The sequence below is a fragment of the Eriocheir sinensis genome, chromosome 29 (genome assembly GCF_024679095.1).
Source record: "Eriocheir sinensis breed Jianghai 21 chromosome 29, ASM2467909v1, whole genome shotgun sequence".
Classification (NCBI taxonomy): Eukaryota; Metazoa; Arthropoda; class Malacostraca; order Decapoda; family Varunidae; genus Eriocheir; species Eriocheir sinensis.
Genome location: NC_066537.1, coordinates 15,315,691 through 15,387,779, shown reverse-complemented (window position 1 = coordinate 15,387,779; position 72,089 = coordinate 15,315,691). Strand labels below are relative to the sequence as shown.

The following is a 72,089-nucleotide window of genomic DNA, read 5'->3' as shown; positions in this document are numbered from 1 at the left end:
TCTCACAACACTTTTATTATGACTTCTAATTAACTTCCGGTATGGGCTTTGCACTCTCCACAGGCCCGTAGATAAGGACAGATTGACCACTCGCTCCTCGCTCGCCACCCTGCCTCTCTTTGCTAATTGCTACCCATGCTCACCGCCTCCTACCCAGCACTCCTGCCTCAACGCAAGCTGTTTAAGTTTCCTTTATAACGCGTTGTATTGATTGGTGGTGAGATTGAGTTCAGGAAAAAGCGCTGAGTAGAAGGAAATGAGTATATACAACGTGGATGATGTCCGGGGAGCTCATTGCCAAGCCTTACATATCTACGATTCGGCCCCCTCCCTCTAGTTACTGCATTAAACAGACCGGAGGAAGTGCAAGCAGCCTCCACCGATACACCGGACCAAGAAGAGAAAGAATTGGTGGTGAATCAATGGTGATCGGAGCTCGTCATTCACGTGCATCGCCTCTATTAGATACGGCGGCTCTTTCCTGTGTGTGTGTGTGTGTGTGTGTGTGTTATTCATGTCGTGCTAAGGTTCTTTCGTCACCATTCACTTCCTTTGTCGGTCTTGATCAATTTCGTGAGTACGTGACTATTGACTGCCAGGCTCTAGCTCCCTTTATTATTATTATTATTATTATTATTATCATTATCATTATCATTATCATTATTATTATTATTATTATCATTATCATTATTATTATTATTATTATTATTATTATTATTATTATTATTATTATTATTAACATTATTATTATTACTACTATTACTACTACTATTACCACTACTACTACCACCACTACACTACTGCTACTATTACCAGTGAGCCGTGTAAGTGTATCCGTCTCTAAAGTGTAAGTGTAAGGCTTGAACGGAAATAAAACACTTGAAGCATCTCTTAAGGCAGTGAAGCCGCGAGTCGTAATGAACACGCATTCACAAGGACACACACACACACACACACACACACACACACATACACACACACAAGGACAAGACCACCAAACATAACCTAAATTAAAAAAATCCCTCGCCTGACCCCTGCCTGCCCTTGCCCTTCTCAGCCCGGTTATCAACTCAAGGGGGAAGGGAAACTAAGAGATAGATACGAATAGACACACTCGACTCTTCCTCCTCTTCTGTGCTTAGAGTATATGTGTACACGTGCGCCGGTCAAGGTTAAGGCGGTAAATAGTTGGCCTAAAAGTGTGTTTGCATCCTTGAAACTTGAGCGTAGTTGATACGAAAGAGGAAGAAAAAAAAATAATAACTTTCCAAATACAATAAACAAAGAGATAAGCAAAAACAAAGACTTAAGGAAAACTAAATAGGAGGAAAAAAGAATTAAAAAAAAAGAAAAATACAATAGGTGAATATAATACAGAAAAAAATAAATAAATTGAAAAAAATATAAAAAAACATACAATCCATGAATAGATAAGCAAAATAAAGAAAAATTGCCAACAAGAAATAAAAGAACAATATCCCAATATAACGATTAAATAGGTAAACAGACTAGAGAAAGAATCAAGGAAAAAGAAATTGGAACAAAGCATAAACAGTAATACTCAACTACAATTCATAAATATGAGAAGAAAAATTAGGAAAATGAGAAAAAAAATATATGAAAAAATACCACAATACAATAATTAAGTGGCTAAAAATAGAAAGAAATGCAGTTAAAAAAAAATAGGAAGAAAGAAAGAGAAGAATGAAAATAAGAAAACCAAAATACAATGAATAGAGCAACAAAACAAAGAAATACTTGTTAGGAAATGGAAATTGTAAGAAAGAAAAACATAACACAACACGTACACACACAAGAGAGGGCAAACTAGTAAGAAATATGACTAATTTTTCCAATGAATCACACCAAACAAATGACTTCCTTCCCACCGCGAGAGGGCAGCGGCGGCGGGGTAACACAGGACGCGGGACAGGACAAAGGTAAGGACATGGCACACTGCAGCCGTTTCCGATCCCCGCCCATTCCCACACTGCAGAAATATTTAACTAGTCTTTTTTGTTGTTTCCTTACCACGCCTGCTTCCTTTTTCTCCTTTTTTGGTTTGCTTGTGACTCCAGGATGTTAATTTATTTACACATCTATTTTTTTCCTTTCTCGCGACGCCATGTTTGCTTTCAATATTCCTTTTTTTATTGTGGCTCCAGGATATGTTTATTTACTTATCTTTTTTAGTTCATCTATCTCTTCCCTACTCTCGTGACTCCATGTTTCATTTATTTATCTATTTTCTTTTATATATTCATTCGTCTCTTCCACTTTTCTCGACTCCAAGATGTTATTTTTTCTTACTTTTTCATTCCTCTATCTATTTATCTTTGTCGATATATCTCATCTGCTTCTTCTTTCTCTTTCTCCTCTCTCTCTCGTTTTACGTCTGTATTCATCTATTTATCTATATATCTATACGTACGTGACTTCTGAATAAATTCCATTATTTCTCCAATTTATATTTTTTTCGTAAAATTGTTTATTCATTCTTTTACGTAACCAAAATTTTTAAGTAGTTTGAAAATTTTCCACTTTTTAAACTTGAACTTACAATTTTGGTAATGTAGTTTTTTTTTAATTACTGTAGTATTAGGACTTGGCTTTTCTCTCTCCATATAAAGTAGCTACCGCTCGTTAGCTATTATTATTATTATTATCATCATCATCATTAGTATTTCTCTATTTTGTGCATCCTTGCCTATCTGCTCCCGTCCCTCGCATATCCCTTCAGACTTCATGTTTCGTCTATGCTTTCTTCCATTAACTCGAACTTCTTGCCTCACTTTCCTGCCTGTGTCTGCCTGTCCCCTTTGACTCACGGCCATGCGTCACCTGCCCCGCCATCCTGGAAACACGACTTTCGGACACACGCGGAGAAGAGGGTGACGAAACACGGTAATACTGATGGCGGGGGAAAGACGGGGTGTTACGTAGGGAATACAGTGATTAAAGAGGAAAACGTTGAGTGTGATTAAAGATGAAAACGTTGAGTGTGATTAAAGATGAAAACGTTGAGTGTGATTAAAGATGAAAACGTTGAGTGTGATTAAAGATAAAAACGTTGAGTGTGATTAAAGATGAAAACGTTGAGTGTGATTAAAGATGAAAACGTTGAGTGTGATTAAAGATGAAAACGTTGAGTGTGATTAAAGATGAAAACGTTGAGTGTGATTAAAGAGGAAAACGTTGAGTGTGATTAAAGATGAAAACGTTGAGTGTGATTAAAGATGAAAACGTTGAGTGTGATTAAAGATGAAAACGTTGAGTGTGATTAAAGATGAAAACGTTGAGTGTGATTAAAGATGAAAACGTTGAGTGTGATTAAAGATGAAAACGTTGAGTGTGATTAAAGATGAAAACGTTGAGTGTGATTAAAGATGAAAACGTTGAGTGTGATTAAAGATGAAAACGTTGAGTGTGATTAAAGATGAAAACGTTGAGTGTGATTAAAGATAAAAACGTTGAGTGTGATTAAAGATGAAAACGTTGAGTGCTGCGTCATTACTGCGGGAGATGATTCAAATATTTTCAAAGCTACAATTATAAGAAACTGATGGTACTCGCGTTAAAAGGTCGTTAATGGGAAAAAAAACGCAGTGAAGTAGATTTAAGAAAGCAAATACAAATAAGTCAGGTAATAATGCTGCTTGACACAAATTATCAAAGTAAATAAGTTAATCTATTAAAGTAAATAGAGAAATCAGCAAATAAATGAGTAAATAATTAAAAAAAAAAGTAAATAATTAAGCCAGTCGAAGTAGGAAAAAATAAATATGTAAACAAATAATTAAAATAAGTAATAAAGTACAGTAAGTATATAAGTTAAATAAGTAAAATAGGTAAGTAAAATAAATTAAAAAGCAAAACAAGTAGAAAAACTAAATAAGTAAAGTAAAATAAGAAATGAAATAAATAAGTAAAAAAGTAAATAAAAAAAAACAAGCATATGTAAATCAGTAAAATAAGTAAACAAGTAGAAAAAGTATATAAGTTTAATAAGTAAACAAAAATAAGTAAATAAGTAAAATAAGTAAACAAGCAAATAAGTAAAATAAGGAAACAAGTAAATAAGTGAAATAAGTAAACAAGCAAATAAGTAAAATAAGGAAACAAGTAAATAAGTGAAATAAGTAAACAAGCAAATAAGTAAAATAAGGAAACAAGTAAATAAGTGAAATAAGTAAACTCTCTCTCTCTCTCTCTCTCTCTCTCTCTCTCTCTCTCTCTCTCTCTCTCTCTCTCTCTCTCTCACACACACACACACACGTGCACCACCAATGCCTGTGACCCCCGAATAAAATGTTGCCTCTCCCACGGATGTTGTGTGGCAACCTTTAGTAACGAGGTAATCCCAGCGTGCTTTCTCATCTAGGCACCTGTGATCTCATTAGTCATCGCCGCCGTACTCCCTCAAAGACAACCGCTCAACACCGCTAACCTCTTACGACACACAGAAACAAAGATGTGTATTGTCATGTTACGGATACGAAGAATTGGAGATTCATAAGGATAGTTTTCCGAATGTTTGGTAAATATCTAACACCCGTCTCACAATAGCGTATGAAACTATAGCGTATGCTCCCCGTTAGTTGTTTAGTTCTGCCCCCCTCTCAAAAACTAGTGATTTCCGCGAAAAGATATACCACACATTAATAGAAAACCCATTAAAACAACAAAAATATAACCGACGAACTCTGCCGGAGTTAAACTGCCGCCTCGCGCTTGCTGTCTTTTAAAGACCACGTTTATTAACTACGAATCCATGGGCCCGGGTTCGAATCCCGTACCGGGTAGTCGGCGGGCAACCCACCCGGTTGTTCATCTTTCCTCTCGGGGTGGTCGATAAAGGAGTACCCGGGGAAATTTTTTTTATTTTTTTTTAACAGCTAAGGAGACAGTTCAAGGGCGTAAATAAAAAATAAAAAAAGCCCGCTACTCACTGCTCCCGAACAGAGGTCAAAGGAGTGTCCAAAACGAGAGGTCAATTTCGGGAATAGAGGTGTCCTGATACCCTCTTGAAAGAGTTCAAGTCGTAGGCAGGAGGAAATACAGATGATGGAAGATTGTTCCAGAGTTTACCAGCGTGAGGGATGAAGGAGTGAAGATGCTGGTTGACTCTTGTATAAGGGGTTTGGACTGTATAGGGATGAGCATGAGTAGAAAGCCGTGTGCAGCGGGGCCGCGGGAGGAGGGGAGGCATGCAGTTAGCAAGTTCAAAAGAGCAGTCAGCTTGAAAATATCGATAGAAGATAGAAAGAGAGGCAAAATGGCGGCGGAATTTGAGAGGTAAAAGACTATCAGTATGTGGAGGAGAGCTAATGAGACGAAGAGCCTTTGACTCCACTCTGTCAAGGAGAGCCTACATCCTACTACTACTACTACTACTTACACTTGGCTATAACATACTACTACTAGCCCACATCCTACTACTACTAGCCTACACCCTACTACTACTACTACTACTACTACTACTACTATTTCTACTACTAGCCTACTACAACAACCACTATTACAACTACAACAACTACTACTACTACTACTGCTTTTTTTTCAAACTACATAAAAGATACCTCCACCCATGTTTATTTTCCCGACACAATCATGGAGGACTCCATAGCCTGGAGGTTATTAGCCCCAACTCTGTTCTCTAATGACTGTGGCATCCAACCATATCACTAATATTATACTTAGCACTAAATCTATACAACTACTACAACTACTACTACTACTTCTACTACTACAAACAGGTAATATATTTACTCATATATTAATAAGCAAATTTTGATTTGCGGGCTACAGTCGGGGAGGAGATTTCCTTTTACACTTCAACTTTTCTTTAGGATTATTTTTCTTTTCTTTTCGCGGTTTCATTATTTTCCAGGAACCTGTGTAAAATAGTATACCGGATGGGCACACCACGCCTTAGAAGAAAAAAAAACGTATTTCTTCCATCAAACTATTTCCTAACCCTTCCCTTTCCTTTCATTTTCTTGTCATTTCCGAAGAAGAAGAAGAAAAAAATAAGAAAAAGAAGAAGAAGAAGAAGAAGAAGAAGAAGAAGAAGAAGAAGAACAGTGAGCAACAGCAACAATAACGAGATGAAGAAGATTTACATAGAAAATCAGACCACACAGACCCCATGGTCCTGACCAAAGGTGGTCCAGAGGGACCTGGACAAAATATGGGAGTGGAGTGGTACATGGCAGATGGAATTCAACCTTGGGAAATTTAAAAAAATAGAGTTTGGTAGGAGTGGTAGAAGATGTGAATATGATTATAAGATGGGAAGTGAGATAATATGCAGAGGAGTGGAAGAAAAAGATTTGGGAGCGACTATCTCAGAGAACATGTTACCGGACAAACACATCAACAGGATAACGGGACAAACTGTGAATTTGCTGAGGAACATAAGGACGGCATTTGTGTATTTGGACGAAGAGATGATGAAGAAAATAATAGTTACAATGATAAGGCCAAGGTTGGAGTATGCAGCAGTGGTCTGGTCTCCTCACGAAAAGAAGAATATAAGAAAGCTGGAAAGAGTACAGAGAGCGGCAACTAAGATGGTACCGGAACTTAGGGATCGGACTTACGAGGGGAGACTCAATAGCATGGGGCTCACAACCCTGGAGAGAAGAAGAGAAAGAGGAGACCTGATAGCGGTGTACAGGGTGGCGAGCGGGGTGGAGAATCTGGACAGAGAGGACCTGTGTGTGTGGAGCGAGAGAGAAACGAGAGGACATGGAAAAAAGTTGAGGGCGACCACGTGTAGGCGAGATGTGAAAAAGTTTAGCTTCCCAAACAAAAGCATTGAGTTACGGAACAGACTGGAGGAGGAGGTGGTTTGTGCAAGAAACATTCATGATTTTAAGGAAAAGTTGGATAAGAGTGGATATGGAGACGTGACAGCGCGAGCGTAGCTCTTTTCCCGTATGTCACAACTAGGTAAATACAACTAGGTAAATACACACACACACACACACACACACACACACACACACACACAGGTGCTGTACCCACAACTACCCACATTAAGTACATCTTCAACTTACCTGCCGGTGACCGTGACATTTTAAATACACACACACACACACACACACACACACACACACACACACACACACACACACACACACACACACACACACATTCACACTCATTCACATCCTATAGGAGCATCAAAAGCCGTCACTTCCTTCCTGTCTTCCCATTAACACCAAACTTATTTATTTATCATTGGTCACGAGTTTACTAGGTCAGGGTTCTTCATGCAAAGGTGCGGCACCAGTAACCGGACGGCCTCTACACACTTATGCCAGCACTAAAAATAGCTACTCGTGGCGTCCCACGGCAGTCAAAACCCTCGCCTCACCACAGCAAAAAAACAATGGGAGTGTTCACGCTCTCACCTACGACTCTCTCCCCCGTCCCAAGTATAGGGTCTTTAAAAGACGGAAATACATATGTAACCTGCTAACGGGGGGCTCTGCTCCCTTCGCCCCCCCCCTCTGTATTACCACAGTTTGTCGCATTAGCCATAATATGGTGATTTTTTTTATTTTATTTGCACAACAAATAAGGGTAACTTCCAGAAATACGGCCGCCGACCGGCACTGACACCGAACGGCGCTGCGCAAAGCTTATAACGTTTTTAATGTATCTTAAAACCTAACCTGATGTGAATCTAACCCAGCTATACCTGACCTGTGCCCCGCTGCCAAAATACGGTAAACGGAAATAAATCCCTAGATGCATCCCTCCCCCACCTCGAGCATATTTCATGATATATCGAGAACGAGTGATTTGTTACGGATGAGCAATACAGCTGTTTTGTGTGTACAAAGCACAAAGGTGTCCTTCGCAGTGAGACGGACGTACTTCTGTACCTAAAGGAGGCCTCAAAACACTCAAATGAACTATAAAAAAACATCAAATGGAAGAAAAAAAATAAGGAAACGGCGATAAAAAGAAAGCGTGCCTAGCTACGAATCTGCGGGCCAGGGTTCGAATCCCGGCCTGAACAGTGGGCGTGCAGCCCACCCAGCTCTTCATCCTCCCTTCCGGACTGGTCGATAAATAGGTATACATGCAGAAACCAGAGGTAGGTAACTGTGGTGGCCCGGATGCCACCCTAGCCCTGTGTCCCGGGGTAATGGGTTCTTAGAAATGAGCACCGAGGCCACGCGGCAGGCGAAGCTATAGCTTATGTCCCAACCTCATCATTAAAAGACACCTGACTAACTAACCTTCCTCTCCGCCACAAACAGAAACGTCAAACAAGCATTTAAATCACCACTTCGGCTATTTCAATCAACTTCAACACACATATATCAATCGTGCCCCTCAACATAACTCTTCTTCAGGTATTCCTTTGACTCCACACCAAGCCTCGTCACACTCACGGTCTCACCCTCTAGAATAACGGTGAAATAGCGGAAATAGGGTTCTTCTTTTTCCCTCGCAGCTGCTGCACACCCTCCTCACCTGTCTTCCGCCTGGTGACTGGGGAAAGGTGGGAACTTGGGAAGGGAGGACAACGAATCTTCATACAACGTTAAGATTGTCGTACTCAGCATGCTATATTTACTGATTTCTGACCAATAGCTGCATCACATACAAATATAACGATAGTCATTTTTAGTTATCGCTGAAATCGATACGTATACTGATGCATTTTTTTGCGATAGTTTATTTTTTGATTTTTTTTACAGCAAAGGAGACAGCACAAGAGCACACAAAAAAAGGAAACAATAAAAAAGCCCGCTACTCGCTGCTTCTCTAAAGAATCCGAAGAGGCGGCCGAAAGAGCAATCTATTACGTGAGAAGAGGCGTCCTGATACCTTCCTCTTGAATGAGTTATGGGTCAGAGGCTGGAAAATAGGGTTATGAGTGCGATGGTCTGGCAACGCTGCATATACCTTTCTTTTTTTACTCCTATATCATTACCAAAGGAAACAGAGGGAATATCATCAATTGATCGTGTTTATTTTTTCATTTAGTGGATGCAAAGTTATTTATTGTAGTGGACGAACGTAGCATTGCGAAAGGATAGAGGGAATATTATCATTTTTTCGTGTTTATTTTCTTTTATTCGGTTTAATGAGTCACTGACGGAAGAGGTACAGAGAGGAAGGGAAGGAAAGAGTAGTATAGAGGGAGGAAGGGGAATTTAAGTCTACGCAGAAAGGTTACTAATCATAGAAGAGGGATGTGGCATTGCATTGTTTATTTTTTCACCATTAAGTCTTTCAGTGGGCTGCAAAAAGGTTATTAATTACAGTGGCAGCTTATACAATAGAAATAAGCAACACAAGTAGCCGATATTCGTCGTGCTTTAGGAACGAAGTAAACCACCTACTACATATATTTAAGAAGGAACACGAATAAATAATAATATAAAAATAATCACCTCTAAATAATATAATACTCTAAAATACTCTAAATAAAGGTTAATATTCGTTGATTCTTATAGAAGGGAAACTGAACACACACACACACACACACACACACACAGTCCAGAGGTGGGCGCGGTACTTAAAAATCAGTAGTGCGGTTGCGGTAGTGCGGTATTTTTTTGTGATGCGACACTACCGCACTAAGTACCGCACTTGCCCACCTCTGACACACACACACACACACACACACACAGAAGTAGGTTCATGTTAACCAAATGAATTGCGTTTCGAAGATCTCCCTTTGAACTAACTTACCGGACTAGGTTTCACACAGGCTATATATTATGAAAGGAAGCTCATACACACGTAATCTTATGTAACTCAAAGCAACAAACTGATTTACTTTCGCACAACTCCATATGGTTTCATTTCACATTAAAATCTATTCCCTGACCCCTTCTAAAAGATTACTCTCAAGCTGGAAGAGCAAACAAGTGCCCAAGTGCATTTCTTCTTTTTTTTACTTCAGTTTTGACAACACTAAAGTCACTCAGACAGTAGTAAAGACACCCGTTATACATGACACAATAATACAAACAATAATAATACAATAATCAGTATAATTATAGTCACTTCCGTGATTCATCGTATGTATGTACCTGAGCACCTATGATTATATACACTTGCATCATAATTACCTTTCCACATGAATAATAAATTGCCATACACCTTGAATCTGTAATGAATTAATTTCAACGAGGAAATAAAATCAGAAAAGTAACGAAAGAAAACGAGCACGGCACTTTTTCAAGGGTAACCTAAGTAGACTGCGCGGGTAGCTTTCATTCCCTACAGAAGATATTTGAAATGCATATCGTACGAGGTAAGCTGAGGTTGAAGGGTAGCTTTTAAGATCCATATAAGTTAGATATTTAGAAATGAATATCCAGCGAAGTTAGGTTAACGTTGGGGATGGCTTTTAGTATCCACAGAAGTGTTCAGAAATGCATATCGTACGAGGTAAGCTGAGGTTGAAGGGTAGCTTTTAAGATCCATATAAGTTAGATATCTAGAAATGCATATCCAGCGAAGTTAGGTTAACGTTGGGGATGGCTTTTAGTATCCATAGAAGTGTTCAGAAATGCATATCGTACGGTTAGGTAAGGCTGTGAGGAAGTTGGGAGTAGCCTTTAACATCCACAGAAGTTAGATATTTAGACTGCATCTCCCACGAAATTATGTAAGGCTGGGGTTAGCTTTTATTACCCAAAGAAGTTAAATATTTGAACTGCATCTGTCACGAAGTTACATAAGGGTGGAGTTTATTACCCATAGAATTCAGATATTTATAATGGATCCGCCACGAGGTTAGGCAGGGCTGAGGGTAACTTTTATTATCCATAGAAGTTAGATAATTGGACTGGATCTCCTTCGAGGGTTCTTCATCGGCCTAGACAGCGTTGCCCAGGTTGTCGGGGTTGCAGCGGTAGGTCGGGCAGCAGCGGGGGAAGTCAGCCGTCGTGTCCACCTGGATCACGCAGCGGTACGTGGTGTTGTAGATCTCGGAGTCACACCTGGGAGAGAGAGAGAGAGAGAGAGAGAGAGAGAGAGAGAGAGAGAGAGAGAGAGAGAGAGAGAGACGATGATAATAATGATAATAATAATAATAATAATAATAATAATAATAATAATAATAATGATAATAATAATAATAAATTGATTGTTAGAATGATGGTTATTATTATTATTATTATTATTATTATTATTATTATTATTATTATTATTATTATTATTATTATGATAAGCTACCAAAGCCTCCCTCCAAGGTGCATATACAACAAGTCGAACCACACATAATACCAAAAGGTACTGGAAAGAAGCAAAGGCAACGAATAGTTAAGAAACTGTCCAGTCAAAGCCAAAAGAAGGAAAATAAAATTACTGTTTCAAAACGACATTCACACGAGACTTAAATGTAGAAATGTCTGCAGAAAGGACAATCTCACTGGGTAACTGATTCCATAAGTTTGTCAACGACGGAAGAAAACATCGTGAGAATTGTGTCGTACGAAGATTCATAGGATTAAAAGCAAGATCGTTTTGACTAAGAGCAAACCTCGTGACCCGGGCAGGAGTAAAAGGATCAGGCAAAGCATTGTGTAAGGGATGTTGATTATTCTTAAAAACTTTAAATAAAATGCAAATATCGATGATCAAGATCAAAAACAAGTGCCGGAGAAATAAATTTATTTGAATTGATGGCTCTGTCAAGTAACTTTAAATGGTATTGGCAGCAGACATCCAAACAGGAGCACAATACTCAAAGTGGGGCAAAATGAATGCATAAAAAGATTTTATTACAGTTGAGGCACAAGCAAATGTTTTGAAGCACTTGCGAAGTAGGTAAGCCCGTCTTCTGTGCAATAGTGGACGACATGGAACGGATGTGCTTCTCAAATGTCAGTTTAGAATTGAGTGACTCCCAACAAACGGATACTAAAAACATCCTTAATCTGTTCACCAAAAAATATGCAAACAAGGATGAGGTGGATTCAAGGTACGGGATCTACTGATGGTAATGGAATGCGTTTTATTAGCATTAAGCTTCATGCCCCAAAGTTGACACCAAGCGGTGATCATTGCCAAGTCCCTATTCAGAGATGCAGCAACTTCACCTCTGTTGCTAGGAGAGTGAACAGAGGAGTATAGAGTTGTATCATCAGCACATGAAATAAGCTTATTATCGAGGTTGATGCCCAAGTCAGAAATAATAATGTTAAAAATAAAGGTCCAAGGACACTGCCCTGAGGAACACCAGAAACAACAGGCAGAGAAGCAGAGCAGCACCATCAACAACCACACACTGTGTTCGATTAGTTAAAAATTCTTTAAAAATACCGAGAAGATTTCCACCAAAACCAAGGAGTTGTAGTTTATAAATTAGAGCCCTATGATTATGGTTTTGTTAATGGTTAGGAAAGGTAAAGTAATATAAGATAGACAAAAAAACTACAACAGCTACTACATCATAGGCTATAACTATTTATACTACTACTGCTACTACTACTACTACTACTACTATTACCACTACTACTACTACGACCAATTCGACTTACGAGTCCGTCTCGGTGAAGAACTTGCCCTTGAAGTGGATGCATTTCCTTCGCCGGCAGCCCTTCGTGTACCACTTCTGGCCGGCGAAGAAGAAGCCCTCCGTGGTCTGGCAGCCTCCGGGGCCTTAGAAAATAAATATATAAATAAATGGAGGAATAGGTATGAGAAGAATAGTAAATAGTTTAGTAAATAAGTAAATACATTAATAATTATAAATGAAATAGTAAATAGATATGCAAATAAATAAGTTGATAACTATTATAGATATAAATAGAATAGTAAATAAGGAAATAAAAATAGAATAGTAAATAGGTAAATAAGCAACAGTAATATATAATGATAATAATAAAAAATAAACGATATAAAAAAAGAATGACGAAACAGGAATGAAGAGAATGACACCTCTCTCTCTCTCTCTCTCTCTCTCTCTCTCTCTCTCTCTCTCTCTTGCATCAGCGTTAAGAAGGGAAGAAAACAAAGAGAATAAGGAAGAAATTAAACAAAACAAAAAACTACAAACACGTTCTTTTGAGGGAATAAAGTCACCCATGCATGAATTAAATACCGTCAGCTGCTGTGTGTGTGTACGGCCTCTCTCTCTCTCTCTCTCTCTCTCTCTCTCTCTCTCTCTCTCTCTCTCTCTCTCGTATATACGCAAAGCCAAATATAAGAAAAACTAAGAACTAAAAATACGAATAAATATGCAAATACATAAATAAATAAATAAATGACTCACTTTAAGACATGATTCACAAATTCTCTAAATAAAAGAAGGAAAATGGGAGTAAAATGTCAAGTAAACCCCCCACCCCTCCCTCTCTCTCTCGTCAAATTTTCTGGTTATTGTTTTATCTTATTCTATATTTTTACCGAGAAAGTGACAGATGATTCAACTTTCCTCCGAGTCACAATTTGTACAGTAGCACGTGCGTAACAGGTGACTGAGTAGGCAAAGACCGATGATGATGATGATGATGATGACGAGGAGAAAGGGGCGATGATTATGCTGAAGATTATGATGATTGGGTAAGAACGAGGCAGAGGAGGAAGAAAGCGAAGATTATGGAGCATAGTTATGTCCTCGTATGTATGTATGTATGTATGTATGTATGTATACGCTACCTCTTGCTTACACTTGCATTTATGTAGGTAACTCTATATGTGTGTGTGTGTGTGTGTGTGTGTGTGTGTGTGTGTGTGTGTGTACGGTCACAGTTATAAGCAAACAGAAGAGGAGAAGGAAGAGAAGGGGAGAGAGAGAGAGAGAGAGAGAGAGAGAGAGAGAGAGAGAGAGAGAGAGAGAGAGAGAGAGAGAGAGAGAGAAATGAAGGTATGGGGGAGGAGGGGAGCGGGGGGGGGGGGGGTATACATGAGCTTTCACCGCTTACAGCTCTACCCCATCACGCTATAGGAGGAGGGAGGGAGAGGGGGAGAGAGGAAGAGAGTGGGGTATTTGGGCACGTGTATGAGGAAGGGCAGGAGGGGAGGGGAGAGGGGAGAGAGGGGGTGAAATGAGGAAAGTGAGGGGAAAGGGTACGGGTGAGAGAAAGGGAAAGGAGAAGGAATTAAGGGAAGGAGGTAGACAAAGATGAAGAATGGGAAGAGGAAGGGAAGGAGAAAAGGAGAGAGGCTGAAAAGTTGGAGGAGAGAGCAAAAGAAAGACGAGAGAAGAGAGGGAAGAGAAAGAAGAAAAGGGAGAGGGAAGAGAAAGGAGGAAGAATAAGAGGGGAACGAGAAAAGAAAATGTTGAGGGGAAGAGAGAAGAGATAAAGAGGGAGAGGAAGGCGAAAAAGAGAAGATATGTTAAGAAAGAGGATGAATGAGGAAAGGAAAAAGAAACACAGAGATCGGGGTAGGAGAAGGAGGAAGAGGAGAAAGATGATGGAGAAGAAAAATATAAACAAACAGCAAAATAAGAAGAAAATAGGGGATCAGAAGAAGAAGAGGAGAAAATGGAGAGATAATGGAGAAGAAAAATATAAACAAACAGCAAAATAAGAAGAAAATAGGGGATCAGAAGAAGAAGAGGAGGAAATGGGGAGATAATGGAGAAAAAACAGTATAAACAAACCGCAAATAGGAACAAAATAACATCACTATTATCACCACCACAATCATGACCACCACCAACATCATCATCACCACCATCAACACCAGCTTACCTTCTTCAGTTTGCTCGTAGAAACTGGTGATCACTCCTCCCCCTTTACTCTTGAACGGCCGAGGAAACGGAGAAGAGGAGGAGGAGGACGGATGACGACGAGGAGGAGGATGGGAAGAAGGAGGCGAAGGATGCGAAGGAGGAGGATGAGAAGGAGGATTGGGTCTTCTTTTCGATCCTTCAGGCCCAGAAAGTGAAACCGGTCTGGGGCGGTGTCCTTTTGGCTTCCCCGGGGCGTGAGGCGGGGCATGGGGCGAGGGGTGGGGGTGCTCACCTGGGGGTAGTGTCCTCAGGCTGAAGAATGCCCCGGGCCCCTCCTGGTGGATAAAATGGGCGTTCGAGCTTCCCAGTGGTCGTGGTGGTCCCCCTCTCCATGGTCTTGGGGCCTTTGTGAATGGTCCCCGCTGATGCTGCCCTGTCACTATTGTTGTCACTATTGTTATTGTGAAGAAGGTGGTGAGAATAATCTTTTTCATCATCATCGTCAATATTTCACGTTTTGCTATCAGGTTTTCGTTTTTTTTCCTTTTTTTTCTCTAAATTTCTGTACGAATGCGATTTTTTCTCTTATCCTTCGTTTTTTACCTTGCTTTTTTCTTATTTTTACACGCTAGGTTAGTCAATACAGAACACTTTTAATATATATATTTTTTCTGAGTTTCCTTTTTATTGATATTTTCCTCTCTTGCACTTTCTTATATATTTCACACACAAAAAATCGAAGAAAAAGTAGATAGGGGACTCCTTTCTATCCTTTCCTCCCTCTATTCCTTCTTAAAACACTTGAAAAAACAGTAATACCGATTTGTTTCAGTTGAGGCAAGGGTGTTAGGGTGTCAGTGGCTGTGTGGCTGGATGGAGTGACCAGAAGAACTGTGTGTGTGTGTGTGTGTGTGTGTGTCTCTCCCCTTTCACTGTCTTCCACCCACTGCCACCCTCTCTCTTTCTCTCTCCCGAAGACACAAATCTCCAACGTCCATCTCCTCCTCCTCCTCCTCCAACACTTTCCCTCCCCTGCCAGATTCTTCTTTTCCTTTAATAATGGGCTACAACTTCCATTTATGTTTGATGGTGTTGCTCTTGTTGATGATGATGATGATGTTGGTGTTGTTGTGGTGGTGGTGGTGGTGTTTTTTTCTTTTTTTCTTCTTTCTTCTTCTCTTTTCTTATTTCTGTAATTCTTCTTTATTGTTGTTGTTCTGTTTTCTTCTTCTGCAGTTCTCCTTTTTTTCTTCTCTCTCTTCTATTATTATTATCATTGTAGCTACTAATCCCTTTCCTACTAATACTGATAATAATAATAATAATAATAATAATAATAATAATAATAATAATAATAATAATAATAATAATAATAATAATAATAATAATAATAATAATAATAACACTACTATACTATTACTACTACTACTACTACTACAATTACTAGTATACTTTTCCTTCTACCTCCTTTCTCCTATTCTTGTCCTTGAGGCAGAATGATAAGGGTATGTGCACTTTCTCTCTCTCTCTCTCTCTCTCTCTCTCTCTCTCTCTCTACTTTACTTTCTCCCATTGCATTTCTATCAACCAGAAATAGCAACACACACATATAAATAAATAAATAAACAAAAAGATAAATAAAGTCAATCCCCACTTCTTGCTTACAATAAAAAAGTCATTCTTTTTCTTCCCATATTTTTTACTATAATTATTTTTCTTCTTATTTGTCCTCTTTTTTCCCTCCCATTCCTTTCACTTTCGCTCGGAGGTATGATTAATATTTCTTACGCGCGATGATGCAAACGAGAGAGAGAGAGAGAGAGAGAGAGAGAGAGAGAGAGAGAGAGAGAGAGAGAGAGAGAGAGAGAGAGAGACTAGTTGGGATAGAAACGAAGAAATAAAGAGAAAAGAGTAAAATAAACAAGAAAATAAAATAAAAGGGATAGAAACGAAGAAATGAAGAGAAAGTAAACAACGGGAGGGGGGGGTGAGAGAGAGAGAGAGAGAGAGAGAGAGAGAGAGAGAGAGAGAGAGAGAGAGGCGATGACCGTTACCCTTCACTAACCGTAATCACAATCTCTTTCGACCACAAATAATGGCGCCACACACACTTCGGGTGGCGTGTAACATGAAAATAACACCCTAGGCCTAGACATTCTCTCTTGAAGGACTTTTGACCATTCATCTCTCTCTGTTTATTCCTTTCTCTATTTCCTCGTTTCAATCCTTTTTATTCTTTCAGTTTCTGGTTTTCTATCCTCTCTCTCTCTCTTTGTTTATTCCTTTCTCTATTTCCTCGTTTCGATCCTTTTTATCCTATGACTTTCTTGTTCTCTCTCTCTCTCTCTGTTTGTTCCTTTCTCTATTTCCCCGTTTCGATCCTTTTTCATTCTCTTTCTCTCTCTCTGTTTATTCCTTTCTCTATTTCCCCGTTTCGATCCTTTCTCTCTCTCTCTCTCTCTCTGCTAACTCCTTTCTCTTTTTCCTCGTGCCTATCCTTTATATCCTTGTCCTCTCTATCTTACTCCTTTCTCTTTCTTTCCTCGTGCATATTGTATTTATTCTTATCCTCTCTCTCTCTCTTTGTCTCTCACACACTCAAAAATCTGCGTTACTGGTTCAATTTCATCGTATTCGTTACATTTTGCAATTCAGTGAACGGAGATGAGCACTGAGGCCACGCGTAACTATAGCGTATGCCCTCAACTTTACCTTTACATTACTCTTAAACTACTTTCTATACTCACCTAAACGATTTTCCCGCTCGTTTATCACTAATTTGATTTTAATGTGGACTATACCTACTTCCTAATGATAGTTTCTCTTGTTGACATTAATAAGTATAAAGGAAAAGTCAACCCCCACTTTACTGTTAACTCATTAGGTATTGTTTTTTGTCCCCTTCCCCCTTTTTAATTTTTTTCCTAATACTTTACTGTTTGTCTTTTAGTTTTCATCTCCGTGTTTGCTTATCGAGGGCACCCTGTTTGGGCCTATATATTTGTTTCCCTTGATACTCTTCCCTGGACCTCAATAATACTAATACTAATAATGCTAATACTAACTACGAGACGAGGACGAGGAGGAGGAGAAGGAGGAGGAAGAGAACAAGGGTATCTTTTCCATCTCAAGACATTATCACATTATTTCCCACCATTACTCTTGTGTTCACTGTGCGAGAGGAGGAAAGAGAAAGAAGAAAAGAAAAATAAATAAATATAGAAGCAAAGGGAGAAGGAAAATGAAACATGGGGGGTATGGAAATATGGAAAGGCAGGCAACAGCAGAAAGCACATGAAAGCACTTAGGTGAGAAATGGAATAAGAAGTGAAAAGGAAGAAAAATGAGTAAAAATGAGAATAAAAAGGTTAGGTTATGACGATACTACTGATAAATATTGAAGGTAAATCAGACATAAAGACTAACAGACACAGATGAACGAACACACACACACACACACACACACACAGGGGGGATGGAGGGGGGCAGAGGAATGATCAGTGAAGGTTGAAAGAGTAAATTGAACTTTCTCTCAGTCACCCACATCGAGAGAGAGAGAGAGAGAGAGAGAGAGAGAGAGAGAGAGAGAGAGAGAGAGAGAGAGAGGAAAAATAACAGGATGAGAGAGAGAGAGAGAGAGAGAGAGAGAGAGAGAGAGAGAGAGAGAGAGAGAGAGAGAGAGAAACATGATGAGGGAGGAAAATAACAGGATGAGAGAGAGAGAGAGAGAGAGAGAGAGAGAGAGAGAGAGAGAGAGAGAGAGAAAGGGAAAAACATGATGAGGGAGGAAAAATAACAGGATGAGAGAGAGAGAGAGAGAGAGAGAGAGAGAGAGAGAGAGAGAGAGAGAGAGAGAGAGAGAGGCAGTCCAACGACACGCCTAATCATCTTTTACGAAATCCATGAACATAAATTTTCTTACCATATGACTTATTTCACAGCACGATGATTTTCTTTTCGCAACGGTTGTAGTACCTGTTGTTTTCCTGCCTACACATAGCATTAAGAGCACTTACGACATCATCATAGGTAATAAGACAGATACAACTCTATAGGCTCGTGGGCAAGTCTCAAACCCGCCTCAATGCAGCGTTATCATAATTATAAACAATATACTCCCTTCGAAGTGATTCAAAGCAATGGCTTACACTAAGGAAGAAAGCATGATGAGATAAATGAATGATGAAGATGTGGAAAATGCATGAGAAGACGCTGTTTAAATGAAAGCCATCATCATGTTGCTCGAACAGCCACGAAAGATCAAATACGTCTCGATGGTGGTCACTGTGCACACTGGCGTGGATGGAGAGCAAGGCGAGTGTTTGAAGGAAAGTGCGGCTCGTGTAATTTGGTAGAAAGCTTTCCTTAATGCTTGAGATTTCTCTCAAGTATCAACGTGGTTACTTGTCCCACGTATTATTTTATAACCTCTTCCACCTATGTCAACTTCGTTTCACTGGAGAAAAAAGTATTACCCTTAAGAACCTCACTTCTATTTACCTCGTGTGTGTGTGTGTGTGTGTGTGTGTGTGTATATATATATATATATATATATATATATATATATATATATATATATATATATATATATATATATATATATATATATATATATTCATATATATTCATATATATTTATTTACTTATTTATGCTATATTGTTAGCACGAGTGCCATCACATGAAGAAGTGTGTTGTGTGTGGGGTGTTTTGCCGCATAGAAGCGTGTGAGGTGAGAGTCTTTCCCAAGCAATTATGTACAATCAACAGATGGCTGAGTGATTACGTATTGCAAGAAGTACTTTGCAGATAACTGTGAAAGCTTTTACGGCAGTTGCACGTGCGGATCGGGACAGTGTCCACCTCCTGCGTGGAGGCGTGGCGCCAGGAGCCTCAAGTCTGGAGTGTGAGACTGGAACGCAGAAGCTTTTTTCTGTGGTGGGAGGGATCGAGGGAGAGGTCGGTGGTGGAGAGGTCCGTGAGTGAAAAAGCACCATCAAATATTGATAGACCTACTGACGGCGGGAACAGGAATAAAGCCAATGAATTCAGTCACGTGCAAATGGCCGATTTCTTTGATGGTCTAAAGAATTATTAAACAAATTATAGGAGTAAAATATCCGTGACCTGGGGGTAAAGATTGCTCCCTCGTGCACGAGGGAGCACGGGCCTTTGCCTAAGGCAGGGAGCCGACAGACCGACTCTATCGGCGATCGAAATCTAGCCGACCAAGTCAGTCTGTCGACGAGGACTGGCGTGTCTCTGACCGTGACCTAGAAAAACAGCCTGATTAATGGGTTCATGAAAGGTAAATCTTGTCTTACTATAAAAAAAATACCGTATTTCCCGCCATAAAAGACGCACCGGAGTATAAGATTATTTAGCAAGATATATTAAAAAAAAACTCCACATTTTCCCTGAACTATTTTTAGTAAATGTGTATGCAGTGTTACATATGGCCACCTTACTTATAATTATGACTATGATCAGTGGCGGATCCAGCTCCAGGTGATGGGGGGGGGGGGGGGGGGGCTGATATACAAGATGGGCGCCATACCATACCATATTATATATTTATATCTATCTATCTATCTCTATATATAACTTTCTCGAGCTGCTGAGTGAACTAATCACACGGGGATGCTATATACGTTCGATGGACAATCTTGATCTTGATCTTGACTTTCAGGGACCGTATACCTACATTCAAGTAGAAATAGATGTTGATTCATTTATGTCAATCATATCATGTTTTAATATAGTCATTTTTACAATGAGAAACAAAAATGCGTCAACATTAAACAATTTAATCCTCCACGGATATCCGTTCTTACGAACATGTATCACAGAAAACGTCAGCGGATTAGTCTGGAGCTATTTCTGGTGTGAAGCGTGTCACGCTTCACACCAGATATAGCTCCAAACTAATCCGCTAAGTCCGGCCCACGGGCACCGAGCAGACCAGCCACGTCAGGCAACACCCTGCTCCGACAAATTATTCCCGTGTAATAACCGCTTTAACCATTATCGCCAAGGAACCCGGCACACTGGTGACTGGCGCGCCGCAGCGGTATTGTGGTTGCCTGGTTGTGTTCACGCCGCGCCTCGGCTCCCACGTGTGGCGCATCTTCTTCTTGTGACCTGTATGGTTTTATCGCTGTGTATGTCCTCTTTTCTGCTTATTCACACTTACCTTTTCTACTGCACCAGCCTATTCATTATATAAATCAATCAAAATTTGTACCTTCGGCGTATACCGCGCAAGGGTAACTTTTTGGCACTTTGAGTGAAAGATGTGCACATATTATAGCCGCAAAATGCGGTATAATTCATTCTGGGGACGGGGCCCAGCTTTTTCGGACCTTGGCTCATTCGGCTCAGGCTGATTCGAACACTTCGTGGCATACAAAAAATTGTGGAAGTGCAACAAATGTACTGTGATGCTCCAGTGAAAACGTGGCAAAGACCGAAGAACCACAAGTATGGTTATGGAATCTGCTGCTCAGTGGAAATTTGGCAAAGAACCAAATTAGTTATGGAAGTGGAATCAGTGCTCTGTCCACATGAAAGTTAGGCATAAATGGAAACTGGCTAATATTAGTGAAAATAAGGCAATTTATAACTAAATAGGAAAAGTTCAAGCTTTAGAGAAAATTTGTAACTCTCTAGAGGTCTCAGTATCTCAACAGACTATGTTTCGCAGTTGGACATGGGCTAATAAAGCTCCCAAACAAATACCAGACTTCAAAAACTCCTTGCATAGTGATTGGTGTTCATATATGTTAAGAAATTCAAAGAAACTATACAGGTAATCTCTTTTGAATATCTGGTGAAGCAGAAAACCTGACCATTGTTGATTGTAACATTGTAAAAGTTAGTTGGGTGCTTACAATAACTCTGAGGATGAATGTGGAACTGGTCCTAAAGGCAGACATGAAATGAAGTTAAAGATGGTGTATAAAACCAATAACATCCATCTATCTTCCATTTCTCTCCACTCACAACTCGCAAAATGGAGGTGGTGGTGGTAGAGACAGACCAGAGATCATCTATTTATCTTACATTTCTCACCACTCAACTAGCAAAATGGAGGTGATGATGGAGGTACTGAAAGGGAGACCAGACAAAAAGAATCACCTACCAATCATCCATTTCTCTTCACTCACATACAACTAGACAAAGGGAGGTGGTGATGGTGAAGGACAGACCAGACAACATCTTTGACTTATTTTTTTATTCTTCTACTTTAGGCGATGGAGCCAGCGTTGGAGGCGATTCTGGGCCACAGGTCCGCGCACTCCTTTGCCACGGGTCCTGTGATAGCTGACCCTATGTGGAGAGAAGACAAGAATGAATAAAATAATGAATAAAAAATGAACAAAACTAAATGAGATGATAGCTTAGTGGTGTTGTGATGGATGATGGTTAAAAATGTTGGGCTTTAAAATTAGCAGGTAGAGACAAGAAAGAGTAAATTGATGAATGAAAAAAACTAAATGAAAAGATGGCTTCGTGTTGTTGTGATGGATGGTTTAAAATATTGGGCTTTAGTTTTCTTTTCTACTGCTAGTGAAAGTATATAATTAGAAGGAAAAGAGACAAGAACGAGTAAACTGATGAATGACTAAAATTAAAGGACAGCTTAGTTTTCTTTCGTATGTTTAGAAAAATGGTAAAATTATAGACGAGAATGAGAATACTGATATTTGAATAGGACTAGAGAATAACTTAGTGGTGTTGCAAAATGTTCACCTTAGTTTTCTTTTCAATTGTTAGGAGTTAGTAAATTGATGATAAAGAGATGAGAATGAGTGAGTGCTTAATGGTGTCGAGAACTTTAGATGAATATGGTGTTTGATACTTCATTCACTTGTATCTCTTATCCCTGACATGCTGAAGTATTGTGAGGTCCATTTCTCCTCGACTCCCTCCCTTTGGCTCACCTTTCATCTCGCCCTTATTGTTGACGATGACACCTGCATTGTCCTCAAAGTAGATGAAGACGCCGTCCTTCCTGCGGTAAGGCTTCCTCTGCCTCACCACCACGGCGGGATGCACTGCACAGGAGGAGAAAGGTCAGTTTATGTTAGCTGGATGACAATTAGGAATGTATGGTTGGTTATTCTATAGTTAAGGAAGAAATAGTGGAGTAAGAGGGTGACTTGTTTATGTCAATTGTCTCCCTTAGTTTTATGGTCGAGTTAAGTTACTAATGTGATGGGGTTAGGTTATAAATTTAGAGGCCACAAGTTATTAATTACATAAGAACATAAGAACGTAGGAGTCTGCAAGAGGCCAGTAGGCCTGTACAAGGCAGCTCCTTTGGACCTAAGCTCCCGTGAATCTATCCCCACCTAATATCGCTGTCCATGAATTTATCTAATCTATTTTTGAATGTGACAATTGTATTGGCACTCACCACATGACTGCCAAGCCTATTCCACTCATCTACCACTCTGTTCGTAAACCAATTTTTGCCTATGTCCTTGTTGAATCTGAATTTATCCAGTTTAAACCATTACTATGTGTCCTACCTGGTTCTCTTACCAACAAAACCTTATGAATATCCCCCTTATTAAAGCCCTTCATCCATTTATAAACCTCGATCATGTCTCCACGCACCCTTTGCCTAGAGAATGCAAGTTTAACTGTTTGAGTCTTTCCTTGTATGGCAAGTTTCTCAACCCCTAAATCATTTTAGTCATCCCCCTTTGCACTGATTCTAACATTTTGATATCCATTCTATAGTTAGGTGACCAGAACTGAACTGCACCGTCAAGATGAGATCTAACTAATGCTAAATATTGTTTGAGGAAAACTTCGGCGCTTCTGTTGCTCAGCTCCTTGAAATAAATCCCATTACCCTGTTTGCTCAATTACTAGCCTGAATGTATTGTGCCCTTGGACAGAAATCACAGCTCACTAAGACCCCTAAATCCCTCTCGCACCCAGACCTGATTATGGGAGTGTCATTTAAGCAATAGTTATGTGAGGGGTTGTTCCTACCTACACTCAAAATACTGCACTTCCCTACATTGAACTCCATCTGCCATTTATCCGCCCAGTCATACAATCTGTTTAGTTCACCCTGGACGAACCAAACCTCACCAAACAAAACAGTGGTGCATTTTATCTGAGAGTAAATTCAGTGGTGAGAAATGGAGAAGATCAGTTAGAAAATTAATCTGTTACGAAGTCACCTCTTCATTAATAGTGAGAATATAAAAAGCTCCATGACTGAAAAAGACCAGCTATACTGTGAAATACTAAGAAAGACATGAAGAAATGGTTACATATGTAGATGGGAGGCAAGTGAGAAATGATACAATGATCAGGGACGAAGGAATTGAGAAGGGAAAGAAAGGTTAACAAATATCACAGAAAGGTGAGGCACACAAATACTGGAGGGTAAGTTGTAACAGATGGTAAGACATGTTCCAATAGTTAAACATTTTACTCCTTGGGTAAAATTTGTAGTACTTTTTTTTTGTTCTACATGGATGAAGGAAAAGGAGTAGCAGGAGAAGAGAAGACGTATGGAATGGAAGACAGGGAGGAGAGAAACAGGGAGCCTGGGAAACACTCACCCTTCTTCCTGAGCTCTGGCTTGCCCTTCTTGACGGTGGCAGCCACAATGTCTCCAACAGCGGCGGCCGGCAGGCGGTTGAGGCGACCCTTGATGCCCTGCACAGCAATGATGTACAGGTTCTTGGCGCCTGAAAGCATGAAAGGCTTGTAAATATACGTCTGATACAAATATGTCTCGTCTATACTTTTGCTTCAGCATTTTCTCGGGTATATATATATATATATATATATATATATATATATATATATATATATATATATATATATATATATATTATATAAAAAAATATAAAAAATTATGTCCACAGTCAATGGTAGTTCAGATATATCACTCCATCGCTGGGAGCATACGGCAAGGGGTGCGCTGCCTTGTCATCCCATACAGCTTGGGTTAGCATTCATGGACTATGCAAATAATGAATAGGCCTTGATTTAGTCTTGTGGAGTAATCCCCCATTGAACACAGATTCATTCCAGTGATACCCTGATGATCCAGCCAAGACACTATTACCAGAGGCAATATGCCTCAATTCAGAGTCCATGCCTCAGAGACATAGAGTAAGAAGAGAGTACAAGTGAACTGAAGATCCAAATCTCTGTCCTGCATAGTTAATGGCAATGCCAAATACTTGTGCTGAGTGAGTCCATAATACCTAAAGCCAAGCCAATATCAGTTGATTTTGAAAATGGTGATTGTACAAAGATTAGCAATTTGTCTTTAAAATTGATACACCATCTGCATGTATTAGCTCAGTGAATAGCTCAACATATCCTTGAAAATTCAATAAAAATCTACATTGCAGCAGCATTTCCATTAAATAAATAAAATAAAGGAAATTAATAAAGTAAAGTAAGAACCCCTCCCCTTATCAAACACCCCAATGGATGCATCAGCAAGGTCTATGAATAGCAGAAAAAGCTTTGAAACTATTGGAATTAATATGAAAATGCTATAACAGATACCGTAAGTGAGGATCTGGAAAAGAGACTACTAGAATGGGATACAAAGGAGTGGATGTATGGCACAAATATCCAATAACTGTAATGTGAAGGTGAAAAGAGACACATTAGGGAGGCTGCTGCAAAGATTATCTCCTGAAACCACATTGGACCATCACACCCACCTGTATTGTCAGCACAGCTCATGACTGCGCCCACCGGCAGGCCGAGGGAGATCCTAAACTTCCCTCCCGACGATGCTCCACGTCCTAGAGGGGGAAAAAGTTATTAGAATGAGTGACACAAACTGAATACTATGAAGACTCCTTCCATCTATATAACTGACTTATAGTTAATCAAATATTTTTTTCCCCATGCACATGAGGATGTAGAAACAAGACACTGATACAAACTATAGTTAAGAACAAGGCCATACTTCTATCTTTCAATATTTCTCCAGAAGTCTTTGACAAACACTAATAACAAAACAAACAAGGCCAACCAGACTGTAAAACTTCAAGAGGTTAAGAGACCCTTACTATGGAGGTTACAAAGACATATTTGCCTGTTTTAGAGATCCGACTGTATGCTCTTGCACGATATTCTTAAGGATCACAAAAAAGATGAACCTCCCACCATAGAAGGCTCTGCCCCTCTTGACATCCCACCTCAAAATTTTGAAAAGACACTCTTGTATCTAATATTTTTATCAATATAAGGAATGAAAACATGAATGAAACACAATGATGAAGTTTCCTACAGGTAAATGCCTGCACACAGCACATAACAAAATTAGCTATAACCAAATGTCTGTTGATAAAATGGCAAAATGCATTGAATGATAGATAAACTTGAAGCATGTAAAAAGGCATATGGTACATAATTGTGTAAATCACTTTGCCCCTCCAAAATGCAATTTTTCAGGAACTGAATAATCATTCCCGAATCATTTGAAGTTGGAAAATTATCAATTAAGAAAATGGGGTGTTAAGGGGGGCGTCCCCTTTTATTAGGTTTGGAAGAAATGGGGATTGGGGGGTGGGTGTAGCCCCTCCCTGTTAGAAGCTGATGTTAGGTATGTTTAATCATTGAGGAAACAGCATTAACGCAGTGAAAAAAATCCCATAACAAACACCACTGAGTGCCAGGGATCGAACCCGTGCCTTCAGAGTAGAAGTCAGGGCAGCATACCGAATATGCCACACTGAGTGCCAGGGGATTGAACCCAAGCCTCCTAAAGTGAGGGCAGCATACTGACTATACATAGTTGGTATGCTGCTCTGCCTTCTACTCAGAAGGCCTGGGGTGAGATTCTCGAAGGTTGCGTTGTCATAAGCCTACGATTTGAACCACTTTCTGCTACAGTGTGATGCTTATAGGGAAGAACAGAGAAAAAATTTAATGTTGCAGCGACCCTATAATGAAGATGAAGAAAATATAATTGGAAAACTCCTTTTTGATAAGCAATTGACTGAACAAAGTAAAAAGCGATTTATAAATTATGGGAAATAAGGGAGAAAGATAAAATCACTATAGTGAAGCAAAATCCGATGTAAGACCCAGACCCAGACCACAAGATCAAAACCACATCAGGAAGAGCCGATTCAAAGGCAAGACTTCCGCAATCTACCTGAACCTGAACTTAAGTAGTCCTTACGTTCACGTACGGAGGCTAATTCTCAAAGGAGATCGCAGCCCTGCAGACTCCAGCTGATTGGTTTAAGACTTCGGGAGCTGCAATGTGACGTCATTAGAGTCACCAGCGAATCACAGTCACTTTTTTAGGTGAGCCAGCCAAACACGAGCCATTCTCATGCCCTGCCACAATGATGAGTCACCCTCTCCCTCTCGCCATTGACTGCCTCGACGAGACAGTTGCTACGTACGCATAAAATAAGACGCACATGTGACAATAATCAATGTAATGCAAATAAAAAGCCTTTTTGCAGAAACAGGGGGCAACGGGATATAAGTATATACACACTCAGGGTGACACATGCGTGGCCGCCTCTTCTGTAATATTCTGACAGTTTGTTGCTTTACATATCACTGAATGACTAATGCTTTTCATCTCTCACTGTTCTCTTTCTTGGAGCACAATCATTTAACCACGGGAAGCAGTGAGAGCAGTCTGGCTAGCTGTGTGAAACCAGAGTATGTCGAGGGAAGTTTTGCCTTCGTAACGGCATCACAAACGAGTGGTTAAACAAATATCTCTGCTGTTCATTACTCACTGTAATAGATAGATTTACTTACTGAACACATGTTCTTCCTATTTTCATATTGGGACACACTAATTATAATGCATTTCATGTAAATCAAGGACCTCATAAGGCTTACAACTGCACCCAACCCACCCTTAACTTAATTAAGTGCAGTTACAATCACATAGCACTTTGAGAATTGCGGTGAAGGTACTGCGTGGCCGTAGGTGTGGCTTACGAGCTCTTAAGTTTTGAAAATCTCGCCCCTGGGTTCAATACCCCCAGCACTCGGTTTTAGCTCAGTGTGTTGCCCTGACTTCTATTCAGAAAGCACATGTTCGATCCGTGGCACTCAGTGGTGTTCATTACAGGGTTGTTTGGGCAATGTTTAAATACTAGGCATCCTCTTAGCCACAGACATTTTTCTACGTCTTTTGGAGGCACGGAGTGATTATACAAAATTAGGCATGCATTGGCTGTATGCAGTGGTTTGTCTATTCCTATCCAATCACTGGGGGTCGAGAGGATAAGGGCCAGGCTAATGTGTATTTTAGGACTGGGTCTGGATTTAAATTGATGAAGACCCGGTCACAATGCGTATATACCCCGAGCCGCCCCGAGGTAACATTATGTAAGGCACGGCGTGAGTGGCGGGCCCCTGCGAGAACCCTCTTGGTGGTGACGGTGTCCTGTGCCAGGTGCCCGGAATACCTCACCATGTCACCATAACCACACTCCCATTAATTACACACCCGTGGCACTAAGTAACTCACACCATTCCATGCACTCCGCCACAGCCACAGCCACAGCCACAGCCCTTCCCTTCCCTAACTCACAACACCAAAATAACCTCCTCGCGTTCCTCCTCAGCCGTGCAGGGCAATGTTATGGTCCCGACACCTTCCTTGCCGCCCATCACTCACCCTCACCAGACGCCCCGCGCCGCCCACACACCACCCATCACTACTACACGGGCCTGGGTAATGGTTACAGTGTGCGGGCGGCGGGCGGCGGGCGGGGATGGGGCGGATAATGAAGGATAAAGACAGGAAGGAAGCCTCACCTCTTTTCGACATGGTGGCGGTGTGATGAAGGAGTGACGTCACGCCGCCTCCTCGCCGTCCGCCTTGTGTTGCTTCACTTTTACGGGCTAACTAATCCTGTAAAACTACTAACTCATATATTTATACATTTTAACACCCATAAAAACCCTTAATGTTATTCAAAACCTGATGGGAAGGTGTAATTTTACTAATCAAACTCGGAGAGAACAAATTCATCATCATTTGCTTTGTTACCTGCTAATCATAATTTTCATACGCCTCATTCCCACATATAAACCATTATTTGTATTTTCTACGCGCCATAAGATAGTGAAATTATTTTTTTTGTAAATTAAAAATGTTGGATATAATATTAATTTGAGTACCGGTAATACTGGTACCAAAACCTCCAGTACCGGTAGAGCCGATACTGGTACCGGTGCCGATCCCAAGTAGTGACGGTCATTCGTCATGGTCGGCCCGACATGTAATACAATATACCTACCATTGAAAAAGCAAAGTGTGTAAATAAACAGAAGAGAGGATTGAGAGGAGGAGGAGCTAAGAAGCGATACAAAGTGTTACAGGTCAAAAGAAGAAAAAGAAAGATGCCGCCAAGTCTAGACGTGTTTTGGCCGTATCGGGTCAAGGTGGCCCGAATTTTTAACGCACACTAAAAATTCCTTGAACCTCAGTGAAATTATATTAATCATATGGCACTAAGACTTTGCATTTCTACTCTAGCAAGTATCAATTTGAAGGAAGTGTCGGTCAAACTAGTTTATTTTTAAATCAATCAATGGTACTTCACTGGACCACCATGAGAGAGAGAGAGAGAGAGAGAGAGAGAGAGAGAGAGAGAGAGAGAGAGAGAGAGAGAGAGAGAGAGAGAGAGAGAGAGAGAGAGAGAGAGAGAGAGAGAGAGAGAGAGAGAGAGAGAGAGAGAGAGAGAGAGAGAGAGAGAGAGAGAGAGAGAGAGAGAGAGAGAGAGAGAGAGAGAGAGAGAGAGAGAGAGAGAAATATCCTTATCACCGAGATATCCTCTCAGGCTCGTATTCGTGTGGGGATGAGCTGAGTAACTGTGTGAAATGTGAAGACTTGTCACTGGTCAGTACTTGTACCGATACCGAAAGATCTGGTACCGGTACCGTAAAGCTGGTACCATTAATACCGGTACCGGTACTTGCCCACACCTATTACATGCATGCAATGATGCTGAGCAATCGAGGTCTTGTCTTCTTTATGTAACCCTTGATGCTGTTCCATGTTTTCACCCTTCACAGTGCACAAAACAACCTTCCTCCCTGCGTTATGGGCCTGCTGGGGTGTTCAAGGAAGAGGGCGGGAAAGCACTGGTTTCCTGCGAGGCGTTCATTACTCTACGTGCAGTCCCCGCCATTTCAGTGCCTTGTTTACAGTGCTGGGTGAGGCCTTTGCTCGCTTTGCACGGATTTATCCCCTAACCGCCTGCTTCCCCCACCTATCTCTTACACTAACGTTACCCTTGAGTGCCCAGGATCAGGCTGACATAACGCAGGGCCAGAGTAAATAAGGGAAACAGGCAATAAACACACTCTACGTAGATCACACAGCTGCTTCTGCCCCGGGAGTGGACTCGCAGGAAGCCCGTGGATTTTATTTTCAACAGTGGTTATTATTTTCTCTTCCACGGGTGTCAGAAAGAGTTGTTTAGGCTCTACGCCATGATAAAATGAGGGATTAAGCTCGATTTAATGTGCTGGCGTCGTGTTAGCCTCCACCACAAAGGGGAAGCGGCTGTATTTGCATTTATTTGTGGTTTTTCAAAATCCTGACCATTATTTTCCTTCCCACAGGTCACAGAAAGGGCTGTTTAGGGTCAGGGTTATGATAAGAAGATCCATTAGGGTCCAGTGAGGTGTGTTAGCGCCGTTGGGGCCTCCATAACAAAAGACCAAGGACAATATTTGCATTTATTAGTGTTTTTTTTAAAGTTATGATGATTGTTTTCCCTTCCACAGGCCATTGAAAGAGGTGTTTAGGGGCAGAGTTATGTAAAAATGAGGAATGAGGTCCAATGGAGTGTCTTTGAGTCTTGAGGATCTCCCTATTGAAGGGCGTGACCATTTATCTCTATTAATGTTTTTCAAAATTATGATCATTATTTCCTTTTCACAGGCGCTTGAGATTGGTGTTTAGGGTCAGGGCTATTGTAAAATTATTGATTAGGGTCCAATGGGTTGTGTTAGCATTGTGGGGGCTTTCATATCATAGGAAAAGGTTCACATACTTTATTAGTGGTTTTTCAAGATTTTGGTCATTATTTTCCCTCTCTTAGGGCTAAAAAGGGGTTGGTTAGGGCCAGGGCCATGATAAAATGAATAACGACCCAAGTGAATGTACTAGGGGGAATAAGTGACCATTTACCTTTATTATTTTTTTTTATAATTCATTTTTTTCCTTCCCACAGGTCTTGGAAGGGGTTGTTCAGGGCTAGGGTTATGAGACAGGAGTTAGGCCAAGGGGTATACTAGCATTATGGGGGTATCTATAACAAGGAACTAGTGGCTGCTAACTAGGTTGTCTGTAATCTAATACTTCTATTAAAATTGTTGTACGTATTCTTGTTTGTGTTAAAGAATTCTGGTATGCCCTTGTTCTTAGCGATTGCCATTTTGTGTTCCGTCAGTGATGCGGAGTCTTTTTTCATTGCATTTCATTAGGTGCTGACATTATATAGGATTTTTTCCAGTTATATTTACCTATTACATCTTCCTTTTATGCTCTCCTTGGCAACTCAATCTCAAATTAATCACTGTATGTACTATGCCTCCCCTAGATTTTCTCCCCTCTGCAGCGGCTCTCCAGGCTCTTTTAGCTATATAGGTGCAAGAGAAGTGTTGCCTTTCATGTGGTCAGCTTGCAACTAAACCCCAGCCAGCCTGACAGCCAGTGTGTGCTAAGATTGGCTCTTGTCATACAGTTTTAGTGCTAATAATGGTTTAATGTATAGGCTCCATAATGTCATACATGTTTGTGTCCTTGTGCAGGTGAGGTGAGGGGAGGGCAAGATGGCCCCGCGAGGCAAGAAAAAGAGTGCTCCATCGTCTCCAAGGAAGCAGCTCAGCATCCAGCGCTTCCTCTCCCCACCCAAGCCCAGAGAGAGTCCCAAGAAGAGGAAGGCACCGTCAAAGGATGAGGAAAAGGTCGTGCCAATTGTCAAGCCTGAGAAGACAACCTCAACTTCAAGCCCAAGGAAGAGGGCTCGCAGAGGGGCTGCAGCTGGTGGCGATAGCACCAAGAACAATAACAATAATGAAGAGAAGGAAGTTATGGAAGTAGAAGCAGCAGCTACAAATAACAACAACAATAACAATAATAATAACAATGAGAAGACAAAGAAGAAGGGTGGGGGGAGGGGGGCCAACAACAAGGCTCCCTCCCCTACTGCCACTTCCACTTCCACTGCTACTGACACTGCAACTTCCACTTCCACCGCTACTGCCATTTCCACTTCCACTTCCACCGCTACTGACACTGTTACTGCCACTGCTGCCCCCTCTATCACTGCTACTCTTCGGGGGGCGAGGAAGACCAGGGCAGGTGCCAAGGCTAAGGGAGCAAAGTTTCCTAAAGAAGTTGTACATGTGAGCAAGGTAAACGTGAAGCCTGAGAGAGTGAAGGCATCGCCCCACAAAGTGGAGGAAGAGGTAAAGACAAATGAGGAGTTGGAGGATGAGGAAGAAGAAGAACTGCAGCAGGTGGGGGACAGTTTTGATGAGGAGTTTATTGGCCGTGATACCCTCCCAGTCACATCCCCGGAACCTACAGGGAGTGAGGACAGTCGTGACGGCGTGAGCTTCATCTCAGCCAACCCCTCTCACATGAATGCCAAGATCCTGCAGACAGGCCCACCGCAGCCTAAGGTAAGCTTCTGGCCTGTTGTGTAGAGGAGTAACTTGCGGTACAATGAGGGAACCGTGTCCTATTTACATAAAATTCAGCAACTCTTGTTCATTATAGCAGCCCGAGAAGGAATATAGGTGTTTTCAGTAGTGTCACCGACAAGTCAAACAAAGGCAGACAGATGGGAACAGGGTCAAATGTGCTCCGGGATATGTTTGCCCAAAAGGCTCTCGCCAGCAAATGCGAGCAGACATTTTTCATCGGCCAATCAGCGAATAGTACCACACACCACCTCAATGCAGTCGAGTGTCCCGTAGGAATGTTTTTAAGAATAAAATATAGAATATAATGCTCTTTGAGATCCAGAAAGTTGATGTTGTATAAAGAAATATCTATTTTCTTGTCATTTCACATTAAAAACAACCTGAAAATGACATAAGGCAAATGAAAGAAGGGAAGATGCTGCCTTCTCTGATGACATTTCGCATCTTTTTGACTGCTAGGCAGCGTTGTCCGACTCTAATTTGTGGCTATGACTTTAATCCCGGAGCAGAGCTGTCTTTTCGTATGTTGGTGTATTTCTTGTACCATCTCTTAAAATAATAATCATGTGCGGGCGAGGAAATATATAATTTTGGAATATTATAGTTGACATTAAGCTAAAACAAGGAGAAAATTAGAGTTGGCTCAGAACTCATATGCATGTGAACTGTAAACAATTCCTCCCACCAAGAATGCTGGATGAGGGGCATATACAAAGGATTAAGCACAGGTGATCTATAGTCATCCTTTAGGAACAAATCGTCGAATTCCTCCATCTTCCTACTTCCAACAGTGTGCACTCTAAGTATTTGGGTCTGAAGAGTGATGTACACGAGTTATTCCTGAGCGGTGGCGCCTGTCGTCTGGCAGCGTGGCTGTAATTCATATTCAGTTAAAATGTTGTGTTGTTTGATTTCGTTTGACTTGTCGGTGACACTACTGAAAACGCCTTGTCATAACTATTAACCATTCAGTTTAGGAAGAGACTGATTTAATATAATCTCACTCAGTCTTTCAACCATGCATTGTAAACTAAAAACCCAATAAGCAATGCAGTTCTCACTCACTCATTTATTCATTCAGAACCTCATTCCTATTAGATGCCCCAGGAAATTCAAAACTCACCTATATCTATTCATTCAATCCATTTTCATTGCAGGAGCCCAAGAACAACTTTAAATGCAAGGTGTGCGACCAGTGGTTCCCCAACCGGTACTTCCAGCGCAAACACATGCTCATGGAACACGAGAATCAGCTGTACGAGTGCCGTGTTTGCAGCTTCAACTCCGTCAACCCAGAGAAGCTGAAGAGCCACATCATCAAGCAGCACGTCATCAAGAAGGAGCGGAGCGAGCCAGTCTCCCTCGATGAGCTCAAGGTGGATCTGGATGAGCTGATCACAAAACACACACCCCGCAAAGTGATGATGGAAGATGGTGTGGCGCTTGGCCGGGATGCCAGCAACAAGATGCGTTATATATGTGCCATGTGCGACCGCATCTACACCAGCAAGTATTCGTTGGAACGTCACGTCCGCTGCCACACGGGGGAGAAGCCGTACGTGTGCGACGTGTGTACCTTCTCAACAAGTTACCGTGAGCACATGATGCGCCACATGACCAGTGTTCACCTCATAGTGCACTCTGACGAACCGAAGCAGAAGTATGTCCCTAAGCACCGTCGCAAAACTGAAGAAAAGAATGTTTCCACTGAGGATCCTGAAGTGGTGGAGGTGGATGATGGGAAGGAAGAGGGCAGCAGTTCAAGCCAGTCCAAGAAAAGAAGGAACATCCTGCGAAAGCGTTTTGAGTGTGCTGCGTGTGGCATGAAGGCCACACACAAGACGGATCTAGTGAACCACATCAAGGAGAAGCACCCAAACGCACACATCGAGTCCCTGGACAGTGGAGACGGCTCAAAGGTCCACCTCATTGTCACCATGTCCAAGAAGCCAGCCCCCTCCCGCCGCATGGTCATCACTTGTCCGGACTGCTCTAAGGTCTTCCACGACACCTGGAAGTACAAGGTGCACATGCGCTCCCACACTGGTGTCAAGCCGTTTGGGTGCAGCTACTGTCAGTTCTACGCCACCAGCAAGATGACGGTGCGCGACCACATCCACCGCAGGCACAAGGACGCTGAGAATCCCCGCATCCTTCTTCGCACAGTTGGAATCGATGGGACGGTCAGCCACGTGGAGCTCAACATGCCACAGCGAGAGTTTAAGTGTGACCACTGTGAGGAGGTCTTCAAGGATAATTACCACATGAAGGCCCACAAGAAAAAGATGCACACCAACCAGGCCCCATTCTCCTGTGTGGTATGTGCCCACCGGGAGTGGGCACGCGCCAACATCATCATCCACTGCCTCCAGACCCATCCAGACATGGATGTGGAGGGCATGGTCCTACGCAATGACAAACCCTTCAGCGTGGGGCCCCTCAAGCTGCCCCGCTGCCAGCAGTGTGACAAGGTCTTCCCGTATCAGTCCCAACTGTACATCCACATGAAGCAGCACACTGGTGAGCGCAACTACTTCTGTGACATGTGTAGCTACCGCACTAACTCCAAGGCCGCCCTCGAGAAGCACATCCTCAAGCATCTGGAGGGGGAGGAAAACCCCAAGACCTCCACCACACGCAAAAGAAGTTCCCGAAGGAAGGCCAAGGAGGACAAGAACACCATCGTGGAGGAGGGTGGAGAGGAGGAGGAGGAGGACCAGGACCAGGACCAGGACCAGGATGCTCTGGTTATAACATCGAAGGAGAAAAAGAAGACAGGGAAGTGAGGTGGAGTCCTGAAGCTTGATGTTCTGAACCCAAGTGCCTTCTCAAGGGACCAGTCTACTAGTGTATATCAGTCTTCCTGTGACACTTCCACAGACCACATTATTTAGTAATATTATGTAGGTAACACTGCTTGTAGACTTTGGTGCTTACTGAGTACATTTGTATTGTTATGATCCAGATGGCCTGTGCGTCATATAGTGATTTGTCCGAAAGGTTGTCTTGTTTGTTAGTACACATTGTATTGTTATGATGTTTGTTGAATTTTGAATGTTTGTCTTTTCTACTTCCATTGGAAAGATGTCAAGCAATCAACTACAGTTCAGACAAATTGCTATTTTAAGTTAATTTGAAGTATTTAGCTTATTCTACACTTTGCTCTGCATTTATTTACTATTGTGTTCTTTGCCATTGAGATAGACGTTTACAATTCTGCTTTGTCAACCTCTTGCTATGACTTTTTAGACTCCCGTCCAGTCCAGAAAGGAATTGTGGCCTTTAATGAAAAGCAAAACGTGCTCCCGACAATTGCTGTTGATAAATTTGAGCAGCATTCTCTCCATGAATTGTTTACAGAATTTTTCCATTTGTACACCCTAGAATTTAAGGTTTGTCAAGAGTTATTAACTTTCAAGTTTACAAGTGTGATTAATTTTAAAAGTACATTTTTAGCTAACAGTAACTACATTAACTGTTAATATTTAAGTCTTCCCTTTGTTGAGGCGTGTCTTCCCTGTGCTGGGGACCACACCAGACTGCCAATGTCTTGTCCACCAGCAACACCGGTGCCTTCCTTCCCCTATTGTGCCTTCAATGCCTGATGCATGGTGAAGTTTAAATAGGAAGATTTATGCAGTAAGTATGAAGTATTGAGAGTGCCTACTCTGTGTCAGCAGTAAGTTAGTGTAGATGTGGGTAAAGTCAAGTCAGTATTGGGAATGATGGGCAGTTTTCAAGTACTGTAGAGTTTACAGTGATTATCTTGGCAGCACAGTTTGTTCTGACATTTTCAGTATCAAGAATTAGTACAAAAGAAAGATTTGGCTGTGAAACCAAGATTTATAGAAAGTCTAGATCCATTTTTAGTTGAAAACTGTGGATGGGATATGAATTCAGAAGTTTGATGAGACTTTATGAACAGAAAGGTTATGGTACTTTGTGATTTTTATGATCTTGACTTTGTATTTTATGTGACTGCATAGAGAAGGCTTCCATACATTGTGTTTGGCAAATGTATTTTAGTGAAAAGTTTTATCAAAAGTTTATTTTGATAAAACAGTGTATGAATTTAAAGTTTATCTTTAAATAAATTTTGGAATAAATTGATCTTTGATCACTTGAAAGCTTATTTCCTTACTATAACATTCTAAAAGGTCCTTAATGATGAAATACATTAATAAATTTATTAAATAGTTGTACAGTTAAGCCACTTTCATGCTTGGCCCCAGGCAAGGGTGTGGGGGCCGTACAGGGACCTTAAGGATATTGTGTGAGAATACTGTAATACATTAAGTAGCTGTCTCCACTTGTAGCTTCACTTTACCATCACACTCACTGCCTATCAATGAAGTAACCCTGAATATAATATGAATTCTCTTCACCAAAAATAAATATCTATAGATCATAAACTCTGCACTCAGCACCTTTTCCTATATCCATAAAACTTAAATTTCACTGAAACTGTGACAACACCAGCACTCCGTGAATGCATTCCTGGGACTGCGAGCAGTGCGTGGCTTGCCTCTGGAATGCCAGGCAACTGATAGGGTATGTTAGTCAACTTGTAACCCCATTCCAATTATTACTCGTATCAGGAAAGAAAAAGTTACTTTGGAAAATTTAGTTATGGAAATGAACTCGTCAAAATGAATAACCAAACTCAATTTTGACTTTCATTCTTATACCTAAGCTTGATTTTCACACCTTAGCCTAATTTCCATACCAATGTTCAAATCAGGCGACACAACTAAGTTTAATTTTCATACCAACTCCAATTTTCACACAGCTCAATTTTTGAGTTTATTTCCCCTGTTGTGCAAACTTGCCTAGAATGGCGCACATAAACTTATACAAACATCCAACGACGACTCTTTGGCACTGTCACCTTATCAGCACTTTGAGGGGCACTGCTACGCCCACCTGACTGTGAGGCCAAGGCACTAAGCTGGCAGGAGACTGTTGCTGTGATTCATATTCTCTTACAATGATAAAAACCTTTAAATATTAGTAAAGCTTTGTCAACTATCCACAATTCATCATCATTTGTGCTAACACTACAGATCTTGTGATTACCTAGTCGATAATGCATTAAAATAGTGAGAATAATATTAAGAATTATTAAAATGTTTGTTCGTAAAAAGCACCTACTGGAACTAACTTATGTACAATGACTTGACGGGGAACGCTACAGACACACGTGACAAACGCTGACTTGCTCAAATGACCTTACACGCACACACGCACACACACACACAGGTGCATCCTACACACACAGGGTTGGCACATGTCACACTGGTCAGCCAGCAAAGCTATTCTAGGGTCAATATCTTCATATATCATTACACAGACTCACAGCTTTGTTAGTGTCAGTGGAAAGAAAAGCAGGAATACTGATACAGAGAGAGCAACAGTATAAACAAGACAAATAGATACTGAAATGTGACTCAAAATACCTATAGAAGAAAAAGAAGGAAAATTTAGAGTATATAAAAAATGTATTGTTAAAAAAGAAATTAAGAGTCAGTGTGTGCCAGTATGAAACCCAGTGCTGCATCTTGGTGTCAGGAAAAGCATGTGGTCTTAAAAACCCTCAGCCACGACCCCCCGAAACAGCAACTCTACGTGCTCATGGGTAAAAGCTCTCAGGACAAAGAAGAAGAGTAAGCTGTTAAAAAATGAAATGAACAAAATAAAAATGCTAGATGAGGATTTGTGTAAGAAAAAATGAAAAGAGGGTAACATACATACAAGTTATCACATTTAACTGATAACTAGGAAAAAAAAAACTAACTAACATGCTAACAGAACACAGCGGGTAGGATATAAGACCTCCACCCCCTCCACCAATGGCTTCTGCGGGGTGGAAGCGAGATCCCAGGAGGGGCCCCGAGAGGCTAACAATACAAGGATTTTGATACTGTGGTAAGGCAGGGCGGCATGGACCTTACTTGCCCCCTCCGTACATGGGGTTCTTGAAGGTGGATGTGGCTTGCTTGTAGATGGGGTTCTCGCCCTGTGGAAAAAAGGAAAGGTTGTTGGATGTATATTATTTTGTAAGGATGATATGATGCACTTAAGTTTAGGAGGTCAATGAATGCCACAAATAGGAAGCTGAGAAAATGGCACTCAAAGTTTTACAATGTTCAAAATGTGGCCAGAAGGAAAGATTGTTAGATTTATGTTTCTTATGTAAGGATGATATGACTCACTTAAGTTTAGGAAGTCGATGAGACCCACAAACATAAATGTGAGAATACGCCACAAGTTTTACAATGTTCAAAATCCTGTGTATACTGATATCAACCATGCAATTTTGGTGAATCATGCAAGAAAACGTAGCTGATTGTCTTGACTATTAACTAAGGCTACTAGATCATTCATTTTATTGCAATTTTGAATGAAGAAACGATAAATGTGGCCGTGGTAGTGCTTATGAAGTTTTTGAACTAAACGCTTAATAGGCATACTACAAAACAATATACATAGATGGTGTATGCTTGCCAAGTCATACATACAGTTCCTATTAGTATGAGCATGTGTAACAGTAATCAAAAGTCCAATATGACAAAGGCCACCACTCAGAAAATCCTTTAAATTAATGCAAACTGGAAACTATAACGGCCCTGAAACAAGTCTGAATTCCTAAAGATAGAACAATAATATGAAACAAAATGATTATCTTTTCACAGTGGAATGTGTGCTAAGTGGGGCACTGCATACAAACTGACAAACACACCCTACAAAGACATCACCAAGGTTTGCATTGACTCACTGTGTCCCATCTGGCCATCATGCGTTCCTTCTCGAAGCGTGCATACTCCCGCCTGTCGTGTATGGTGGTGAGGACCTTCCACATGAGTAGCAACGCCAGGCCCACCGCCACGATGGCCCCGATCACACCCAACACGATGCCTGCAAACACACACACACACACACAAGGTAAAGGAGGTCTTAGAAAAACTGTGTTAAAATAGAGGGTATTACTAGCTTGATTTAATCCTCTAAACATACAAATAGGTAAGAATATCCACATAAACAAACAAACACTTATTCAATATCTTTCTGTAATATTTCTCTCTCCCTTACTCTAAAAATACAGGAGGGGAGTAAAAAAAGCTATTCATAGTACAGGTTGAGAATTCCTTATCTGAAATCCCTGGGACCGAGAGTGTTGCGGATTTTGGAACATGCAGGCCCTTTTGACATTTTCAACAATATTTTTACACCACAGAGCACACAACACGCAGTAATCACAATGAGTAACACGCGAAGTTGTTACTGTGACAACTGTTGACAACAAACTTAATGCATAGCAGCGCCAGAGATGCCAGGTCGTGGACTGTTACCACCCAATCCCACCCCAAAAGCTGCCCACAACCGGCAGTGGTGGCTGGCAGATGTTTTTACGCCCAAGGTGTCGACACAGCAGTAGGTTTACCCTCACAATTGGGCAAGTAAACTGCAGACCTGGCAACCCTGAGCAGCAAACAACATCTGCACGTGATGGAACCTTCCCACCACTTTGTGTAATTTTGCATTTGACACGTCATGTCAGCATTAAAAAAACTTTTGGATTTTGGGGGTTTTGTATTTTTGGAATATTGGATAAAGGACTCTCAACCTGTAATAAATTCTACGTGATTAGAACAAGTGGTAGTCTTTTTCCCAGCAAATTATTCAACCAAAATATCTCTCTGTATTTAACCCGTAAACTGCGCCAGACATCTTAAGATGCTATGAGTTAGACTGCGCCAGACATCTTAAGATGACACATGTTCCAAGGTGGATATTTATATTTCCCGCGATGCCAAAGTATATTTCAATGAACACTGTGTGGCAACATCATCCCTCTTTCGCACCATGTAGTCATCATCGTCATAGTTGCTCTTTAGCAGTCATGGAGAGTAGAAGTATGCCATCTACTGATGCTAACCAGCCCCATAGCTCCTGCGGTTGTGACCGTGGGGGAGGCATGGGAGGTGGTAAAAAGAAGGTACAGGTAACTCTCGATTTACGCGAGTATTGCATCCTTGAACAGGTCGCGTAAAGCAAAAATGATGTAAATCAAACAAGAGGTAGGTTTCTGTCGAAAAATAACTACTGTATTTTGCGGTGTATAACACACACCGGCGTATAATGCGCACCCCAAACTTTAAGACAACAATTTTGAAAAAGAAAAGTTCTTAAAATGCTCGGAAATGTGTACGGGTCAAAGAACATTGACAATGTACAGCTTCCCGAAATTTATATATTTTTGGTGTAATCTTTACTACTTGAATTGACAAGTGTCCTTGAGTAAAGCAATGAAAATGGCGGCCGGGCTGGTGTTGTGAGAAATACATCCCCGTAAACATACTGATGATGCACAGCTTCTGATATCATAATAAGCATATTATTCTCACCATCACTTGTAGGTTATGACAGACAACTAGGCAAGCAACAATTCACACGGTTCTGGTGACACACGGCATGAGGTAGACTGTAAATAGTTTAGGGTAAGGGAAAATAAAATAGGTGATCTGAAAGGTGAATGTGCTAAAAATAAAAATGCAAGCAAATGTTACTGGAAATTGACAATGATGTTTCCTGTGATTTATTTCATTTGTTGTAACTGGAATGAATAATTAGTTGCAAAATAATGTTCAGACATGACTGTGCCATGTGTCTTCCCTTTGCCACCGTCCTATCTACCCCATCACTACCAGTGCTCCCAAGGTCGCCTCATATCCTCGACCTTTATCCAGCCATCACTGCCACATTAGCTGAATTATTATTATTTATTTTTTACACTTTTTGGTGCTCAACATGTCTCTCTTGGGTGTTGTAATACTAAAAACTGTTTTCCAGCAGGTTATTTTTTGCCATTTAAGGCACACCCAGGAGCTATTCCTGAATCTCAATTGCAGTTTACAGGTTAAGTGTGAAAAAAGAATGTATACAAATGAAATATATATATATATATATATATATATATATATATATATATATATATATATATATATATATATATATATATATATATATATATATATATATATATATATATATATATATATATATATATATATATATATATATATATATATATATATATATATATATATATATATATATATATATATATATATATATATATATATATATATATATATATATATATATATATATACATATAAACAGAAGAAACTAACCTAAAAACAACTAACAGAAAACTTGTTACCATTTTCCTTCAATATGAATAATCACCAACCCTACCTCCCACAAAGAGGTCAGGCAGGTCACATGACTCACCGAGGATGTCCAGCGTTGGGGGGCACTCGAGGGTCTGCTGGACACGCACCACTGGCTCCTTGTCGTCGTCGTAGCCATACACGAACTTGAAGCGGCAGTCATTCTCGTCAAAGAAGGTGCACAGCCGCTCACCCTCCTCCTCCACTGTGGTTTTCAGAGGGGTCAGGACAGAAACGATGAGAGGCTGAAGTACACCACACACCAACACACACACACACACACGGTGATATGACATTATTTATTCTGTGATTAAGACATCTTTGAGGTGTAATGTTGGCAGGTAATTATGTGGATATTATAAAATACAGTAGAACCAAAATTTGACATGAGGTAGGTAGCACTTGAGATCAGTTTTTTGTTTGCTTGCCTTGCCTCTGCCCCATATAGTGACTTTTCATTGAGTCACTAATTTGATTAATGCTAAACAGAAACTTGTATTGACAATGTGTCGTGTTAAAAAGAAATAATAATATAACATCATGTCAAATTCAGGGTTCACTGTTTATATTGCTTTCTTTACAAACCAGCTAAAAAGGGTAGTGAAGAAGGCATGAGGTTATGGTAAGTATAATCTGCTAAAATAACGAGTATTTCCTGTTAGGAAATGTGTAATTTTATGAAACTCAACTACTACCATGTTAAAAATAAAAGTTATATAAATTTCAAATACACACGACAGCAGAAATCCATAAACAAAATATTGTAAACTGTCCCCTTTAATGCTGATAAGGCAATGACATGTATGCTTTTATGGTGATATTTATGCTTCAATTCTTCTCATGCTTATCAGAGAATAATGCAAAGGTAAACATGCACAAAGAAATGAAAACCCAAACAGTTCATCCTTTACCAAGACAGACTGTTCAAATGTTCCACTATTTAGGTTGTAAAATGGGTAAGTGTGATCAGGTGAAGTCAGTCAGGACTCTACAATGACCACATGACACACACACACACACACACACACAACTCAAAAAAGAATAATGTAAAAAAAGCCAAAAGATCAGAAGGCTGAGGCAAAAAAAGTGACCAAAATCTCGACCAACTCTTCCACATACACACTTTATACAAGGGGCTGACAGACTCCTAGAGAAACAACAGTAAAGTATTTCCTTTTTAAACAGTAGGTAACAACAGGGAAGATGTTTTTACTTTACAAACTGCAAGGTAAGCAAACACAACTGTCATTTCTTTAAGGACTATCAGTGCCTGTATATCATATGAGGCATTGGGTGCAGAAGGGGCATATGGGAGTCTTTTTTTTCTAGATTGCACTAGGAAAGGTTTGCTACACTTCCAAGGATAAACAAGATGTATGTTGCAAGGGGAAAGTGACACTTGGTACACTGAATACAAGGTCACTTTTCCCATGCAACTTATCTATTGTTCTTCCCGAGATGTGTAGCCTGCCTTTCCTAATGCCAACTAGAAGAAACAGACTTTGGCTCTCACGCCCCTTCTCTGCCTGATGCCTCATGTGCATGTGAGAGCTAATGGGAGGAGCAAAATGTAAAAATATCTCTGGCTGTTATCGCCAGCTTCACCAGCAAAACCACCACCATCATTATCACCAGTCACCACCATCATAGCAACCTTGCCAAGACACAGCCATAAGTGTTAGATCGGTGAGTGTTGTCAATCCACAGCCGTCCCCAGAAAGAGGTCAGAAGCAGCTCCATGACTGAGTATGCCAATTGGTGCACTGTTTTTTTTATAGTTGATTATATTAAAAGAAAGCATCTTCGAATTTTGAAGTTAGAACCTTCCTTTGGGAGCTCTTTGCATTCATGATTTACTGTATGAATGACAAAAACTTTGAAATACAGAAATATAACTGAGTATGCCCACTGGTATGCCCTTTTTTTCTTTTGAGTAATGCTTTAAAGATAGTAAATAGATGTACCTTCAGTTCTACATGGAGTTAAAGCATTCCCTTATGAGCTGTCAATGTCTTTGTATTACTACATTAATGACAATTTACAGCAGATTTATTTTTCATGTGTTTGTGATTTACTAAATGAGCAAAAAATTTAATCAGTTACAGAAAATGTGCTGAATCAGAATACTCTCTGGGAGCTTTCTGTTTATCATTTACTGAATTAAGGTCAGAAGCTTCAAATACAGAGAAACGGTGAAACAAGAAACAAGGCATAACCCCAGATGGACCTGCAGTCAATGGTATGTTGCCAAGATGCTGCCACACACACCATACCACATCATGCCTCTGATCCTTGGCAAAACAGACACAAATGGCAAACTGGAGGGCCATACAAGTCATCCATCTCACAGCCTTCCCCGCAACAAAACGCAAACACGCAGTCCAAGCCTATCAGGAGGGAGAGTCAGAACAGGCACTCTTTCTCTTTCTCCCTCTCTTTATCTATTCATCCCATTGTACCTTCAGCCCAGTCAGTCACATTAATACTGTAGTTGGCAAAGGGAAGTCCCGTGACCCTGCTGTGGAGAACGGAACAGTTGGCACACAGCTCCGGGTCTTCACTGTAGGGTCCTGTCTGGTACACTCGGCACTGCACGCACTCCTTAAAGTCCACACACTTAAAGTCTGTCCCGCAGAGCTACAGGGGAAGGGAAGCGTGTAAGAGTTCTCTGGCCAAGTGTGAACGTACAGGGAAGGAGAAGGTTTTGCGGGGTGTCTTCTTGCCTCCCCTAATGGTTAGAGACAAGAAGGGAGGAGGGAGAGTTTGTGAGGTGCCCCATTTGTTACTGTACTTTCCTGCTGCAGTACTGAGCAGGAGGATGATGCAGTGAGAGATAAATTCCAGTGATTGAGAAGGGAACCATGAAAAGGATAGTTTGTATTGCATTGGTATAGTGCTTGTTTCACTGTATAATATTGCATAAAATGGAGAAAATGCCCCAACTTAGCAAAGAGGGGATGACCAATATGTAGTTCTTCGTTGCATTACAAAGTCTTCAAGCAAAAAATCATCACACCATAATTTTCAAAGAGAGTAACAAATGGGGCTGAACACACCTTCCTTCTCCTTTCTTCTCAAACCCAAGTCATCCCAACCACCACCTTCACCACCACCAGTAGCAGCAGTCGAACCAAACACCCGATCACCACCACCACAACCACCACCATAACAACCCACCGACCTTAACATATAGACTCACCAGCTATGTCGACAGCTGTGGCGTTGAATTGAGTGCAGTTGGCCGCGCACTCCTCTGGCGTAAACTCACCCGTCTGGAATATCTGGCACTGCACACAGGCCTTGTACGGCACACACTTCCCCCTGCATGTCTGGGGAGGCAATGCACAAATGCCCAAACATCAAACCAAGGAAACACAACATTCATGGATGGCTTTATAAGGGTGGGTCTTCAGGGTTTGGGTAGGAAAGGGAAGGTTCCAGCATACATGAGGGGTGTTTGGTATGGTAAGGTGGAAGACAATAGGTTCCAGCATTCACATAGGGTGTTAAGGGGATATGGTAAGGGTTTGGGTATGAATGGGAAGGATTCAGTATTCAAGTAGGGTGGTAAAAGAAAGTAGTAAGGGTTCAGGTGGATGAGAGAAGGTTCCAACATTTAAGAAGGGTGTTGTAGGGGAGTGGTAAGGATTTGAATAGGTACAGGAAGGTTCCAGCATACAAGAAGAGTGTTAAAGGGTTCAAGTGGATGACAGTAGGTTATAGGATTCAAGAAGAGTACTGTACGGGAGTGGTAGAATTAGGTTCCAACGTTCAAAAAGGGCGTTATGGGGGAATGGCAGAGGTTCAGGTGGAAAAGTGTGGGTTTCAAAAGTTGGTGGGTGGGTGATAAGGGTTCAAGTGGGGTAAAGCAGGAATGGGATAGGTTTCAGTATACATAGGTGGGATTAAAGGATGCACAGTAAGGATTAGGGTGGAAAAGGATAGGTTCTGGTACTCAATACAGGCATGGGTGAGGTGGGAGTAGGAGGGTTTCAACATACATAGAAGGGTAATAAGGGTGGGTGGCATGGGTTTGGGCGGATTGGAGGGAGGGATCACGATGCAACAAGACTCTACTTTTGTTGTTGTCATTACTGTTATGCGACCCTTGCCTCTCCATTCCTTCCAGGCACACACACACACACACACACACACACACACACACACACACACACACACACACGATTCCAGTTTAACCAATAAGTAATGTTTCTGTTGCAATAATTACTTCTGAAAATGTTCAAATCCTGGCATAAAAATTTCTCAAACAAAAACATTCTACATCCATCTTCATATATAAATACAGAGAGCTGTTTCTTAGTTTCTTCCAACCCCCAAGCTGGAACCATATGCATGAAATATAAGACAACATTTGCATTCATCCATACTGATAACAAATGAATCTGGATCTTAATAACTTTCTTTTTGAGAGAAGCTATTATATTGATAAGGGTATTATGATGGAAGATTACAGAGTTTAATTTGTCACTATTATCTTATTATCATTGACTTAATTAATATTTGCTGTATATGAATTGCAGTATTAACTATTTGAAGTGTTTTTTGGGTCAAGTGCAATTGAATATTTCAGAACTTACACTTTGGGGAAATACCAAATTTATTTATTATTATCATCAATGTTTGCAACTTTTACTGGTGCTTCTTGCTTATTTGGAATACCAGGCAAAATCTAGAGAGGCAAGAGTCACAGAGAATAAGTGAAGGAGGAAGAGATGTTTGTGATGGCAGGCAGGAAGTTAAAAGGGTGGGTGAGAGGGAGAGAGAAGAGAAAGTATTAAGTTAGCAAATACATATAACAGATGGTGCTCCTCTGCTGTCCGTCCCTCTCCTTGTAAATATGTTAGTGTACGATAAAAAAAACAGGACAAATATTGAGAGAGAGGGAGGGAGGGAGGGAGGGAATGGTGGTGGGTCCATATCTGAGCTGTACGAGGGGTGCAAACTACACACCTTTACACATCAAATGGGGACTAATGTAGGACAGAATTCAGGTATATGTACATGGATAGGGAGGAGCGATGGTGTTGGGTTTCCAGATGACATAATTCCAGCCAAGTGGCCTTTTGCATCATCCTGTCATAAGTGCCTGTGTTCTAGGGTGCATTAGTGGTGACAACCAGACCACAGGCAGGTTAGTGAGGGAACTGATGGATAGAGCAGGCTAGGGAGGGTCTGGGGAAGGGGTGCAGAGGGAGGGTGACAGGTACTGCATGACTGAGGGGGTGTGGGAGGGTGTGGGAGGGTGTGGTCGAAGGGGCAGGGAGATGAACCAACACTGCAATACCTGCCTCATCCTGATAGTGATGACTGAGCATGGAACGTAATAACACAGGAAGTCAGTGATGGGCTCAGGGGATGGGTACATGTTGAAAGGGTGTGGTACTGATTTTTTATTAGGGGAAAGGGGATCAAGAGATTGTCCAAGGATGGGGTGGAACAATGGAGTGTGTGTTTTTAATCCTTCCTATATACTTTTCTTCCTAACCCAACACAGGTGAAAAAAATATATATCAAAATGGCATTGTGTGGAAATAATCTCAAGAGTAACAATGCATAAGAAGACTGAAACAAAAAAGTAATATACCAAAAACATCAAATCTGGACATGAAAAAAAAAGACAAAAATGCATCATAAGATTGGAAAACATGAATCACATGAAAAAAAGTTACAGGTTAAAAAAAAAGTTTATTCCTGTGTTAAAAGTATAAAAAAAACTTCAACAGGCAGATTAAATGGCTGAAAGATGCCTTGGATAAGCCTTAGTGTTTATTTTCACTTAGCATGACTTCTGGCTGCACAAACTTGGCTGCCACCTAACGCCTCCTGAGCCTGGTGAACACGACCTTATTGTTAGTGTGCCAGGCAAGACGTCTTAGTTTCAGAGCCAATTTAGAGACACAACAAAATTCTGGTGAGTAAGAGCAAAACCAATTCTGCATTCTTGGCATTTTTTTGCATTCACAATCCAGACAGGCACGACAACCAACTTGTATGCCACCACTCAGATTATGCCACGGTCCAGCGAGTCTGACAAAAACACTCATCACAATAAGGAAACAGCTTCATCGTCATTCCTTTAAGCTAATATTTTTTCTTACAGTAATAGATAAATAGATAAGTAAATAAATAAAAAATAATAAAAAGATAAACTGCTGCTCTAACAAGGTTCTTAAGGTTTTGCCCACTGAGGAGAGAAAAACTGTGATCAAATACACTTCTTATCATCAACACATTATGACGACTAATATAACGACTGCCATGATTTTACGGGTGGTGGTAAAGGAACAAAGCCACTGCCATCTGGTGAGCAATATTTGTAACAGACTCACTGGGGTCAGGGAAAATGTACCATGGAAAACCAAATTAAAGTTTAAGTAATTAAATCTGTCAAAATATAAACTGATAACCCTTCCTTACTTATTGTTGCAAGTGCTAGTAAAAGTGGTAAGCATATATTGATGAGCAGACACACTATGAAAATCCATGGCATTCTCTTTGTGTTTGGCATACCTCCTGTCCAGAGGAGAGGGTTAGATGTGGTATCCTTTCTTTTACCTGTCTTTGAGGTGTAGAGCTCTGAAAACTGGCCTAAAACTGCTGAATACTAAAGGAAGTATGTCCATGCTCTGGGGTGACTGCCTTGTTGCCCACGTTATCTTACTAAAAACTATACAGCAAACCAATTAAGAATAAAAGAATTTTGGGCTGGGCAAGAATCAGTAAAATGTGAATGCAACTAAAAGATCTCTCCTGTCTCACAGGTCTGCTGATGCTAATAATCTCTCATTTTTCACGTCATTTCTGCTGCCTTGAAAACCTAAAGGACAGCACATGAAGTGGTCACTGCAAACTGCCAACAATTCAAAGTAACATCAGTGACTCAGTACACTTGCACTGCCACTGTCAGTCCTGACACCTAACAGCAACATGCTTGTGTGGTAACTTGATCTTGCTCTCAATTTACTATAGTGTCAACTAGTAGTCTGTGGAATTAAATCATAAGAATCAATTCTCTAATTGGTAAGTGATTCCTAAGTAGTTTTCTCAGAATAGCAGAAATCATTTCTTGCCCAGCCCTTCCAGAATTCTTAAAAATAGAGCTCTGAAAAACCGGCCTAAAGCTCCTGTACCCTAAGGGAGATGTGGCCATCTGGAGCAACTAATTTAAAGTCCTAAATATTATACTACATATTTGAAACACAACCCCCAAGCAAGATTACCAATATTCTTAAAGACTACACAAGATATGTTCTTTCTAATGACATTTCTATATTTTTACCAACAGAAGTGACATGAGAAGTCCAAAGGGGGAAAATTTTTGATTGGTGAATAGGCATGGAGTGCCAAAAAAGTATGTGATAATGTACATCATGATAATATATTGTAAACTCTTTTATATAAGTAATGCAAAGTGACTGGCAGCAACTTCTAAATATCTTAACAGCCATATTACAAGCTTCCCCTTGCTAAGAAATGTCAGTAATTAATCAACTAAAAACAATGGAAGCTTTGAAACTGCTTCTTGCCTTTGTTGACTTAAACATACTTCATTTTCAATGACCTTTTCTTGTGCCAAACTGTGACAAACAAAGAAAAGGAATTTGTTGGATGTAGCCATTAACCCATAAATGTGGTTTATACAAAGATCAATGGGAATGAGGCTGGCTGATTGGTATTGTTGGAACTGATGTCATGGGAATGGCATAAGAAGGGAGAGCTTGTAAAATGGGTATAAGAGTAGTATAGCAAAAATAAATAAATCCGTGAAATGCTGTGAGCAGAGAAGAGGTAATGTGAAGAATGACTGACTGCAATGTGAAACTATTAGAAATTATTTTAATATGACTGAAAAAGAATATCAAAGATAAAAGGCAATATAATCAAATAAAATTAAGACATTTATAAATAAATAAATAAATAAATATAAATATAAATATATATATATATATAAATATATATATATATATATATATATATATATATATATATATATATATATATATATATATATATATATATATATATATATGGAAATAAGCACTATATATACAGTCAAAGTTTATTAATCCACAAGTTTTATTGATAAATTCCTGTGCTACAGATTTCCAACAAGTTTTTCTTGGAATTAGGATTTCCTGCCTTCAGACAGTTGCATTGGGGGATTATAAGTTTGTGTGGGCATGTATCACAATACAAATTTTAGGGGGGCATTAGCAGTTCCCTTCTTTCACAAGCTAGGATTAATTTATTTTCTGATGAGTTGAATATGGATTAATGCACTTTTCCTATACATATATCAACAAAGCCAAGGAATATTGAGAAACACAAAGACACAAAACTTCATACAAACAAACAAGCTTTTCACTCACCGGGCAGTCCTCACAGTACTTCCCAGAGTATCGTCCGTCCTTGCTCTCTGAACACTTGCACTGGTTACACTCACACACACCCTGGTTGGAACACTCATCTCCAGTGGCTGTGGGAGGGAGAGGAAGCATTGACAACTTGACTGCAGATTTCCTACAAGAAGACATCACCAAGCTACAGGAATGGAACAAAAAGTATCTGCTACAATTCAATGAAGAAAAATGTAAAGTTATGCACCTTGGGAGGAAATATCCAGCATACCAATACCACATGGGAAACACTCCACTATCCACCACAGAGGCAGAGGAAGAGTTGGGAGTATAGGTTACCAGGCTACCAGTGAAGGGCAAATACATGCCAATTGGAGGGGATGGGTTCACCTGTTGTCACCTTTGTGCCTGATTCTCTTCCTTTAGTGTTATACTGGCATGAGTTGTGTACCTCCTTGATGCTTGGTTAGGTTAGGAGGGAGAGGAAATGTTAACACCTGCTGTCACCTCTATACCTGCTTCTCTTCATTTAGTGTTCTATTGATGTGTTGTGGACCTTGATGCTAGGTTAGGTTAGTTCTGTTACTTCTACTGTACATGCAGAGGAGGCAGTCTAAGGCAAAAATGAATAAATAAATATAAATAAATAAATAAAAGAAACAAAAAATCCTGCACAAGAACTGCGCACCAAAATGAACAAGTAGACGCAAATTGAAAGTTCAAGGACGGTCGGATAAGTGTCTTGATATTCCCCTCTTTACATTGCAAGCAAGACTCACCCGGGTTGATGCAGTTGTCCTTGTTGTCCTCACACATGCAGTCGTCCCCGGTCCAGCCCGGCTTACACTCACACTTGTTACACTTGCACACGCCATGGTCGGGGCCGCCACACAGCAGGCCATTGAAGCGTGTGCACAGGAAGTTGGTGCACTCACAGAATGGACCTTCAACGATCTGTGGGTCAAGAAAGGCACCAAAGGGTCACCACACGGAAGTAACATCATGGTCATTATTTATCTATGGCTGAGTCTTGTCATTTGTATTCTTCAACATAAACACTAGCCCTTTGACAATCAGCAAGTTAGGAATAAGGTCCAGGAGCTACACAATGAAGTAACATAGAGGTCATTTTGTAGTCAAGTAATGTGTTGTTTTTGATGATGAATATTATTTTTATGTCTGTCTGTATTTTCCAGTACACTTCCTGTAATATAATGAACTTCAAGACACTTAGTGCATAAAATACAGCTTTGAACACTTGAGAATTTGTCCAGTTACCCAAACCACCCTCTTAGAAATCTTACAACCTTTCAAAAACTGCCACTTAACTGTAAGACAAACCAAACAAACACCTTCCATGGATTCTTCTGCTAGTACACTTGGTAAACCCTACAGGAACAGCAACTAAACCTAACCAAACCTAAACCTAAACTAATTACTCACCAACTCACCATTCTAATTTCCAGACTTAACAAACTCAGAAAAACACAAAACCTATCTAACCTACGCTGATGTAACTTAAACCTTTCCTTACCTCATCTAAACTAACCTTACATGATCTAACCTAACCAAAATTAATTACTCACAAACCCCACAAAAGCCACTAAACCTGTCTAATCTAAGCTGATGTAACCTAAACCTTTCCTAACCTGATCTAACCTAACCCTAACCTGAACCAACCTTCGCCTACACATAACCCAAACACCCACCTCCTCAGGGTTCTCCCGTTCGTTGCACTTGCACTCGCCGCACGTGCAAGTCCCACGGCTGCTGCAGATGGCTGAGGTGTTGGTCTGTCGGCAGCTGGAGTCGTCGAAGCTTCCCCCGACGCCCCAGGGAGTGTTTGAGCCACACTCGCACCGGCTGCCCAGGTAACCCTTGTCGCAGAGGCACACACCACACTGGTAAATCCCGTGGAAGTTGCAAGCTTCAGCCCCCGGGATGTAGCCCTGTGGTGGTGGAAGGGGGAAGGGTGAGTTGAGCAGCAGCCACATACTTCTTCTTGTGTCTTGTATTGTTTTGAGTTGCTTTGTAGATCCGCCTCCTCTTACCAGTACCAGAAGTCATGCAGCAGTCACATACTTCTTGTAACCTATAGCACTCTGAATTGCTTCCTAGATCTTCTACCTCTTACCAGTGCTAGTAAGAAGCCAAATGAGAAACTACAGTAATAAAACATCATCATCATCTTAGTATTTTTTTTTCCATGAGCTGCTTCCATTACTAAAACTCATAACATAGCCCTTCTATTCCTGCCATTCCTCAGCGGCCTCTCCTTGGACAGACTGATAAGGAGCATTCATCAGTGGCAAGGATTAAATAGTCAAGTTATGTCTCTGTAAATATCAGCAAGTCAGGTCCTGCAAATTACAATCTTTTCTACAGCCAGGGTGGAACATCAAAATGGCTGATTATTATCATTGGTGTTGATTCATGAAAGGGCATCAGGGGAAACTCAAAACATTCAAACTAATCAAAACCACAGGAAAATCACAATGTCAGAATAAGGTTAGAAGTTCTGCACACACACACACACACACACACACACACACAAGAAAGAGGTAAATAATAATCCGTCGTTGAGTAGGAGCCTAACCGTAAAATGAAGAACTGGACGAGTTAATAAAAAGCCAGCCAGATGACAGAAATAATAGGCAGTCAAATGGAACTGGATAAATGAGTAAATGGTATAAAGATCAATACAAATAATAGTAATAGTTAAGTCTCCTCATACAGTTATCCTCACTTACTCTCATCTCCTCCACTCCTCATTCATATTTATCTTCTTTACTCCTCATTCACTCTCATACTCTCTACTTTTCATTCACTCATCATCCTTACTCCTCACAAAACTATGCTATCTCCTCTACTCCATTCATTCTCATCTTTACTCCTCACAAAGTCATCCTCACTCATTCTTATCTTCTCTACTGCTCGTTCATTCTTATCGTCTTCTCATTCATTCTCATCTCCTTTACTCCTCACTAATTATCCTCATTCTATATTCTATTTTTTTTATTCTTTGCAAAGTTTCCTCTTCATTCATTCTCATCTTCTCTACTCTTCACATAGTTATCTTCATTCATTTTTATCTTCTCTACTCCTCACTAAATTATCCTCACCCATTCTTTTTTTTTTACAACAAAGAAGACGGCTCAAGGGCACAAAAAAAGGAAACAATAATAAAAAAAAGCCCGCTACTCGCTGCTCCCAAAAAGAATCCAAAGAGGTGGCCGAAAGAGAGGTTATTTTCTTTACTGTAAAAAAAGAAGTTAAAAAGACACTCTGCCTCACCTCATTGCCGGCCCTCTCACACTGGCAGTCACACAGCATCTCCAGGTCGATGATGAGAGACTCGCGCAGGCCCACAGGGTAGATGCCGATCACCTGGTTCCACTCGCTGGGGTCCTCGGGGCACTTCTCCACCTGAAAGAATAGATCGTAGTCATCGTCAGGTTACTTACCCCAACGTCAGCAGAGAAGATGGGTAGTGAAAACGGCTTCTCTACGTCAATCTTTGTCAAAAACTCAAGTAGCTATTACCGAACTTTGTCAAAAACTTAAGTAGCTAATACCAAACTTTGTCAAAAACTCAAATTATCCCAAACTTTGTCAAAAGCTCAAGTTATCCCAAACTCTGTCAAAAACTTAAGTAGCTGACACCAAACTTTGTCACTCCAATTATTCCAAACTGTTAAAAACTCAAGTAATACTAAACTCTGTCAAAAACTCAAGTTATCCTAAACCCAAAAACTCAAGTAATACCAAATTCTATCAAAAACTCAACTAATACCAGACTCTGTTAAAAACTCAACTAATACCAAACTCTCAAAAACTCAACTAATACCAAACTGTCGAAAACTCAACTAATACCAAACTGTCAAAAACTCAAGCAATACCAATGTCTGCAGGGAGGATGGGGAGTGGCCCCTGTTTAAGTTGGGTGAAAACAATGCACAAGGAAGAGTGGGAAGACAAGAAGAACAGGAAAGTCACATACCCAATGCAAATACTAAAATGTGGATTTCCTACAAGAAGACATTACCAAGCTACAGGTGTGGAGAAAAAAGTGGCTGCTACAATTTAATGAAGAAAAATGTAAAGTCATGCACCTAGGGAGGGGATATCCAGCATACAAATACCACATGGGAAACACTCCACTACCCACCACAGAGGCAGAGAAAGACCTGGGAGTATACGTTACCAGGCTACCAGTGAAGCCAAAATCCATGCCAGTCACAGCAGAGTGGTTAAGGGCCATCAGTACATTCAACGACACTCCTTTTTTCCTGTACATCAACTTCTCCACAAACAATAATACACTTAAGGATGAGACTCACAGTGATCTCGGCGCGGAATTCCACCTCGTCGCCGACCCGCAGCCCCGTGCACGTTGAGGTCTCCTTCTCGACGGGTCCCTTGCACTTGGAGAAATAGCGGATGCGGACAGGAGCTGTGGCGTTGTCCTTCAGCTCTACCTTGCTTGTGATTTTCTGTGAAGGAGTGGAGAGGTGGAGTGGAGTTAATATCATTTTTTTAACTGGATGATTAGGAAACAAAAAAGCCTGATAGTGCTGCTCCTGCATATAGTGTATTGTAGAAGAACTCCAAAACACAGACTCAGGAAGCAATCAGGAAATGGGATGAGGAGTGAAGGTTGAGCGTTTTGTGAATGAAATGTCAAGCAAAACGAAGTGGGGAATGTGGGGGAGAGCGTGTTAAGTGGGTGGCATGTTAAGTAAAGGGTAGTGAAGATTGTGGAAATGTTTCAGAGGTAGGGAAGTGGAGAATGTGGGGGAGAGTGTGGATAGAGTGTGTTCTGTGGGCGGTGTGTCAAGTAATGGGTAGTGAAGACTGTGTTAGTGTTTCAAAGGAAGAGAAGTGGAGAATGTGGAGGAGCGGGTTGAGAGTATTTAGTGGATGAAGTGTGTGTTAAGATCAAGTCCTTCAGTGAAGTAGAGACATGGAAGGGAGTGTGTCGTTTAATAGGGCAGGTGGATGAGGGAGTGAGGGTTGAACTATCTTGTGGATTTTTGTAATTTTCAGAGGAGTGGTGAGAAGTGGAGTGTGCTTCTTGTGGATGTAAAAAAGTGGATGAACAAACAAACAATAATGAAAATGTATATAACTCCAACTTTTTTTTCAACAGCAAACTATCATGCGCACCAACACAAAACAGTAATGCAAATTCACATAACTTTAACTGACTCATACATCATAACCCCAACAACTGAAGGTAAACAACAAGAGGTCAAAGAACAGCCTCACCCAACACACACCCCACAAGGAAACAAAAGCCCACCAAGGACTCATATTAACCCAGTAGCAGCGATGGGCCAAATTTGTGGCTTTACCGTGTAGCAGCTACGGGCCAAATTTGTGGCTTTACCGTGTAGCAGCTACGGGACAAATTTGTGCCATGGTTTAACCCCCAAAAAATAGATGATATATAAACTGATCGCAAATGCTTTGATATATATTATGAAATGGTTTGTGTGAGTGATGATTTTTTCTCATTTTTTTCGCTAAGAGGGACCGTTAAGAAACATGATCCCTGCTGTTACTGGGTTAATACCTTTTCTACCACTACACCCCACGAATACATCACATCCCCCTCACCCCATATTCCTCCTTGACCAGCTGCACAACATTGGAGGAGTCAGCCGTTAGCTCGCCCTGGCTGGAGCCCTCAACCATCTGGGCGAGGCGGGAGTACACGGATGACTGTTCCCGGGTCACGGCGAAGATGAGGTTGATCTTGTGCTGTTTGGCCACCTGGTTGATCTGCCGAGTGAGGGAAGAGTGTGAGAAGGTGGGGAAGGTATGACTGTGATGAACTGGTGAGGATATAGAAGTAATTTTAGGTATTGATGAGTCATATAGTTAAAGTTTCCAATAAATAAATAAAAAACGGAGAAACAAAAAGACAAATGGAGACATATACAATAGAACACAAAGGAAATTTAGAAGCATGAAACAGTGAAGTGATATATGACTGATAAACGAGAGAGAAACTAGATATATGGAGGTAATTTCAGATATTAATGAGTCATCTAGTAAAATGCTGTAGTGTGGAGGAGGAAGAGGAGGAGGAGGAGAAGGAGAGCAAATAAAGATGAAAAGAAACACAACAGACAAAAGACCAAACAGGAGATATTGAAGGACACCTGTACCTGCCCACACACACACCTGAGAGACTGAAGGGTAGTCTTGCAGCACAGAGTGGGTGTACTCCCCTTGGTTGTTGAGGTGGCACTCTCCATCATTGGGCTTGACGATGCCTCCAAGCTGTAGTGTGGAGGAGGAAGATGAGGAGGAGGAGCAGGAGGAGCAGCACAAGGAGGAGGAGGAGGAGGAGGAGGGCAAGGAGCAGGAGGAGGAGGAGGAATTGGAGGATAAAGAGAGAAAAAAAAAATAATTAGACCATCTTCATATTCATTATCATTAACTATTATAAAAACAACAACATTAAAAGCAATCACTGTACAAAAATATATAACCAAGGAGCACAACACAACCACACTTACTTGAATAACTTCAATAACAAGGTGCGCACACACACACACACACGCACACAAAGGGAACAAAAATAAATAAATAAATAAAATAAAATAATAATAATAAAAAAGCACCTCCATCTCCTGTAGGGTTGCTGTTAACGGTGCTTACTGTTTTACTATTTTTACAACTTTCATTATGTATTTCTAAATTTTTAAAAACATGCAAGATTTTAACTCAGATATTGTGTTCAGTACTAAATGACTGCTGTAGTTGTGGTGCCATGATACACAGCTGAGTCAGTCAATCAACCCCGCTCCCTCACCATGAAACACAGCTCAGTCAGTCAGTCAAACCCCTCCCTCACCATGAAACACAGCTCAGTCAGTCAGTCAACCCCCTCCCTCACCATGAAACACAGCTCAGTCAGTCAGTCAAATCCCCTCCCTCACCTTGAAACACAGCTCAGTCAGTCAGTCAAACCCCCTCCCTCACCATGAAACACAGCTCAGTCAGTCAATCAACCCCCTCCCTCACCTTGCCATCGCCAGCATAGTGGAAGCCAGCATCCGTGGAGAAGAGCAGGAGTCGCCTGGCCTCCTGACGCCACCTGATCTTGTCCTGGCACACGATGGCCTGCATGATGGCGTCAAAGCCTCCCTCGGGCGCATCAAGGTTTCCGGACACTGGCGCGCGATGAACCTCCTCCTGTGGATGAGAAGGTGATAAATAAACTTGCGATGAATTTACATAAACTAGTATAGAATTAAAAGGTGGACACCCATCAACACACTTGGAATAAACTTAAATAAACTTCCAAAGAAATAATTAAGGGGGTGCATATTTCATCAAAGTTCCCAGAAAAAAGTGTATGATGTAGTTTATTGTGATTAATAAACTTGCAATAAAATATAAACCTGTACAGAATTATATGAAAAGGTGCATATTCTTTCCAAGTTCCTAGTGTATGATGTCCTTCTCCTGTGAATTCAATGATGAGGTGAAAGTAATAAGCGAGGAGAGAATACTAATGTGCATGCTGAACATCCTCTTGTGGGTTCAATGGTGACCAGTGAAATTATTAAGCTAGCATAGAATTATAGGGAAATATGTGCACAATAGTCCCCAGACACTGATCCACACTGTTCCTCTCATATCAACTGCACAAAAGAATGGCAGACTTTCTGAGAATTGATGGAAAATGAGGATTGGACAGCTATTACTCTACAAGAGGTTACCTATTATGTCACAGCACCTCAAAGGGAATCTGAACATTTATTCCTCACAATACTGCAAGACACATTTTCTTGTGTGAATAGAGAAAACTATGTGCCGATGAACAATGGAACACAGAAGTCCTTATCTGAACTACAACACACAAAGAGTAAAAGTAAAAATTCAACTGAGATTAAATTTCTAGGACACTCTTTGACTGCAGTGGTGTTGATGCAATAACTACAACACTGGTGGAGGAGGGCATGGGTACTCACAGCAAAGGCAGAGGCGTTCCTGGTGAGGCTGAGGGCGTTCTTGAAGCCATAGGGCGCAGCACAGTTGGTGCATGGAGCCACCAGCCTACATCACCACACCATGTCCAGGCAGGAAGGGTGTCATAAGGGATGGAGATGGGAGGGAGGGAGGAAGAATAAAGGAATATGTTGAGTCGTGTGGGAATTACATAAAATAAAAACTTCACTTTCCCTCTATAATATTCAACCACAAAAATTGCTAACAGTAACTTGATAAGAGACCTGTGATTCCTTTAGATTAATTAAGGATACACCTACTGGTCTTACTTTAAATTTCTAACTATTCACTTTGTTGTAGCACTTCTTATATAAAACTTGGAGAAAATGAGATTATTATTACTATTATTATTATTACAGAGATCCAAGAAAAAAAAGGACATTAAACAAAAAGAAGAGAGAATCCAAGAAAGGACATCAAGAAAAAAAAAATTATATAGACCCAAACAGAGTCCCCGCAATAAGCAGACACCACACTTCACAACACACTCCACCAAGACTCACTTCTCAGGCACAGTGCTCACGTAGGGCATCACAGTCTTGTCCACGAAGGAGCCGAACCCGAGCTTGAAGTTGCGGGTGATCTTGTCCATCTCCTCTGCCAGCTGTGTGCCCAGTCTGGAGAGGGAATCCTTGTCGTCTGCCATGGAGTTTGAGAGGTCCATGAGGTAGTACAGGTCAACAGGGTAGTCCTCCGCCTGTCTGAAGGTCACGGCCAGACTGTAGGATTCCTCTGAAGGGGGGAGCAAGGATGTGAGGAGTGTGCTTGTCAATTCCTACTTGCTGCTAATATCAACATTCACATCAGGGACAAAACTTTGAGAAAAATTGTGTTTAGGCATAAAAATGGAAAGTGACACCTTATTTTGACAACTTATAAGTAGAATGAATTAAACTAAATGAATAAAAAAAAAAGGAATAATTGTGTCAAGGCATAAAAATTAAACAAACATTCCTTATTGTTGACAAGTTGAAAAGAGAATGAATCACATTACTTGAGTCAATAGCAGAGAAAATACAAATAAAAAAACTCCTCCAAAACTGATATAAGCATAAAAATAAAGACTACAAAGTGTCACTAATTTTGAAAGTTATAAATAGAATGAATCAAACTAAATGAATAAACAAAACATGAGAAAAAAATAAAAGTCTAAGCATTAAAATAAAGACTAACAAACATTCCATAATTTGACAAGTAATTAATAGAAAGAATCAAACTAAACAAATAAACAAAACACAGTGAAAACACAAATCAAGACAGGAATCAACGTACGGACTCTGAGCTTCATGGCCACACGCTGGGGCTTGATCTGCACCACGGACTCTCCTGACCCACCAGCAGCCCCGGCCGCCCCACCCAGGCTGCCCCCACTCCCGGCCAGCACCCCGGCCTGCGTCAGTTCGTGGTTGATCAGCATCTCAAAGTAGTTGGCTGGTTCGTGCACATCATTGATCCCACATGCGTCTCGCCACTCGGCTGCAATATCATCTGTGCGCTTGATGCACCGAGACAGACTCTTGCCCTCCTCGCCCGTGAAGTTCTGCCCAGATGAGGAGAAAGAGGTGACTGATTAGAGGTGTGAATTTATGGCGCTGGAACTACAGTGGTTGTATGGGGCTGATGGGTAAGAGGTGAGTTAAGTTACGAGACTCTGTGATTTTCTTTTGGCAGCAAGAGATTAGCCAATTATAAAGTTGGCATACAAAAATTCATTAGTCATAAATACATTAGTTCACATTTTAGTTTTACATCCAAATATGAATCCAGAATATGAATAATGTTTTTTTGTGTTATAATTTCCTGCCTTCAAAAATTCAGGTTATTTTTATTACAATTTCCAGCTTTAAAAAAATATCTTATGCTTTTGGGGGTTGTACTTTCCTAACTATGTGAATTCAGACTGTTGAATTTCCTGACTTTGGGAGTTCTAGTCAATGTAAAAGGTGGTGTTCCCCCCCCCCAATGTCTTATAACAAATTTGAAACAGAAGAAATCGACTGAATATGTCCTCGAAAAAAGAAAAAAAAGAAAAGAAAAATGCAAAGCTTTCTTGAGTCAATTTCATTCTTACTCACCCCGGGCCGTCCACACCACATGCAGTTGGGGGTCTGGATGCAGGCGGAGCAGGACACCTTGTTGCTGCATCCTGACTGTCCCCACGCCAGGCCACACAGCACCGCCACCACCGCCAGCCATGCGGCCACACGGCACCCGCTCAGCCTCATGATCACCTCGGGCACCTGGGGGAGAGTTTTACGACATGAGGTAAATGATATGACGTGTAGAGAGAAGACTTAAAACGTAATAGTAAGAGTGATGAAAATAAGAATAAGTATAAGAATAATAAAGGGCATATGGTTGAGGAAACACTTTAGACATCTGTTGGACAAAAGTAATAATAATACAAATGAAAGAAAATGTAATTGCAATGTAAGGAGAGGAAGAAAAAAGAATTATATACAGCTTCAATGAATACAATAAATGGAAGACTGATATAATGTAACCTCAATTCCCAAGGTGGAAGTAATCACACACACACACACACACACACACACACACACACACACACACACACACACACACACACACGTCACTTCTGAGCTCCAATCTCAGTGAGGAAGAGTACTGGGTGGCGATCACATGTCTACCACGTGATCAGACTATGGTGAAATATGTACACACACACACACACACACACACACACAAACACACACACACACACACACATCCCTGGCCTGGTTACCCCTTTAGCAGGCAGAAAGCAACTCACACAGGAAATGCTTATGCCACAGGGAACATTGCGCCACGCTGACACCTAATCAATGTGCATTACCACCGCATGAGGTCACTACACGTTTGTTGACTTTTGAGGGAACACATAATAGAAATATAGTACGATTTTATGTTAGTTTTAAGATGGGTTTGGTTACATTTACATATCAAAATATATAGAGTAGTACGAAGGTATGGTAACCAATATTTTTTTTTATTTCCTATACTCTCAAATTCGTCTTTTTTGTGTGTGGGGGAGAGGGAAGACTACACTTTCCTGCCATCAAGGTTTTTTTATTTATTTATTTTTTTATTTACTTTTTTTTTTTTGGGGGGGGGGGGGGGTAAATCCTATTTGCACTAATTTGGCCAACTGAATTTCCTGCCCAGTGGAATTCAGTTTAAATAAATTTGTTCATTGTATCATTGGTACCCGGGAATAAGAGAATGTCGTTATACAATGATGTTGACAATGAGGTTTCATATCTCATCTAAATTACATCCACAAACACAGACAACAAAAAAACAATCATTAGTGTTGAAGACAGCTTGCTTTGTATTATATTCTTGCTTGTACAATGTGCTGCAAGTTTTCTTATTTCACTTGGTACATTATGAACTTATGATTATGGTGAACAAATATATAAATTTAGCTAAATCTTTTCAATCTCTGCTAGTTAACTAACCCCTGGGAAGGAGATAGTAGCATGTGGACTTCACTATCATGGATGGCTAAAAGAGTGGGTATCTGACTGTTTGACTAACTGACCAGATGGCTTACTGACTGACTAGTTGGCTGACTGCCTGATGGACTATCTAGTTGGCTGACTGAATGGCTGCCTGACTGACTGACTGAATGGCTGCCTGACTGACTGACTGACTGACTGACTGACTGACTGACTAGCTGCCTGACTGTCTGGCTGACTGACTGACTGACTGACTGGTTGGCTGGCTAGATGACTGGTTGGCCAGGTGGCTGATGTCAATCCTTGGTCACTTGGGGAACCTGACACCACCCACACACACACACACACACACACACACACACACACACACACACACATGCATACTCACACTCCAGCCTCTATATAGTTGTTTATCTCTCCTCGTTTTGAAAGGCTCCATTCATGTTAGTGAGTCGGCCGTTGTTCTGGCGCCAGCTCTCCATTCTGCTCTATCTTTAGCAGCCTCTATGTTTAGACCCACCACCCATACATTGTGTACTCTAATATGTGTGTAGATTATGTACTCTCTTTTCCTTTGGCCAACCTATACTGACAGCAGTGCATCAAACTTTCTCTTTTTCTCTGTCTGTGTGTCTCTGTATCTGTCTGTGTCTGTGTGTGTGTGTGTGTGTGTGTGTGTGTCTGTGTGTGTGTGTGTGTCTGTTTGTCTGTGTGCTTGTCAGCCCGACTCTCTCTCTCTCTCTCTCTCTCTCTCTCTCTCTCTCTCTCTCTCTCTCTCTCTCTCTCTCTCTCTCTGTCGCTCTCTCTCTCTCTCTCTCTCTCTCTCTCTCTCTCTCTCTCTCTCTCTCTCTCTCTCTCTCTCTCTCTCTCTCTCTCTCTCTCTCTCTCTCTCTCTCTCTCTCTCTCTCTCTCTCTCTCTCTCTCTCTCTCTCTCTCTCTCTCTCTCTCTCTCTCTCTCTCTCTCTCTCTCTCTCTCTCTCTCTCTCTCTCTCTCTCTCTCTCTCTCTCTCTCTCTCTCTCTCTCTCTCTCTCTCTCTCTCTCTCTCTCTCTCTCTCTCTCTCTCTCTCTCTCTCTCTCTCTCTCTCTCTCTCTCTCTCTCTCTCTCTCTCTCTCTCTCTCTCTCTCTCTCTCTCTCTCTCTCTCTCTCTCTCTCTCTCTCTCTCTCTCTCTCTCTCTCTCTCTCTCTCTCTCTCTCTCTCTCTCTCTCTCTCTCTCTCTCTCTCTCTCTCTCTCTCTCTCTCTCTCTCTCTCTCTCTCTCTCACCTCTCTAAGACCTGCTCAAGAGAGAAACTATAATCTTACATGTGAAAGGTGAGAAGAAAAGCTGAATCATGGCTCATAAGCTTCGTGATAAAGCTGACATGAGAAGCTTATTTTTATTGCACCTCTTTGATCTAATACCGCCACCCTACCTCCCATTAGTGAAGCATCTACGATTTTTAGTGTACGTATAAGTTCGTTTTTCCTTCTTTCTCTAAACAGGAACAATATGCCTAGAAAGTGAAGTTTAAAATCACTCTTATGGCAAAACAATTGCAAGCAACAGTAAGGAAGCATTTAAAATTATACTGACTCAAACAAACACAAATAGAATAAAAAATAATGTGTATATTAATTTATGGAGCTATGTAAACGGGGTGGAAATCAGATTACAGTGAATTAAAATATAATACATATCACCAAAATATACACCAGGAAAATATTGCAACATCCTGTGACTCATGACACCTGCAAGGCAACACTGCAAGGAAGGAAGAACCCACACCATGGCTACACACACACACACACACACACACACACACACACCATATATACCCTTACAAGGACACTAATAGGTACAGACTGAATAAACAATAGGTACAGCCATCACCATCTCTAAACACACACACACACTTATACAAGTAGGTACTAGACACTTACAAGCACTTTTCGCAGGTATTGAATGAATAAATTGCCAAAGACATCATGCCACAAAAGGAACAACCATCAGCACCTCTACACACACACACACACACACACACACTCTTATACAAACAGCCTTGAAACAGGTACACACTTACAAGCACTCACAGACACATACTCTCACTCTGAATGAAGAAAAGGAACAGCCAGCACCATCTCTAAATATTCACATGATGCACACTCTTACCCACGGCTACGGACCCTTACACACAGCAGAGATAATGGAAGAACACAAGGTCACGAGTACAAGTTAAGGAAGATTGGGTGCAGAAACAACATAGAAGTATAGATGCTTTGAATGAGTAAGACGTGGAGGTGGTGTGAGAGAGGTACATCTTTAAAGCTAAATAAAAGTAGATATGGAGACAGGACAACATGAGATTAACTGATGGCCTGTATATTCTCTTTTCTCTTTTTTATTTACTGGGGGGATTTCACTGCCTACTCCAGTGATGGAAAGTTTGGTTTAGTCGGCGCAACATTTCACATGCCGGAGAGAGACAGGAGGGGAAGGAATTATAGGAGAAGGGAACAGACCCCAGGAGACGAGACACAACCCCCGATTAATACCTGGTACCCATTCACTGCTGGGTGGACAGGGGCGTGGGGTATCGGAAAAGCCACCCAAATTTTTCCACTCCGCCCGGGAATCGAACCCGGGCTCTCTCGATTGTGAGCCGAGTGTGCTAACCACTGCACCACGAAGCCCCCCCTACTCTAGTGAACTGGCAAAGATTTCACCCCAAAAAAATACTCACCCTGCACTACCTATACACACGCACACCACACACTGAGGTACTCACTTATATGCACACACACACGCGGGTGGTTACAGACCGGATGAACTGCTGAAGATAACAACCCACAAAATGAAGACCACCAAGACTACCTCTATACATTCCCTAGATAACACACACACACACACACACACACACACACACACACACACACACACACTTATCAAGCTGCCAAAGATATCACTCCACAAAAGGCTTCTTCCTGCCTCTTATCTGATAAACGTGGCAGCAAGTAATCCAGCACTTACATGTTAAGCTCCAGTCCGGAAATGGCAAGGAAGATCAAGGAAGGAAGCGATGGTTATAAGCCTTGTGAGAAAAAAGCTAAAAAGTAGCCACAATGGATACTGCATATACTAAACATCTAATTTTTTTGTTTTTACTGAACAGGAAGTCGCTCAAGGACACAAAAGCAGTAAATAAAGCCCAATCTTGTATGGCAATCAATCCCCAATGCAAGGCTATAATATATGTGATTGGGGACTAGGTCTAATCCGCCCTAAAAGTAACCTCATAAAAGTCAGTCCTCTAAACCCAAGCATGAAAAAAAGATGTTAGTGGGTAGCTATATAGGGTAATGAATGGGTCTTACAAGTGAATGAAAAGGTAGAAAAAAAAAAGAAAAAAAATCAACGAATATATGTGGTAACGGATGAGTTTTATGAGTGAAGGTAAAAGGAAAAAAAAAGAGTATATACAAGAATGAATGGGTCTCATGAATGCAGGTAAACCAAAAAATTAAAAAAATTAAAAATAAATAAATAAATAAATAAATAAATAAATAAAAAGTACTACATATGATAATGGCTTGATCTTATGAGTGAAGGTAAAAAAAGGTACAGAAAAAATCATTACCAACTATAAACAATAATGGATGAGTCTTAGTGGGTGAAGGGACAGCAACATTAGTTTTTATAGCTGTACTTTCTTCTCTCCCTTCCCCCAAAAAGGCACATCATGACAAAACACCATCTAAAAGGAGCACACAATATAATTAAGCTGTAAATTAAATCCATGCTCCGAGGAACACCTACGTAATTAATTCAAGGAAGCGAAGGATAATGGCGAACAAGGTTATAAATATGAAGCTTTGAGAGGCACAAACTGACAACTCTTCCTGTGACTCACCCAAGGAAGATAAGGAGGGAGGAGTAGGTGGAGGAAGGGAGGTGTTATGAGGGGATATGTGAGGAGCAGGGAGAGGTCAGCTGGGAGGTGGGGTGGGAAGGGGTGTGCCGGGCAGAGTGTTGGGACAGGTTAGAGATAAGCAGTGACGTAATGGAAAAGCTAAGTGTGTGAATAAGCGGAAGGGAGGATCAAGAGGAGGACCTATGAAGCGATACAGAGTGATACAGGTCAAAGAAGAAAAGGCAGAAGAACAAGAAAACAGGATCAAGAGGACCATGGAAGTGATACGAAGCAATATAGTTAAAACAAAGAGGAAGAAGAAGAGGAAGAAGAGCACGAAAAAATAAGACAGGATTAAGAAGAAAGTGAAGAAGCAGAAACAGCAGAAGAAGGTGACCAAAAAGAAGATAAAGAAGAGATAAAACAAAGAAGAAAAAGAAGATGAAGAAGAAGAAACAGCAGAAGGAGACCAAAAAGAAGATAAAGAAGAAGGAAAACAAAGAAGAGAAAGAAGATGAAGAAGATGAACAACAACTAGAAGAAGATTAAAAAGGTGTGAGAGGGAAGAGATCAAGGGTATATGTGGGAACTGATTGATTTATAGTGATATGTAGTCATGGCATCATAACTACACTGGTCATATGGTAACAAATACTATTAAATCTAGAGGTCATATGTTAATAAAAAAGTCAAAAGTACACAGTAAAAAATCCTTGAAATACAACAGACTGTGGGGGATGGGGTAAAGGTATGGAGGAAGATGTGAAAAGAGAGAGAAGGGGAAAAGATGTAGGGGTGAGGGAGAGAGGTATAGAGGGGAAAGGTGAGAGTGGAGGTGTAGGTGAGAGATGTGAAAGGAGGTATGAGGAAGAGATATAGAGGTAAGAGGGAGAGGTATGAAGGGAAGAAGAGGTGAGAAGGAGGGTTTGAGGGAGGGAAGCAGAGGTGAGGGTGGGAGGTATGAAGGGAAGGAGATATGAGAAAGGAGAAATGAAGAAAAGGATGTGAGGCTTAAGAGAGGCGGCAAGGAAATACCAGTGAGGAAAGGTGAAGAGGGGAGGTGAGGCCAGAGGGAGAGGGGAGAGGTGCAAGGGGGCAGGTGTGGTAATCAATTAAAAGGGTAAATCAAGATAAGAGAGATAAGACCCAGATTCTGAAAGGGCATCAGTTATGGAAAAGAGCCAGGTGTGCAGATGTTCAAAGACTGGTATAGGAAGACTAGGACAAATATGAGTGAACAGGTGTGATTGTTAACAGGGAAGGGAGTAGAAGGGAGGTAGAGATGGGTGTGAATGTTCAAATGTGAAAGGAAGCTGTACCAGGTGTGAGTGAGTAACTGTGACTGATGAAGGAGAGTGAGCGATGAGAGACTGGGATTGGTGTGAATGTTCAGGTGTGTAAGGAAGGTGTACCAGGTGCGAGTGAAAACTGACTGATGAAGGAGAGTGAGTGATGTGAGGCTGGGATCGGTGCCAAGGATGAGGTGTATAAGAAGATTGACAGGTGTATATTGTTTTGTATTGATCATGTTTAATAAGTAAGCAACAAAGACAAGGCAGAGATAAATCATGTTACAAATGGGAGATATACACAAGGAGAAGGAATGTTTTGTTGCTATTATTTATCTTTTTTACAGTAAAGGAGGCAGCTCGAGAGAGAAAAAATGGGGACTACTAAAAAAGGCCCACTAATCTGTTTAAAGTTAGTAAAAGAAAGAGAAGAGAAAAACATCAGGGAGAGAGGAGGAAAACATTGAAAGGCCTTTGTTCTGCAGTGGAATAGTAATGGCTCAAGATGACAATGGCAATGTTAATATTCATAAGGGATTGGAGGAGTGTGGAGTAGAGAAGGGAATAATAAGAGGTATCAAATCATAAAAAAGGTGAGGTGAGGGACGGAGCACGAGGCAATGGGCTGAGGTTGCTATGACCTGTATTCTCAGAAACTTTCAGCTCCCACAACAAATATTTTCAAAGGCAACAAAGGAAATTATTTGGGTTCTCATGAGTTTTTCATATTCATGGTGGAAAGGCCATGTCCAAACTATCACTAGGTTCATATAACTACCTATGTAAATACCCACAACCTCAATGAAAGCCTTGTCCAACTCAGGTGTCTAAGCCTCAAAATGTTTGAGACTATGGGCGTAAGAGGATATGCCTGGCACTGGGCTCCAGGCAGGTGTGTGGGTACAACTAATCACACCTGGCTGATAAGAGAGGATACTGTCCCTTCCTGCTGGCCATTCACAGGTAAGATATCTCAGGTGTAGGCAAAAGCAGACAGGAAATAGTACATCCTTACATGTGGGCGTGACTCCAGCCAACCTTGCGAGTCATTGATTACAAGGAGGAAAGGAAATATGAAATGAGTTTTGTACTAGTACTTTGTACTACAAAAGATTTCTGGTATAGAGAGAACATGTAATTAAATGCAGCCAAAGAAAGAAATGTTACTGATTGGGTAGAATAGAGGAAAAATGAAATAGTGCTTTTACTAGACAGACAAACCAAAGATTCCTGGTAAAGAATGAAAATGTAATTAAATGTGGAAAAGATTCCATTTACTTACAAACCCTATGGTCCAGACTAGGTGATCTGCCCTAAAACCTAAGTGAAGTTACACCAAATCAAATACCACCAAGTGTTACTGATTTAGAGGGAGGAAAGGAACAATTAACAAGACAGCTTAACCAAAGATTTCTGGTATATAATGATGTCAATAATTAATGCAGCCAAATATGGGTGTATTACTGATTAGAAGGGAAGAAAAAAAAAGAGTTAAAATAGTAATTGAATTTGAGTGCTTAAAAATATTCATAAAATACATAAAAAAAAAAATTGAGTACAAGTTAAAGAAACCCTTATCCTTTAATCTCTCTTATTTCTAAACCAATATACAACATCTGATAATATAATATGTGACAAAATTAATATTCTACATAGAGCTAAATCAAACCTAATTTTACCCCTCTAACTCAGAGAAAGTACAGAAAAACAGCTACCCCCCCCCCTCCCCACCCAGGAAGGCAGGGGTCATTAAGGTAACCATTTGGCACCCAGAGGAGAGATGGAGAGTCATGGTAGTGGGGGGGGGGGGGAAGGGGGCAGAAGTGGTGGTGATGGGGGGGTGGAGGGGCAGAAGTGGTGGTGGTGATGAGGGGGCAGTAGTGGTAGTGGTGATGTTGAGGGGCAGTAGTGGTGGTGGTGGGGATGATAGTGGTAGTGGTGGTGATGAAGAGGCCAGTAGTGATGACAGTGGGGATGGGGGAGAGTAGTGATGATGGTGGAGGGCAGTAGAGGTAGTTGTGGTGATGATGGGAGGGGAGACTGGTGGTTGTGATGGTAGGCAGTAGTGGTGGTGGTGGGGATGGTAGTTGTAGTAGTGGTGGTGATGAAGAGGGATGTAGTGATGACAGTGAGGGAGAGTAGTGGTGGTGTTGGAAGGCAGGGGGGAATGGTGGTGATGATGGTGGTGGGCAGTAGTGGTGGTGGTGGTGTGGGGTTGGACTGGTGGTAGTGATGGTGGGCACTAGTGGTGGTGGTGGTGGTGGTGGAGGAGGAGAGAGCCACACCCACAAACTAGAGTAAACCTCATTAGACTGAGTACAGAGGTAAGAGGAGGAGGAGGAGGAGGGAAGGTAAGTTAATGGAGGGAGGGGTGAATGCTCTTAACACAGATTACAAAATCAATGGAGCTTCTTCCTAACCTGTGTGTGTGTGTGTGTGTGTGTGTTTATATTTCATTTTCATCGCTTTTCTTTCGTACTAAAATTGAATGATGGAGATAAATAATAGCTGTGATACTAACTAAAAAGAAAATAAACCTTTTTCCTATAATACTAAAAGCTGCTTGAGAATTTTCACACACACACACACACACACACACACACACAGACACACACACCATCATCACGATCACTGACCAGAACGTATCCTTGCAGCACTAAAACACTTCCTGTCATACACACACACACACACACACACACACACACACACACACACACACACACGAAAAAAAAAAAAAAAAAAAAATTCAACAGAAGAGCAAAATGAAGCAAAATCCATCATGTTTCAGCAATCAATCCTTCACAAGATAATTAAAGTGTTTGATCCTTACTCAGAAGCAACATCCTTTCTCCTCTCTCACTTCCTCTTCCTTTCATAAGCAAACACACATACGTACACACAAACATATTTCCTTCAAGGCAGACAAAGCAGGATTTCACCATGTCTTCACGAGTAATAATTTCTTGGTAATATAACGACTTCCCGACTATAGTAAGTAGAGTATGGTAGTGTGAAAACAGGATGAGAGAGAGAGAGAGAGAGAGAGAGAGAGAGAGAGAGAGAGAGAGAGAGAGAGAGAGAGAGAGAGAGAGAGAGAGAGAGAGAGAGAGAGAGAGGAAAATAAACAGGATGAGAGAGCGAGACGAATGTTACGTACTGATAAAACTTCTTTGTTGCTGCTTAACTTAGCCTAAGTAGATAAAAATAAAAGGCTGTAGTGTACTGATATCATGGGAAATATTCTTAACTTGGTTTTTAGTTATAAGATGAGAAAGGAAATCCACTTAACACTGAGAAGCAAGTGAGTTTAAAGAAGATGAAGTCACATGGAAATTGCACCATACACTTGCTCTATAGAGATGACACAAGCATTATATTTAGTGCAACTTAAAATGACAGTGAAAATCTGTTTCATAGTCATATGTATATTATTTTCAGATAAGAATAGACATTAAGAAAGGCTGCATATGGTTCTAATAATAACCAAGATAACTAGATTGTCTTTTGAGTAAATAGAAACAATACACGTAGTGCAGCGTGTGATATTAAAGGATCTAGTTTTTCATCATATATGATCTTTGTGCATAAAAGTATATACAAAAAGTAAGGTTGAATAAATCATGAGGAAGATAAAAACTAGCTTGTCTTCTGAGGACATAAAACAATATTTTCAGTGCAAAATAATTATAGGGAAACTCTAGTTATTCATATATGTTCTTTTTACATAAGTATAGATTGAGAGAGGCTGCATATAATTAAAGAGGCTTGCCCCCCTGGCCCCTCCCCAAGGTAAAACGTATACGAAAATGCATTATAATAATAATTCTTTCACGTGCTAAGATACTACGAATATTGGTTTGGAGTGGTCGTTCTTGAGTTTTGCCATTCTTTTTTCATAAATATTCATATGCTAAGAAAGGCTGCACATACTTATATAAAAATAAAAAGGAGATGCTCTAGATTGCCTTCTGAGGGAAAATGATGGGAAACTCAAATATTCTGATCTTTTCTTAATTGAATGACTGGGCAAGGAAATTATTATGGGTCAGTAACTCAACCCATTCACCCCTCTTACTAAACCAGTAAAGATGAGGGTTTAAGGCACTCACGGGGCAGCAGAGGAGAGCAGAAGGTGAGGAAGAACGTGTAGCAGGTGAGCAGAGACCAGCAGATGGGTAGACCTCTTACGGACTAGCCAATTCCCACGCCCACTGCCCACGCCCACACCCACTTATCACTAGTCAACAACGCCTACACACACACACCCAACCGCACTCAAAACTCACGCAACACACACTACAGACGCGGGAGAATGGATGAGAGAAGTGAATCCGAAGAGTTAGTGAGTCAGCTTCCGAGAAACGACAAAAAGGAAATGTGTGAGCGAGGCAGCCAGACCCACCAGACCCTCCCACCCTCCATTGCCTTCTACGGCATATGACCTCATCTCCGCTTATTTTACCCACACCAGCACGCTTTACCGGCCTCTTGTCCTTACCTCTGGAAGCTGCGGGGGTGGAAGTGTTGCTTGGGGTCGGCTGGAAGGGTTAGAAGAGCATGGTAGGCGGGGAAAAGGCGAAAATAAGAGAGGGATGCGAGGTGCACTTGGAGCTAAAATTGGAGAACAAACATCGCCAGTGACGTCACGCCCGTATGCTCCTCTTCCTCCTCCTCCCCCACCTCTTCTTCCTCTTCATGCACCTCCTTCACACCCCTTTCCATCCTCTTATTCCAAGGGGTAATGCCGTAATGGTGTTTCTTTCGTTTTACATCATGTTTTTTTCATACCAGGTTCACCGTACAATTAATTAAGTTCCCCCTAAATTCCTCCTCCTTCTCCTCCTCCTCTTCCTTATTTCCTCTTCTTCCTCTTCCATGCATGCGCCTCCTTCACACCTTTTTCCATCCTCTCATTCGATGGGGTGATGGTGTTTCTTTCGTTCTGTATTCTGTTTCTAATGCCAAGTGCACTGTATGGTTATTTACAAAGAATCCTGGACAAGTTCCCCCTTAATTCCTCCTCGTCCTCCTCCTTTTCCTTGTATTCCTCGATTCACGCACCTCCTTCACACCCCTTCCTCTTATTCGAAGGGGTAATGGTGTTTCTTTCATTTTATATCCTATGCTTCATGCCAGGTTCACTGTAGAGTTATTTACAAGGAATCCCCTACGCACAAGTTCCCCCTTAATTTTCCTCCTCCTCTTCCTTTTCCTTTTGGGACATTCCTCTTAATTCATGCGTGCACCTCCTTCATACCCCTTTCCATCCTCTTATTCGAAGGGGTGATGGTGTTTCTTTCGTTCTATATTCTATTACTAATGCCAAGTGCACTGTATGGTTATTTAAATTTAACACAAGAGACAGCTTTTCCTCCTCTTCTTCCTCCACTTAATTCTTCCTCTTCCTCTTTTTCCTCTTCACGCACCTCCCTATAGTTAGCTCACACCATGTACT

The 72,089-nt window shown here is 41.0% G+C and overlaps 3 protein-coding genes and 1 long non-coding RNA gene across 9 annotated transcripts in view; 1 reads left to right on the top strand and 3 right to left on the bottom strand.

Moving 5' to 3' along the window:
- The window catches only part of LOC127005137 (uncharacterized), a 10,322-nt gene extending 1,797 nt beyond the window's left edge, over positions 1–8,525 (bottom strand). Inside the window, exon 1 of the long non-coding RNA XR_007758350.1 lies at positions 8,420–8,525. This is a non-coding gene — a long non-coding RNA (uncharacterized LOC127005137). The remainder of the gene's footprint in view (positions 1–8,419) is intronic.
- A 13,354-nt stretch (positions 8,526–21,879) lies between these two features.
- LOC127005136 (60S ribosomal protein L23) lies at positions 21,880–28,536 on the bottom strand. The gene is made up of 5 exons (XM_050873742.1): positions 28,455–28,536; positions 25,373–25,456; positions 24,248–24,376; positions 22,604–22,717; positions 21,880–21,989 (listed from the first exon to the last, which is right to left on the bottom strand). Exons 1-5 carry the CDS (start codon positions 28,465–28,467, stop codon positions 21,907–21,909), a joined length of 423 nt encoding a protein of 140 aa, XP_050729699.1. The 5' UTR covers positions 28,468–28,536; the 3' UTR covers positions 21,880–21,906.
- A 1,186-nt stretch (positions 28,537–29,722) lies between these two features.
- Positions 29,723–36,483, top strand: LOC127005130 (zinc finger protein 26-like). The gene is made up of 3 exons (XM_050873731.1): positions 29,723–29,858; positions 31,464–32,339; positions 33,521–36,483. The coding sequence occupies exons 2-3, from the start codon at positions 31,485–31,487 to the stop codon at positions 35,147–35,149; spliced, it is 2,484 nt and encodes an 827-aa protein (XP_050729688.1). The 5' UTR covers positions 29,723–29,858; positions 31,464–31,484; the 3' UTR covers positions 35,150–36,483.
- A 53-nt stretch (positions 36,484–36,536) lies between these two features.
- On the bottom strand, positions 36,537–71,300 carry LOC127005128 (integrin beta-PS-like). Of its 6 annotated transcripts, none has more exons than XM_050873724.1 (17): positions 71,133–71,300; positions 60,075–60,239; positions 59,272–59,539; positions 58,503–58,731; positions 57,963–58,047; positions 57,010–57,180; positions 56,164–56,262; positions 55,594–55,758; positions 54,315–54,467; positions 53,269–53,400; positions 51,684–51,923; positions 50,754–50,928; positions 49,987–50,093; positions 44,056–44,233; positions 41,658–41,801; positions 39,139–39,278; positions 36,537–38,379 (listed from the first exon to the last, which is right to left on the bottom strand). In XM_050873724.1, exons 2-17 carry the CDS (start codon positions 60,222–60,224, stop codon positions 38,311–38,313), a joined length of 2,505 nt encoding a protein of 834 aa, XP_050729681.1. In that variant the 5' UTR covers positions 60,225–60,239; positions 71,133–71,300; the 3' UTR covers positions 36,537–38,310. The 6 variants fall into 6 exon arrangements, with proteins under 6 accessions (XP_050729681.1, XP_050729686.1, XP_050729683.1 ...); XM_050873729.1 differs by lacking the exon at positions 44,056–44,233 and adding an exon at positions 44,796–44,925 and having other exon boundaries at positions 71,133–71,299; XM_050873726.1 differs by lacking the exon at positions 71,133–71,300 and adding an exon at positions 70,921–71,021.
- Between the last annotated feature and the right edge of the window lie 789 nt (positions 71,301–72,089).

Coding starts and splice junctions, on each gene's coding strand:
- LOC127005136 (XM_050873742.1), bottom strand. Junction 24,377..25,372: donor GAGCTGTGCTGACAATACAG/GTGGGTGTGATG, acceptor TCATGCTTTCAG/GCGCCAAGAACCTGTACATC. Junction 22,718..24,247: donor GCCAGAGCTCAGGAAGAAGG/GTGAGTGTTTCC, acceptor CCTCCTGTGCAG/TGCATCCCGCCGTGGTGGTG.
- LOC127005130 (XM_050873731.1), top strand. CDS start 31,485: ATGGCCCCGCGAGGCAAGAAAAAGAGTGCTCCATCGTCTCCAAGGAAG. Junction 32,340..33,520: donor CAGGCCCACCGCAGCCTAAG/GTAAGCTTCTGG, acceptor TTTTCATTGCAG/GAGCCCAAGAACAACTTTAA.
- LOC127005128 (XM_050873724.1), bottom strand. CDS start 60,224: ATGAGGCTGAGCGGGTGCCGTGTGGCCGCATGGCTGGCGGTGGTGGCG. Junction 50,929..51,683: donor AACGGGAGAACCCTGAGGAG/GTGGGTGTTTGG, acceptor CTTGACCCACAG/ATCGTTGAAGGTCCATTCTG. Junction 50,094..50,753: donor GGACAACTGCATCAACCCGG/GTGAGTCTTGCT, acceptor TCCCTCCCACAG/CCACTGGAGATGAGTGTTCC.